Source organism: Centroberyx affinis, unplaced genomic scaffold, assembly GCF_046629955.1.
Source record: "Centroberyx affinis isolate AG114_WGS23_722 - 3 ecotype Tasmania unplaced genomic scaffold, CSIRO-AGI_Caff_v1 ptg003167l_1, whole genome shotgun sequence".
NCBI lineage: Eukaryota > Metazoa > Chordata > Actinopteri > Beryciformes > Berycidae > Centroberyx > Centroberyx affinis.
This window is the reverse complement of record NW_027281220.1, coordinates 6,323-68,168: the sequence shown is the minus strand read 5'-3', so window position 1 is coordinate 68,168 and position 61,846 is coordinate 6,323. Positions and strand designations below refer to the sequence as shown.

At 41.5% G+C, this 61,846-nt stretch overlaps 2 protein-coding genes across 2 annotated transcripts; one reads left to right on the top strand and one right to left on the bottom strand.

The window, feature by feature from the left end:
- Window positions 1-2,251: 2,251 nt before the first annotated feature.
- Window positions 2,252-29,030, top strand: kif5c (kinesin family member 5C; the record flags this gene model as incomplete). The annotated part of the gene is made up of 24 exons (XM_071537967.1): window positions 2,252-2,357; window positions 2,655-2,728; window positions 6,112-6,216; window positions 7,313-7,361; window positions 7,465-7,520; window positions 8,011-8,098; window positions 9,317-9,441; window positions 9,759-9,863; window positions 14,239-14,387; window positions 16,306-16,454; window positions 18,909-19,078; window positions 19,784-19,852; window positions 21,083-21,289; window positions 21,882-22,028; window positions 23,408-23,596; window positions 24,402-24,519; window positions 24,667-24,743; window positions 25,114-25,223; window positions 25,628-25,729; window positions 26,106-26,166; window positions 26,368-26,439; window positions 26,878-26,982; window positions 27,567-27,783; window positions 28,876-29,030. Coding segments are annotated over 24 exons (2,805 nt in total), but the record flags the coding sequence as incomplete, so codon positions are not given.
- A 26,094-nt stretch (window positions 29,031-55,124) lies between these two features.
- LOC139659943 (oocyte zinc finger protein XlCOF6.1-like) lies at window positions 55,125-58,053 on the bottom strand. Its single transcript, XM_071537966.1, has 3 exons — window positions 57,861-58,053; window positions 56,061-56,269; window positions 55,125-55,832 (listed from the first exon to the last, which is right to left on the bottom strand). The coding sequence occupies exons 1-3, from the start codon at window positions 58,051-58,053 to the stop codon at window positions 55,125-55,127; spliced, it is 1,110 nt and encodes a 369-aa protein (XP_071394067.1).
- Window positions 58,054-61,846: the final 3,793 nt, after the last annotated feature.

Sequence of the window (61,846 nt, the reverse complement as noted above, 5' to 3'; positions counted from 1 at the left end):
TTACCCAACCAAAGACTGTCTGGCAGTTTCTCTCTTTTCATTTATTTGACACTGTAACTGTGACCGCTACACAAATAAACCGGATTTTCTTCCTCCCTCCCCAAACATAGCCAATTTTGACATATTTTCCTGAATTTTGACGCCAGGTCCCGTTCACACAGCACAACACAGTGGCAAATGTCTGTAACATTTACAGGAAAAGCTGCATGTGTGAAAGAGGTTACAGGGAGTGAGAGAGAGAGAGAGAGAGAGAGAGAAGAGAGAGAGAGAGAGAGAGAGAGAGAGCGAGAGAGAGAGAGAGAGAGAGAGAAATGCCTGCATCATTCAACAGCAATCATGTTTCTGTTCCCTTCGATTTGCCGAGGGACACCTGACAGCCAATCAGCGTGGGCCGCTCCCAGCAGGATGCAGTTTCCGTGGCGACTAGAACCTTATTGAAGAAACATCTCTCTCTCTCTCTCTCTCTCTCTCTCTCTCACACACACACACACACACACACTGTTGGCATTGTTGACCCCTGCCTCTGCTGTAAGCGCTCGAGAGAGAGAGAGAGAGAGAGAGAGAGGAGTGACTGTTCTGTCAGAGAGCCAGAGATAAAACAAGAATGTCAGTGGCTTTTTTTTTAGGAGGGGGATGAATTAAAATACCTCCTCCCCCGCACACAGATGCCACTACAGCAGGAAGCGTGGAACCTCTTTGTTTTTCGCTGCTCCAATTACACGACCTCTCCTCCCTTCTGATCGCTTAATTGCCCCTTTTTTTTTTTCCAACCAAATTGTCACCGCAGGAGGAGAACAGAAGTGTATAGAAAAACATTTTGAGGCGAGAGATGTGTGTGTCAGGAAGGGTTTTATGATGCTATGATGCGTTGGACCGTTCATGTAGCAGGGAATGTTATTCAGTGCTTGTTGCGCACATGTGTGTTTCATGTGGTGGCGGGCTAGAAGTGCTGCAGTGGGAAATGTGTGTGTGAAAAACGCATGTACCTCAGGCCATCGGCTGGAATCCGGGAATCATGACACCCCAAATAAATGTCATTTTGAACCCATCTCAGCTTCAACAGTGGTGCCACAGTTTAAGTTGAATGATCGGGAGTGTCTTGAAAGCAGGGGAGTTTCCGTTCTAAAACAAGAGTACAGGTCGGAAAGTGAGTTTTGAAAGCCAGAAATGTCAGTAATTGTTGAGTCATTGATATTGTTCAACAACTCTGTCGACCTCTGCAGATATATTATGGTCATTTTGTGCTGTGGGGAAGAAAAAAATCGTAACTGATTGCCAGGCATGCCAGAATACGCTCCCTAGAGTCTGGCTGTGGCTGCCAGGAAGATCAAAGCGGCCTGGAGACTGTGCAGTTTGTTTGGGCTGTTTTGGTTACGCTTGGTGGGATAAATGTCTTTAACCCTTCTGAAAAGCCACCTTCTGTCTCACCGACACCCAGGGGAGGACAGGGTTTGACTCGGAAATGTCAGTCGCGGTTGCCTGGATTAAGCCTTGCTGACTAATCACGCATTTCAACAAGGAGGCTCTGTGCATAGTCTTAGTGGAGGGAAATGCACATTCACCTAAAGTCCAATAACAGACCATTTCTCTGCCACTAATCTGTCCATTGACTTGACTTGACTTGAACCCAAAATTGCATAAATTGATAATAACCGTGTTTCAACAATATTACTTATATTTATACTACTTTCTCTATACTACTCCAAAAAGAGACCTATCCTATCCCACTGTTTTTTGTTTTTTTAATACACCACTAATATTTACATACTACTCTCTGTATATACTACTCCAAAAAGAGACCCATTTCTATACTACTTTCTTTATTCCAAAAAATATATATATTTTTATTTCTTCTACTTTTATAATTTTGCATGTTTAAAGTCAAATTCCTTGTATGCGCTGATAAGTCAGAGGATGAAACAGTTAATAGACCAGAGTTATATAATTATTATTATTCACAATTTCAAATAACTATAATAATTACAACTAATAATTATAAACATACAGACCACCAAATGACAGAGGGAACATACAGACACTAACATACACACATAGGAGAGAAAAAAAAGAAAAAAAGGTGAAAAAGACATGCTGTGGATTTCAGTTGATTCTAATATGAAATGAAATGGCATCAAAAACAGTCCACAAAAATGCCAATGTTGACTATAGCAAGAACATCAGGAATCCTAATAGCAGAGGTACTCAATCATCCAAAATGAAGATTATCCAAAATATAGGACTACTTTGACAGCATGTTTTCTCCCTGCAGGGGAAGCCCTATGTGTTCGACCGAGTCCTGCCTCCCAACACAGTCCAGGAGCAGGTCTATGATACCTGCGCCAAGCAGATCGTCAAAGGTCAGTACTCATTCTAATCCCTCCTCTCTGGAGATATCCTCTTCACATCACTATGAATGGTGCTTTTAGCACTGTTTGAACATGATTACATTCATATTTAAGTATATTGATAAGAAAAGGATTATGGAGACTTTGTGTAATTTTGAGGTCAGAAGGGTTTGATTGGTAAATTATCATTATTTCATTGGGGTGACTGGATCAATATGATTAGAGAAAGGTGAGCCTATGCTGTAATCCACTGTTTGTATGGAAAGTCATGTTGGAGAGTGCTAGTGAATCTGTCTTGGTGTATTATAGATGTTCTGGGAGGATACAATGGGACCATCTTTGCCTATGGCCAGACGTCATCAGGGAAGACCCACACCATGGAGGTCAGTGTGATGATCTCTCTCTTCAGTGGGCTCTGGGTTCAAACATATAGAACAAGAAATACAATTGAATTTCTGCTTTAGAATAATGACAATCTTGAGCCTTAAAGTTATAATCTCTGTGACATTTTCTTATGCATAAATGTCTCCCAATTGACCATAAAATGACTTCAAACAGCATGATCCAAATGTTCTGAAGCCAAACGATTCTACTGTGGGTCCAATAGACCAATATTTACCTCATTATCTCATAGATTTTCTGCATTTGTTCTGCACCACACCAATCCCAACAACAGTAGCAAGCAGATGCTGCCTTCAAATTCTGTCTGAAATATTGTAATTACAGGTAGAGCACGCTTGAACGACCCAACTGATAAATACAAATTAGGAAAGTCGAATTTAACATGATACCCAAGGTGCCAAGATGTGACACGTGACATTCCTTCTTTGTGTAACTTTTAGGTGTCGTGCATATACAACAACTTTTAGCCAATAAACTTATTAAAATATCAATTACAAAACTGATGTGATAGAAAATTAGGTAAATATTGGACTTCATTGGGCCCACGGTGAAGCCTGGTTCCAGACTCCTGAATTGCGTCCCGTCCACTCCTCAGATTTTGTCGAGTGATTCAGAGAGTCTGGTGTTTGAACCGTTCGTGCAACGGTTTTTCATTGCAGTATCGGCATAATAATATTTGTTTAAATCACCCTCTTAACCAACATATTGTCTTTGTGAAAAATTACCGACATTCTTGGTTAATTTAGTAAATACGCCCCACATCAGTGTCACTGAAAATAACGTCAGAGCGGCTGGATACGTCAGTCACTAGTGATTGGTCTGGGGAAATCAACAACCCCCCCCCCCACACACACACACACACACACAGGAAACGGCTAACATGGAGGCAATCTCAGACTGAATAATGGAGTGGGAATGAAATGGCCATTCAGTCTGAGTATCAGGCTAGCCACGGTGCAATTGTTTGGCTTCAAAACACTTGGATTATGCTGTTTGGAGAAATTTCATGGTCTTTTTTTGTTGCCCTTTTTGGGACTCTAAAGAACAAGGACATGGCCACTAGTTCTTTTGGAGAAAGCTAATACAAAGCAGCACCAGCGAACTCGCTGTGTGTTACGCAGACATACAAACTTGAATAGATAATGACCAAATTTTCATTTTTGGATGAACTATTCCTTTAAGGAGCTGCTAACCCACCTAAAAGAATTGAATCAGCTTTCGATGGAGAGTTTTAATGTCCTGTGATGATCTAAAAGCTGTTTCACAGGAGTTTTTTGGGTGTTTTTGCCTTTATTTGATAGTCAGAGACAGATTGGGGGAGAAGTGGGGGGTAACATGTGACCAAGGTCCCAGGCCAGACTCAAACCCAGGACATTGCGGTTTAATGGTACGCGCCTTAGCCCACTGAACCACCAGGACGCCCCAACACGGGAGTATTTACTTCTATTACACATATAAAACAGCTTAATCAAATGATTGTTATAATCAGAGTGAGAGCAATAGTCACATTATTTGTTTGCATGTAAACATAGCCAGTGTATAGTTGTTACATAAAATCAGACCATGATAAACCTAGCTCCTGCTATAAAGTTATATCTATTGGTTGGATTTTGCCATTTGCCATGGTAACATCAGCCAGGCTACGACACCACACGCATGCAAAAATAACAACTTGGCACGCCTCTGGGTTAACACAAACAATGTGTTGACAGTGTGAGGTTGACATTGACATCAATGGCAAATGCTGTCAATTTGAAATAAACAGTAAAGTTATCAACTCGACAACAACCGACCCTTCTCCCTCCCCTATTTATTTACCTCAGAACTAGCTATAAATGTACGTCTGTCTCAGTGGCAACTGTGACATACTGACATAAATAACTGACAGTAACATTATCGACTGACAACGATCAAGTGCACCCATCCTCCCATTTACCTTGGAATGTTGAAAGGCTCAGGATTAATATCTCACCAAAAGGACTTGTGTGCTGTAACTCTAAACTACCAGCTGAACGACCAATTAGATGATTCCTCATATGAAGGACTGTGGGAGTTTCAATGAAAATTGAGCCAAGGTTGTGTGAAAATTCATAGCTAAGGTTTAAGAATTAAACTTTTACTTCATTTTCATTAATTGTGTAGTAAGTAAAATTCAATACAATACAAAAGACTTGACTTTGCCATCCGTAGCCTATGGCGCACTTTGGTCTGATGTTTAAAAAAATTATACTGATTGTCAAAATATCAAACTTTGAAAGGCCATAACTGCTATGATTATGGATGAAGGATATTTTTTTATTCTGATATTGGTTACATTTGGAGGGATGATGCATCTTGTTACTGACTGGCCCAATCAACAAATGCACCTATTCTTCTTAATGGTTGCAGACAAACTAGAGGCGTTAAGTGGCTCCCAGCTTTAGCTTAGAACTTGGTTCAATTCAACAGACCACCAATAGTCCTTAATATGCCGCTTCTCAGACCCAATGAGTAATAAATTGCTGTGGAAGAAACAGCCCAGCCCCAAAGTGCACAGCTGTGATAGTCTATAACACTTTTACTGCCGAGTCAATAACATTTTATTGCATTTATCTAGCTTAGGGGGACTCCAGCGAAAGAAATGGGAATGAGGACTCCCACGCTGAATTAATAATGTCTATACAAGGCGCTAAAAATGAAATACCCTCGAGGTGCTATGCAGTATATTTCATATAGATATGATTATGGATGAATTGTATTTTTTGAAAAAGACAAATGATTCAGAATACTAATGTCGGGAACAAGATCCTTGTCTTCCATGCCATATAGTTGATTTTCAACCTATATTCCTATGATAAATTCTATTCTATTCTATGAATCTACTAAATTCTCTTAGAAATTCTATAGATATAGGTTTGATATACCATTTCTATACCTATACAGAAATGATATAGGTATAGAAATGGTTCTGTAAGACTTGAAATGAACAGCAGGTGCGCTTCCTCTTGTAGCCCTTTTGGCTGGGTGCTCTGCTATAATTAAAACATGAGGAAAGCTATGAGGAACATGGGATGGCACCATGGGATAGCGCCTGATGAAGGCTTTATGCCAAAACATGTTAGCCTGATGAAGCCGAAATTTAAAAAAAAAAGAATTGTGAACTGAGACCAGATCTTGCTGTTTTTTGGATTTTTGGAGCCACTATCCCATGTCTTCCTCAGGCTTTCTTCAGGTTGCGGAAGACTTATTTTTCTTTAATATATCTAACTAATATCTAACCTTTCTGACATTTATAGTATTATCTTAATATGATGGTAGCAGGGTAGTTAGAGGTGTGATCTTTTTTCCACTGATCATCACATGTGGTGTGTTTGTATTTTCTTAGGGGAAGCTCCATGACCCCCACCTGATGGGCATCATCCCTCGTATTTCCAGGGACATCTTTGACCACATCTACTCCATGGATGAGAACCTGGAGTTTCACATCAAGGTGATCACTGGGGTCGATACTGGTTCCACCATGAACCATGATGCATCCAGCGAATGATCTGCCCTCTTTCTCTTCTCTTTTTATCAGGTGTCTTCTAGGTCGAATGGGTCCTACATTAAAAACATTAAAAACGTGATCAATACAAAATCAACACATGAATAAAAACACGAATATATACAGAACTGTGCAAAAGTCTTAGGCACAGCGAAGATGCTTTCAAAAATAATGAAATGAAAAATGTCTAAATATTAAAAAATTTACTATAAAGAGCAGTCTACTGACACACTAATACAGACAAGACAAAATTTATATAAAAAAATCTAGGGTGCCTAAGACTTTTGCACAGTACTGTTTCACTACATCTTTCAGGGACGAAGGCATCGTTCTACACTACATGTAATTTAGACCCTGTGACCAGTGAATATATGCTTTAAATGTTTTTTAAAGTCTCCTTTGGATAAGCATCCATTAATTATTATTATTCCATCAAAATACCACTGGATAAAAGGAGGTTCGCTTACCACATGCATGTTTGAATTTTGCGATAACATAAAGTTATAGCCGTTCTGGTGCTGATTGAGTGACAACTATTAACCAGTTTGAACCTGTTACTGATTAATCTTGGTCTACCTTTCTGTTATACTATGAAACAGATTCAGAGTGCTTCTGTCAGTTCTATCTACACCAACCTCGATTTGATCCTTGAACCTTTCCCACACTGTCATTTTGCTTATTATCTTCCCCCAAGTCACCAAAAAGAAGTCACTTCTGAGTCAACTGGCTTAAAAAACAAGTCCTGTAAATAGAAAAGGCCTGTGGTGGTTATCCACGGTCCTGCCAGTGACAGGAACCACTGGGATGCCAACTCCTATGTGGAGGGCTATGCTTACCATATGGCCAGTGGCACGTCCAGCTGGTGTGTGCGCATTCATGTGTGATCATTCAAATTGAAATTTTCTCATTTCAAAACAAAAGTGTTAGATTGCTCATCTGCTGGATTTGTCCACGGTCAACATTACCAGACTTGTTCACAGTACCGCATGTCACTACATTATTAGATTCAATTTGTGATTCTGCGTTTCCTCTCTTTCTTTAGGTCTCCTATTTTGAAATCTATTTAGATAAGATCAGGGACTTGCTGGATGGTACGTGAATTACTTAACTCGTTTTCCAATAATAAGTGCTCAACACTGAATAGGACAGCTGGGATGCAACAGAATCGCACACTGCTCTGATTTCTTTTTCTAGTGTCAAAGACCAACCTGGCTGTGCACGAGGACAAAAACCGGGTTCCCTTTGTTAAGGTGAGCGTTGCATCCGTTTGTTAACACTCATCAGAGGTGGAAAGAATAGTGAGATATTCAGCCCAGGTAGTACTTTTGTTAGCTCAATGAAATTTTACTCAAGTAGGAATAGGAGTATAGAAAAGTAATCAAAAGTAGCTTGCTTGAAAGGTGCTCAAATACTTATATTCAAATGAAAACATCAATCTTGTTCCCTTGTTTCCTTTGTGTGTCCTTTGCAAATAATTTGGGGTGAACAAGGTTTGGTGATGATCATAGTTTATTATATATAATGGGAGGTATCGGTTAGAATGATTATTTTACTATCAAGGACAGGAATCATTGCCTTTTACGACTCTGATTAATTCAAATAAAATAAAATCATAAAAGTAATACTTAGTAATATGTAAAAATAGTCACTTTCAATCACTATTTGTTACATACAACACCCCCCTTTTAATCCAGGTCTAGTATACAGTGTGCGACATGCCAATCTGTCTCCTTCTCGTAGGGGTGTACCGAGCGTTTTGTGTCCAGCCCTGAGGAAGTGATGGATGTCATCGATGAGGGCAAGGCCAACCGTCACGTTGCTGTCACGAGTGAGTGCGCAACCTTTACTCATGTCCTTATCCGCCACTGTCCATCACAGAATGTCATTTCACCAGGATGAACCAGGTCTCTGCATGCTATATGACATAAACTAACTGAATACTGAAACAGAACTGAAATATCACGGCCAAAAGCAACATTTAAACACAAACCCAATCTATCATATACTACCACTGATCTTACTACTACTGCTATTATCACACTGCTACTACTACTACTACTACTACTACTACTACTACTACTGCTATTACTATTACTGCTACTACTGCTATTACTGCTATTACTACTACGACTACTACTACTACTACTACTGCTGCTATTACTAGTACTGCTACTACTACTACTACTATTACTGCTATTACTACTACTACTACTGCTACTACTACTACTGCTACTACTGCTACTACTACTACTATTACTGCTATTACTACTACTACTACTGCTACTACTATTACTGCTACTACTACTACTACTACTACTACTACTACTACTACCACTACTACAACTACTATTACCACTACTACTACTAATGCTACTACTACTACTACTACCAGTATCACTACTACTACTACTACTAAAATAATAATGTAATTTTTCCTTTAAAGGAAACCATAAAACAATATTACTATTCTATATTCATAGCTCTAATACTATAATCCATATAGTATATAAATAGTATAATAATATATAGTATAATATCAGCATTCCCCCCAAAATGTTTTCGAGGTGAAAATGCTGCTAATATAGGATTTACATCTTTTATTGTGTGTCCTTTGCAGTGATACTGTATTGTATAGATACTGGTGTAAAGTGAAACATAACTGAAACATAACCTTCAGGTGGTACATTTCCAAACTAGCAGGCACTCAGAGAGCACAAACATCCGCCAACACTGAATGATTCTCCAACTTGCTGCTATACCCAAACACATCATTACTATCACGCAGATTCTAAATTAAGCCGCTTTCTTGACCCTGCAAACATAGGATCTGGAATCAAGTCTCTAAAAAACATAATCATCCTTGTCCCAAGGCCTATCAGCCCATCAAATGTCACGGAAATCCATTCAGAAGTTTTTGAGATAGCCTGCAGACAGACAAACACACAAACTACAGTGGTGAAAACATGACCTCCTTGGTGGAGGTAAGAAGCCCATTTTGCCATGTGAGAAACCTGGCTCTTGTCTAATGCCCGTCTTCCTCTTGCAGACATGAATGAACACAGCTCCCGCAGTCACAGCATCTTCCTGATCAACATCAAGCAGGAGAACATGGAGACAGAGCTGAAACTGTCGGGGAAACTCTACCTGGTAGACCTGGCAGGAAGTGAGAAGGTTGGACTATTTCCTTTTTATTCACTTCAGACTTGCTTATCTTTTTACGATGTTGTTTGTTACCAATGACTCAATGATTACTCGGCCAGCTGCCGAGATTTCCGGCTTTCAAAACTCACTTTCTGGTCCATACTCTGTTTTGGTCCTTATCTTGGTGAATCAGTTAATTGATAATTGACAATTAGCCCCAAACACAACCCTACAAAACTGAACCCAACCCTTGTAACTCTGTCATTCTTTTCCACTGTTAGGCCTAACCAGTTTTCCAGGTATCTCTGTGCTGACACCTTGTGGGTATTTATCTTCCTCTTTTCCAGGTCAGTAAAACTGGGGCAGAGGGATCTGTGTTGGATGAAGCCAAGAATATCAATAAGTCTCTTTCTGCCCTCGGGAATGTCATCTCCGCCCTGGCTGAAGGAACTGTAAGTTATCTGACTGTTTGTTTGCTTTCGTGTTTTTGTGTTACCAGGCGTTTCTCCACACTTCGTTTTACTACTTACCTCAGGAGACAGGTCTGTCTGAGACCCATGTCAAGTGAGAAAGTAGAAAAGAATCCCAGAGAGTGTTAGTATTATTTCAACCCGTCTCCTGGAATGGAAGTCAAAGTCATTTTCCCTTGTGTAATATACATGGCCAAAAGTATGCACCCCTTCTAATTTGAGGATTTGGCTATTTCAGCCACACCCATTGCTGACAGGTATATAAAATCAAGCACACAGCCATGCAGTCGCCACAGACAAACATTGACAGTAGAATGGGCTGTCCTGAAGAGCTCAGTGACTTTCAGCGTGGCACCATCAAGTCAAGTCAAGCCCTTTATCACAAGCATGTCTCAGAGGACTTCACAGAGGATGTGTCTAGCTAGATCTAACTAAACACAATCAATGGTGAACAAAATCATATTTTAGCAAGATTTTAGCAAGATAAACAATCTACCTATTCCACATAGCCTAACCTACCCGGCATCCCCAGCCTTAGACCCTAATGCACACAAGGAAAAACTCCCAAGAGAAACCTTAGTAGGAAAACTTAGAAGAAACCTTGGGCGGGCTGAGGCAAATAGGGATCTTCCCCCCGGGACGGCTTAGCGTGCAATAGATGCCGGGCAAAACATTGACAGAGTCATGGGCAACAATAATGACAGGAGAAAACAGAGAGACAAAGACGAAGAGCCAGGGCAGCACCCGCCACTGCCAGGTAGAACACTGTACTGGAGTCAGAGAAGAGGAGAGAGAGGATACACACACACACACAACACAACCAGACACACACACACGTACAGAGGAAGGGGAGAAAACAGCTGCACACAGTACACACAGGGTCAGAGACATGATAGGTGGGAGCAGCAGCAGGGATGGGACCGAGGCCGGCACCGACGACCACTGTACTGCACTGGAGTCTGAGAAAGGGGGGAGAGAGACAGGTGCACACAAAGACAACGAACACACGGAGAGAGAAACATCCATGTGGGAGCAGCATCAGGGATGGGACTAAGGCCAGCACCGACGACCACCAGAGCCGGGGCAGTACCCGTCTGCTGACAGCTAGCAGACTGCACAGGGATCTGAGAAAGGGTGGAGAAAACCAGCCGCACACACACATACACACACACACACACAGAGCTGTGCAGAAGCAGCACAAAGCCCAGACACGCTCGTACAGACATCAAATAGAAAGTGATTAGACACAGTGTAACCAGGAGGCAGCCCTATGCTATGTTCCCAACGGCAAATGTCTACATAAATACCGTCTAGGCTAGGGTAAGAGAAAAGACTGTGTCGAACCCAAGCCAACGGTGCTAAGGTAGGTCGTATGATTGCGACAATAAATAGGTTTTGAGTCTAGATTTGAAGATTTCGATCAGAATTAGCTTCCCTGACTGTAAGAGGTAGCTGGTTCCAGAGATACGGAGCTCGGTAGGAGAACGCTCTACTGCCTGCTGATTTTTTCTTGATTCTAGGGACAGTATGGTAGCCAGCATCCTGCGATCGGGGGGCACGAGGGGGAATATAAGGGATGATGAGGTTGGATAGATATGATGGTGCCAGCCCATGTAACGATTTATAAGCTGACAGAAGCACTTTAAAGTCAGATCTGGCTTGAATTGGGAGCCAGTGAAGGGAGGCCAGGATAGGAGTAATGTGGTCAAATTTTCTAGTTCTGGTGGTATTCTGGAGGCAGCATTTTGCACGAGTTGTAGTTTTTTAATACTGCAGTTAGGTAGGCCAGAGAGTAAGACATTACAATAATAGAGTCTTGATGAAACAAAAGCATGTATTAAAGTTTCAGCATCCGCCGTATTTAGCAGGGAGCGAATTTTCGAGATATTGCGAAGGTGGACAAATACTATCTTAGTGATTTCCTTAATGTGAGCAATGAATGAGAGAGCTGAGTCAAAAGTAACGCCAAGGTTTTTAATTGTGGGACTCTGGGTAATTAAGCAATCCCCAAAGTTTAGAGTAAGGTCTGCAACAAGAGGCAGATGGGCTTTTGGACCAGCAACTAGCATTGTTGGCATTTAGTCACAAGAAGTTTTGTGACATCCAATTTGTGACAGCGATTAGGCATAATTCTAGGTTTGTAAGTTGTGAACGGTCATCAGGTCTAATTGGTATGTAAATTTGAGTATCGTCCGCGTAACAGTGAAATTTAATACCATAGCTGTGGAAAATTTCACCAAGAGGTAGCATGTTAATGGAGAAAAGCAAAGGCCCCAGCGCAGAGCCCTGCGGTACACCAACGTTAACTTTAGAGTATTGAGATATAGTATTTTTATGTGAGACACAATGCATTCTATCAGATAGGTAGGAATTTAGCCAGGAAAGCGAGTCGCTTTCCTGGCGCTTTTTTAACAGAGTCGCGGATGCCATAGAGAATATTATGATCGACTGTATCGAATGCCGCACTCAAATCAAGTAGGATAAGAACAGAAGAAGAGTCGGAATCTGAGGCGAGGATTAGGTCGTTTACCACTTTTGTGAGAGCAGTCTCAATGCTATGGAGAGACCTAAAGCCAGGTAGTCGGTTAGTTGGGTAGAAACTATTCTTTCCAAGACTTTAGAGAGGAAGGGGAGATTGGAGATTGGTCTAAAGTTATTAAGAACATCAGGATCAAGGTTAGATTTTTTGAGCAGAGGTTTAATTACGGCTGATTTGAAGGAGGAGGGCACAATGCCAGAGGAGAGAGAGATGTTAAAGATGTTGAGTAGGGAGGGGCCTAATATTGGGAGAAGTTCCTTAACCAACTTAGCGGGAAGAGGGTCAGATAGGCTGGTTGTGGATTTAGAGGAAAGTACTAATTTAGAGAAGGTGTCTAAGGAGACTCAGGAGTCTCAGATTGCGAGAGTACAGTGGTGGTCTGTATTGCACCTAATGCACGATTAGGAGAGGGATCAACGCCCTCGGTGGGTAAAGAATTGCTAATCTCATCTCTAATACAGTCAATTTTGTGATTAATAAGATCTGAGAAGTAGGAGGCACCGTCATAGGATGTCATTTCTGCCCTGTTAGAGCTGCCCCATCAACTGTACTGTAAGTGCTGTTATTGTGAAGTGGAAACATCTAGCAGCAACAACAGCTCAGGCGTAAAGTGACACAAGCTCACAGAAAGGGACTGCTGAGTGCTGAAGCGCGTAGCACGTACAAATCGTCTGTCCTTGGTTGCAACACTCACTACCAAGTTCCAAACTGCCTCAGGAAGCAACATCAGCACAAGAACTGTTTGTTGGGAGCTTCATGAAATGGGTTTCCATGGCCAAGCAGTTGCACACAAGCCTAATATCACCATGTACAACGCCAAGTGTTGGCTGGAGTAGTGTAAAGCTGGCCGCTATTGGACTCTGGAGCAGTGGAAAACGTGTTCTCTAGAGTGATGAATCACTTTACCATCTGGCAGTGAGGCGGACAAATCTGAGTTTGGAGGATGCCAGGAGAACGCTACCTGCCTGAATGCATAGTACCAACTGTATAGTATAGGCCCCTTAGTTCCAGTGATGGGAAATCTTAATGCTACAACATACAGTGACATTCTAGATGATTGTGTGCTTCCAACTTTGTGATAACAGTCTGGGGAAGGCCCTTTCCTGTTTCAGCATGACAATGCCCCTGTGCACAAAGCGAGGTCCATACAGAAATGGTTTGTTAGATCGGTGTGGAAGAACTGAACTCAACCCCACTGAACACCTTTGGGATGAACTGGAATGCCGGCTGCTAGCCAGGCCTGAGCACCCACTCTTGTGGCTGAATGGAAGCAAATCCCTGCAGCAATGTTCCACATCTAGTCATCTTACAGAAGAGTGGAGGCTGTTATAGCAGCAAAGTGCCCATGATTTTGAAATGAGATGTTCAACGAGCAGGTGTCCACATACTTTTGGCCATGTAGTGTATCCTTTGAATCATTTTATTTATGTATTGAACCTTTATTTAACCAGGTAAGTCCCACTGAGATTAAAAATGAGACTAGCTTTCTGTCACCGTAATCACATTGTTCTAGTCCTCTCTGTTTAGGGCTGTGTGATATTGACGGAAATATGACTTTTGCTAAATCCTCCATAGGATTTGGTCAGTGTAACGTGCAACTTAATCTGTAGGCCAGGGAATCTGCATTACTGTCTGAAACACTTTTCCTCCTTTTCAAAAAAATTACAACCTCCTGTGATATGGAAATTGCCACATCACTTTGTGTTCATGGACAGAATGTGAATATATGAATGTGAAAATCCAGTGTTTTGAGTGTCACAACACAGTGTCAAAATGTGCATGGCTCATTTTGTTGTTGTTCTTCCTTCCCATCCACAGAAAACCCACGTGCCCTACAGAGACAGCAAGATGACCCGCATCCTGCAAGACTCTCTGGGGGGAAACTGCCGCACCACCATCATCATCTGCTGCTCCCCTTCTGTTTACAATGAAGCTGAAACCAAGTCCACCCTCATGTTTGGACAGAGGTGGGCTGTCAGCATTGATTCACAATCACAGTGAAGCCTACAGCATGTCAGTGACTGTTGGAGCAAAGTTGTCTCTCAGTTGTTTCAGTGTGCAACCCCTAATATTAAAGGGGGGGTATCTTTAGAAATGGATAATCAAATGTTTTTCACGGGTGTTACACTCTTGGATGTTCCTTTTTCACAGTGAAAAATTAACTGACTTTTAGTGAGTCGACCAATCATCTTACATTTGTACTGCCAGCCAGTCAGAACAGTGGCTCTTTATTTTTGATTTGACGAAAATATGCTTTAAATTTAGTAAGATTTTAGTTATGGCATGTTGATTACATTCAGTCAATTTCTGACTAAAATTGCCTATGATTTTAGTCTACTAAAGTAATTATATTATAGTCGGTAAAAATACGTCCACTTCAACAGTTCAACCGTATAATAGAAAAAATAGCACCTTTCTTTTAGTGTAGGTTACATTTACACCATTTAAATATGTTTTTGAACTCAAAGACTACACTCAAAGAAACATTCAATTTAATACAGTCAAATACAGGTAATTAAAAAAACATCATGTGACCTTACTATACTGTCTTTACCTGGATTAATAAACCTTTAAACATTGAAAGAATTTTTTCCCACCCTGAAGGGAAAAAAACAGTTCAGAAAGCCCAGATACTGAGGAGGGAATTCTTAATGGATCTCTATTATATAATAGAATATGACAATATTATAATGATATAATAGAATGCACATTTTAGTTATTCATTTCGTGACAAGATTAACACTGGACCTTTCCACCCCTCTAAGAAAGATTATTCCTATGGGAGCCACTGGCCAGTGGCTCCCATAGGAATATGATGGTGGTTGTTTGAACATGTCAGTCTATGTATGTGTATGCAATGGAAGGGCAACCCATTCAGCTCTGCGCTTTGTGTCAGTAACTGAATGCTCCTGTGTGATTTATTGTGCGTTGGTGTGATGTCAGGCATCCTCTGGTGGGCTGCAAAGCAAACAGACATTAGAAGACCAATCACTGGGAGACCCAGCTGTGACCTGCTGCCATAGTTTAACCAACATACTGCAGGCAGGGAGCATCAGTCAATCTAGTATTATACCATGGTCTGGGTGAATACTCGATTCTGATTGGCTGCAGGGTGTCCATTAATTCCTGATAATGGACACCTACTAAGTAGTTCCAGTGAAACTGTCTATTCACCGTTCTAAACTAATGCGCTGGCTACATAGTATCATCCTGTATCTAAAATTAGTAACCATAGCAACAGGGACGCAGTCAAAGCCTCCGTTTACAATTTGTATGTTCGTGAAAATCTTGATATTGATTTGGAGACAATGACTGGCCTCGCTGTCGTCCACGAATTCCTGATAATGGACACCTCGTTGGGCGTTATCCCTTACTTGAAGGACAGAGTCAGACACTGGGTTGTGAAAAAGATTAATCAAAGATGAACATTTAACCTATTGTTCCACCTAAAGGGTTTAGTTGTGGTGCAGTGAGACTGCATTTGTTTGCTGTCTTGTGAAAACAAAACATGGTGCTACTTTTCTCTGTTTCCAGACTTCTAAGACAAACTGTAGTTCATAATGACAAAGAAATTGAGACGTTGACTTACCAAACACGCAATTACAAGGCTTGTATCTTTGCCATGATTTCATATCTGCTCCTTGATGAAAAAAGTGGAAAATCAGATTTCTAGAATTGTCTTCCAGACTCATATTGTATTGCACCGTGTTGCACCGATTTTTGCTGTCTTTTTTTAATTCTGCTGTTCATGAAACATTGTAATTCCTCCAGCCCTTCATCTCTTCATCATCTCTTATTTTTTAGATTGTACCATCTACCTTCTCACCTATCCATCAATCCACTAAAACCTTGCTGAACCACGTCCTGTTTTTTTTTTTTCTTCAGGGCTAAGACTATCAAGAACACAGTGTCGGTGAACCTGGAGCTGACAGCCGAGGAGTGGAAGAAGAAGTACGAGAAAGAGAAGGACAAGACCAGGGGTCTGAAAGTCATGATCCAGAAACTCGAGAACGAGCTAAAACGCTGGAGGAAAGGTAACAAAGGAGAGAGAGAGAGGGAGGCTTCAATGAGAGAGTAAACAGATAGTTGGCAGAAGAGAGAGAGACAGGAAAGATGGAAAGAGAGAGGGGGGTGACATGCGACAAGGGTACTAGACTGGATTCAAACCCAGGACAGCACGGCTACATGGTATGCACTAAGTTTAGCCGACCAAAATCAACAGACCTTTGGGCCAAGAGCAATGTCCACCAAATTTCAAATTTGTTCATAACTTTTTGAGATATCTTGCTAACAAACAGTCAGAGAGGAGTGAAAACCTCCTTCCAACTTTGCTGGCAGAGGTAATTAATGATCAGTTTTTTTTAAATGTGATCTCTAGTTGATCAGCTGCCTTCATCTCTTCTATGGAAAATTCAGTAATGTTAGGCTAACTGGCTTGCTAGGTAATGTTAGCAGCTGAACTGTTAGCAAACAGCTTAAAGCATACATACATACATACATACAGTACATACATACATACATACATAGAAGCACTGCTTATACAATAATGTGTTTTATTGTAACATGCCAGAGTATCTTGTTGTCTTACAATTCTATTGACATTGACTTGTTTGAATGTGATTGGTGATTGAGAGTCAGCTGACAGCCGATCAGCTGATGACGTGCGGCACTTCAGTGTTCTGCCTGAACTAACACGATGCTCCATTTATGGTCTGATGTGACTTGAATCCCCAGTGAGCATCACTCTAATGTTTTGCATCCTAATGAGCACGTTTGAGCCGGTCTGACAGTATGCAAATCACTTCATTTGTGCACAGTGCATTCCACTACTAGTTCCTCTTCAACAATAGCCATTTGAAGTAGTAACAAAAACAGATGTTTGCTCTCCTGGACCACAAGGCCTAGATCTCATGGGATGCTGGAGGTGAACTACGTACATTGATACTGTACATGTTTTCCTATCATTATGTCTTCACTGTTCCTCTCTGATGTGATTGTTATAATGGAGGTTATGAAGAAAAACTCTAGAGGATCCATAAAGTTTGGATGGCGGTTTCATGCACGCACACGCACACACACACACACACACAGCATGTAGAATAATTCGGTCTAATGAGCTACAGAGGGACAATAAAAAAAAAAGAAAAAATCCTTGTCAGAATAAGTATGTCATTGGATAATAGGATTTTTCGGCAGTGGGCAATTTTCCATCTTGATTTAATCTTCAAGAATGACCTGGATGGATTTTGTCCAAATTTATTTGGTCTGACGGAACTTGTACGGTGATAACAGTGGAACAAATGAAGGGAGTTTGCATGACACAAATATGTTTCATAGTAGCGGACTGTAGAAGAGGCAGAGAGATGAAGCGGAGCCAGAACAGAGTGGAGGCTGACGAAGCAGGATGACTATTGCTATGGTTACCGGCTCCGTGTGACGGCAAGTTTCACCGACAGATAGCCTGTTTTTGCTTTGTAGTCTCTCTCTCTCTCTCTCTCTTTCAGGCTGCCCTAAGATAACAGATTCAGACACAGTGCTGCAGATTAACCGTGGCTAGAAAACACTCAGACCGCCCTTGAAAATGCCAGCCTGCTCTCAGTCTGGCCATCTGTGGAAAAAAAAAAGTCACACATGCAAACACAAGCAGCAAACATTCTCTTTGTGACAGGGAATGTGGTCTTAATTTTGAGAAACACAAAATGCTACACATAGCAGCTGTGAAAAGCAGGTTGTGTGGTCTTAAGTGCAGTACACTTAATAGCGAGATATTTTTGGAGCCATACCCTTTAACCCCTGCATCTTATTCGGCCCTGTCCTCCTCATGCTTTTAAGTCACCAGCTTCCACTTACATGCCAGTGTACACAGAAGCAGAGAAAAAACGTATTCCAATGCAATTTCTTTCAGTTGAAATGCCACAGGCAGGGTGTGCATACAAATTCTGAGGTGCTGGGATGTAAGCTTTAGAAATACCAGGCACTGAGGGGTCAGACTCGGGTCACCATTTGAATTGCTTGAGACTTGACTTGATGCATGAAGAGAAGACTTGGGACTTGACTTGACTTGGGTTCTGGTGACTTGGACCTTGACTTTGACTTGTACTCTGATGACTTGAAAAGGTTTCTAAAGTCTTGACTTGAGATCTTGTGTTTGTGCAAATGACTTTGAGAGATTGAAAGTGATGAGATTTGTTCCACCAGACGACTGAATTTAAATTGTTTTAAACTGTTATCTGAATTTGTATGGAATGATTGAATTTATTGAAGCTGAAACTGATTATAGAAATCAAACTCATGATGCTCTTACCAAGTTTTTATCCTATTAAAACCAAACATCCTATATATATAGTTTTCTTTCAGATATTAAATTTGACTTGACTTGGTAATCTACATTTTGACTTGGGACTTGACTTGTGCCTCAAAGACTGATTTTTTTTTTTCTTAGACATGCTGCTATGCCTAACCCTCCCTCCTATCTCTCTCTCCTCCAGGTGAGGCAGTTCCAGTGGAGGAGCAGCTCAGCAGCAAAGACAAGAAGAGCGGCAGTGAGGCCACGCCCGTGATTGACACCTCGGCCCCGCCTCCCGTCCCCCTGGCAGATGAGGAAAAGACCCAGTATGAGAAACTCATCACTGATCTGTACCAGCAGCTGGACGACAAGGTGAACTAAGAGCTGAATATACCTGCATGGACCCAACAAAGCTTTGAATAAATACAGTATCAAAATTAAACCCAAATGAATAAAAAATAAATATATGAGTGTCCAATGACAAGTTGAGTCAGGGTAAAGGGTATATGGGAATCCTACACAGAAATAGGATGCATTTGTATATACTATATATGCATTTGGAAAAATAAAGTACCTGTTATTTCTTGTTCAGTATTTCAAAATTTCAGATGATTACGTGTTACTATTTTGTAATCAAGGGATGACTCATAGCTTCAATAATATTCCGTCAGTTGTACCTAATGGCTCTAACAAACAATGAATGTATAAATAGAAGATGAAATGGGGTTAAGTATTTGGCTTATCATAGGAAAACGTAATGCATATATACTGTAATGTGTAACAGGCGGTGATAATTAATTTACTTAATGAGGGTGATTAGGCTAATTTGCCCAGATCCCTCCTCAATTAGTTGTAAATAATCATATTGGCCTGCATCCAAAACCTCCTCCAAGTCATAACAGCTGTAGTATAATCTTAATGTTGGTATATTATAAGATCGAAGGATGGTAGCTTTTAAATGTCCTCTGGAGCATCTGTGTTTAATAACTGAGGTGCATTCTGTTTCAGTCAGTACATCCTGTAAACCATCACAATATGCTGAATCATATCTCTATATTGCCTCTCCTCCATTTTCAGGATGATGAGATCAACCAGCACAGTCAGACGGCTGAGAAGTTCAAAGAGCAGATGATCGATCAAGATGAGGTAAACCTCAGCTGTGCAGTATGTAATATCTCTGACCGTCTTTCCTTCTTTCCCCTACAAACCTCTGCTTTACAGCCACAATCTGCAACTTTTCTCCTTCAATCCGGAAGTAGAGAGTTGAGACGTGAAGACACGGGCGTGACTATTTCCAGCTTCCGGAAGCAACAACCCCATTTATTTTTCGCATAGACATGGTCACGTGACCCGCCATTTGAAGTGTTCCAAAAGTTGAATGACTTGAACCGCTACACGATGACCCATTAGCTCAAACGAATAGCAGCTACGTCGAAAAAACTAGAATAGATGGAAAAAAGGCTAAGGTACAAGGCTGTGTACATATGGGTGTTAGGGGGTAAAGAAACTCCTCATCCCAGAGATAATTGCACCATCGAAGTCCCCCTCGCTCCATCATCTTGTCAGGTGGAAAAGACAAAGAATACCTAGAGCCATACAAGATAGACCTAACGTTACAGTCTCTATCTCTCACTAACAAGGTTGAAACATTTGTAACCGATGATCATGTCATATATTGTTATTTAAAGTCAAATAGCTTTAAGAAAAGGATTCGCATGTTGAATTGCACAGTACATACCAAGGTAAAGGCACGATGCTGCTGTCAAGTCTTTGTTATTCACATGTTGACCTGTACCTTACTTCTGTTAGTGCTTATCGCCATCTAATGGCGGAGAATGATGCTGAATTTGCCCACAGGCTTCTTAATGCACAGTATGAGAGTTCATTTTCATAATGCACAGTATACCATTCTAGAACTGCCTCGCCCACCTACTCACAGTGCCATATTTATATATATTCTTAATGGGCTTTGAAGAGGCAATTTCCTGACAAGCACAGGGAAGTGATTTTAATGAGAAATCCATTTCCATGGTAACACCACCGTTCTATCACAAGTACCTTTGAGGAGAAAGCTTTTTGAAATGGGCTGACAGTGAACAGAGACAATAGCTGTTATTTGTGTCATTTAGTCCTTCGGGCTCAGAGTCGAGTGCAGCGCTGTCATGTCAGGATAAAGCCTCAGCCACCGAGATTATCTTTGTGTCACCGATATTTTACACTGAACCACAATTCCAACAAGTCTGAATATTATTTGAAATAGCTGCAAAGTGTTCTTCTATACGTACACACCCTCAATTGTCAAATCCATCCATCCATCCATCCACTGACCCATCTATCCATCCGTCCATCTCTTCCTCCCTCCCTCTGCCCTTCCAGTTGTTGGCGTCTACCCGTCGGGACTACGAGCGGCTCCGGGAGGAGCTGTCTCGCCTGCAGAGGGAGAACGACTCGGCCAAGGAGGAGGTGAAGGAGGTGCTGCAGGCCCTGGAGGAGCTGGCCGTCAACTACGACCACAAGAGCCAGGAGGTGGAGAACAAGAACCGCAGCAATGAGCAGCTCAGCGAGGAGCTCGGCCAGAAGACTGTGAGTTCACTCCGGGAGATGTCTATCGTGATGTTCAGTAAACACGATGAGTACAGTATCGGCACTTCTATGGGTTTGTCGACTAATCTGTAAGACCAGAATTACATGAATGGCAGTGTTAATGTATAATATTTAAGAGGAGGAGAGCTTAACCCAGCAGGTCACAATTTTTATGTTACATATTGCATCTGAAGTTAACTGGAAATGTGTCATAACATGAAACTTGATGTGCAATAGAGAAAAGTTGCTTTGTTTCCCAGTGTAAAAGACAAAGCCCTGTTACAATTTTGGAAATATAATCTGAAATCATTTTTCCACTGCAATAGTGACATTTTCAGTACAAACTGACATCAAAGCTGTTGTCCCTCTCAGTGACAATAATTAAAATTTTGGGGATGAAAAAATAGTGTTATTACCCAGGGAGTGTAATGGTATGAACTGCATACTGTATGGTTAAAGTTTCATATAGTAGCTCAAACAAGACAGGAGATATGGTTATTCAGAACTTTCAGTTAATTGTTTTGTGTGTTTGTGTGTGTGTGTGTGTGTGTGTGTGTGTGTGTGTGTGTGTGTGTGTGTGTGTGTGTTGCAGAGCACTCTGGAGGGTGTGCAGAGGGAGCTGGCCACCCTGCAGGAGGTCAGCAGTCACCACAAGAAGAGAGCAGCAGAGATCCTCAGTCTGCTGCTCAGAGACCTCAGCGACATCGGCAGCGTCCTGGGCACCACTGACCTCAAAGCTGTAAGGAGCCACGCTGGAGCAGATTGGACTTTTGGTTACACAAACGTTTCTTGGAGGCAGATAAACCTAGGGCTGTTCGAGTCCAGAAATTGACTCAGATTCCAAAATTGTGAATCGATGGAGTTGATTCCTACAATTCCAGACAAAATACTGCCCCACTACTGATATGTGTGGTGTAGAATTAGGCATTTTCTCAACAGTCAGCGACAGTGTCTCATACCTGGTCTAAACTCTCCCTCTCCCGCTCTCTCACTCTGTTACCGGGCAAACTTGAGCCACTTGTACACTTATCAGAATCCCCAGAGAGGAATGGCTCTAGGATTCACTTACATGCGCATTTTCCGTACTGTGTGGTTCTCAATTCCCAAATGCCTGGAATCAAATTGATCGACTCCCTAGTGAAACCACAATGTCAAAGAACATAGTTTTTCAGAGCGCAGGTTAGCCAGCTGCCAAAGCTGAATAGCAAAGAGGCAACTGGTATAAATATCAATATTAAATGGCAATGACTTATTTTTTTTTATTCATTCAAGACCATGCCATTCATGATCTTTCAAGGTCAGCAGCTAGCTAACTAGCTTACCTAGGTATAGGCTAGTATGGCTAGTTTGAACTTGGAAGGTTAGCTATCTAACCTAGATACCTTAATATGGCTAGAACACACTTTTTCAGATAGCAGCAAGAGCACTAGGCTTCATAATATTAGCTACTCTCTTACCCCTTGCCCTTTTTCACTGGGTTTCAGTCTAACATTACTTAGCTAGAAAAACTATAGTTCTTTTGCTCCGTCCATTGAGATTTAACTGGGTTTAACTCAGCCAATGAGATTACTTCTGACTCCAAAAAATGTGCCCAACATAATGTACAAGGCAGTACCCTGCTGGTAGTACATCTAGCAAATTACCATTTCAATTTCAGTAGTAACAGATTTCAGTTGTAACTTATGTTATCAGCTCCTAAATGTCAGACTGAAGCTGAATTATCTAAAAACTGTATCCCACCACCATTCCATGATTGGTTTCCTAACAATTATTCATTGTCCTCGCGGTTGATATGGGCACACATTGAGCTAGCCTAGATGCAAAATGTCAGATATGTTCACTTTCTCTTGATAAGAAATGGTAGAAAAGCTGACTTTCTTTGGGTGGAAGTATTCCCACTACTTTGATTTTACTGGGCAGAAGGATGACAAGAACATTGTCAACTGTAAATTATGCGTAGGTACAAACATGTTTTCCACATTTCTTCCTGAAGGTCTTGCTTAAACAGCATGACAACAGATAGGATGCAATTGGAGGTGAAACAGAAAAGAAATATAACAAGTAGTATAACAAAAGTGCTCTTTGTGAGTAATAATTCCACTATGTCTATGAATTCAGATGACAGAGACGAACGGTGTGATGGAGGAGGAGTTCACCATGGCTCGACTCTACATCAGTAAGATGAAGTCGGAGGTCAAGTCTCTGGTGAACCGCAGCAAGCAGCTGGAGAGCAACCTGGCTGACACCAGCCGCAAGATGCAGGCCAATGAGAAGGAACTGGCTTCCTGTCAGTTACTGATCTCCCAGGTAATAGAGGCGGGGCTAGATTTTTATATATTTTTTAAATGTCCCATTTTTTCATGATTTTATTTTCAAATATACTACGGCTCAGGATGAGAATATGTAGTTTAATTAAAAGGGTATTTATCGAAAGAATTTGAAGACTAAGTCCTCACAATACTGGACCCTGATTGGCCACAGCATATGGGAAAGACTGCGGATGCGAGCTTCCGACTTGAAAATATCGTTCACGTCAGCTTTTGTACGTAAATACTACTTGGGAACTCAAGGTTTGGCGATGGACTCTGGTTTCTCAGACTTGCTGAATTCTGACGTAGATTTTCATCACGAGTCATTTTGTGATCACAACTCTCAACTTTAATCATGGCATCTTGACGTCAAGTTCAACAAGTTCGAACACATATGACTTATGGAAACTCCCTAGATCCAAAGACAAGCCAATGACAAGAAGCCAACGTCTTGTCATTTCCTCATCTCCCAGGTGTGTAGGGGTGGGGTTAGATGGAGGTTAAAGGTTATAGGAGTTAAGACTTATGGAAAACCCCTAGTTGCAAGGCTCTCTTCATTGAGAAGAAGAAGAAGAAGAAGCCAACCTCCCATCAGTTACAAGTTACAGGTAGCCAGACAGGAAGGAGGCAGATTGACCAGAAAGTTATGTAGTCGATCTAAACCATTGCATATAGATTTGCAGTGTATATTACTTGTTTCACACATTACAATGCCTTTCCTTGGTGTTAGTGTCAGGGTTACCATGGCTTACCTTGGTGTTAACCATATCTTAATTGTTCTCTTTGTGTATTTGTCCCTCCAGCTCCAGGCGAAGATCATGTCGCTCACAGACCACTTGCAGAGTGCAGAACAGAAGAAGAGGCAGCTAGAGGAGGGCCAGGACGCTCTGATGGAGGAGTTGGCCAAACTGCAGGCTCAAGGTGAAGTATACGTACATGTAGACTTGACGGTCAACAATGTGGTATGCACCGTCAATAATAAACACCGGTGTGCATTCCTAGTTAAAGGCAGAAGAGTAGCTTGAGGCCTTCATAACAAAAGGCGATCTTTTGTTGGTGTGTCCTCAGGGAAAGTGCAGGAGGTGTCAGTGATGGACAAAGAAAAGGAACATATGAGCAGACTAAAGGATGCTGTGGAGATGAAGGTAAATTCATAAGTTTCTACAGTTTCATCTGTCGCTTTCCAAAGCTTGACTGTTCAAACATGATGGGTTCAACTTGGCCCAAGCCATATTTCACAGCCTGCGCCAATTAATTGCTTGGGTCAGGCTTGAGTTCAAACATATTGTTTAAAAATGTTACAACACAACAATGTATTATTAGAGAATTCAAAGCAATTTTGGTCTTTTGTCAAGTTGGGGTTCACAAAAAGCCATACCTCTTGGGCTTGTTTCGGGTTTAGACCGAAATTTGAGTGTTTTAGTCAGTTTTTCAAGGAAACGTTAAGCTGTATCCCTTTTCTGTCCATTCCTGTCTCCATCGCGTCTTCTCTTCCCATGCTCTGTGTTTGTGTAGAGGACCCTGGAGGAGCAGATGGAGAACCACAGAGAGGTCCACCAGAAACAACTGTCCCGCCTCAGAGACGAGATTGAACAAAAGCAGAGGATGCTGGACGAACTCAAAGAGTATGCATATGAAATAACAAGACGAGATGAAATTGACTTGAATTATATCATATTGTTGCAGAGCATGCACCATGTAATAACACATAGAATCCCTCTTATATTATTTATGGAATATCTACAATAGAGTGAGCATCTCTTTACTTTACTGGAGCTAAATCTTAAATTGTAAGCTTAACTTACCCATATATTAAACTGTAATTGAACTTTATCTTTATTCTGTGTGCTCTATTCTGTGTCTATTCACTAGCTTGTAACTTGAGCTCTCGAACATCACCAATGAACGCCATGCTCTCTATGCTAACAAAATCTATCAGTTAGGAAGTATTGTTAGCAGATAGAAAACATTGCATTGGTAAATACTGTCTGTAAAGTGCGCAGTAGTGATGCTGCTGTCTGTCCTCTAGTTTGAACCAGGCTCTACAGCTGGAGCAGAGGAAGCTGCATGCCGACTATGACAAACTGAAGTCCGAGGAGCAGGAAAAGGACCAGAAACTCCAGAAACTGGTGTAAGTTTGGCCCGCTGTGGTTACTGTAGGCTTTTCACCCAGCGTAGGTTTTTCAGTGTTTCGTTCTTTTTCACCAACTCCCTGCTTCACATTCATACAGTTCCACACACTCACACTGCAAACTGACCAGTGCAGCCACAATCAAAGAGGATCCAAGGCTATTTGTTGAGATAAACAAAATCACGTGTGGCCTCATATGATCATATGATTTCTTTTTTTTGCTTTGTTCAATGCATCTCTACATTTCTTTATCAGTGAACAGAGTTAAAACTCTTCTTCGTGGATTAAGCACAATCTTCCTTTACAGGCCCTTGTCATTATATGCACCAGTCAAGTTGTTATAGTAAACTGAAACAACTGTCTTTTTCTAATTTAGGCTCCTGAATGAAAAGAGAGAGCAAGCCAAGGACGACCTGAAAGGTTTGGAGGAGACTGTGGTAAGTGGATTAATAATCACTCTGGATAAGCCTAAAATTTGAAATGCTCATGCAAGTAGGCTATTATATTCTAAAGTGAGAACCATATAGACAACACAAACCAGTCCTAAAAGATTTTCAGCATAGATGATCCATAACTGTAGAGGAAGGGAGCCATACTCTAAAGTTGATGGATAATGAGAACATTGTTCCACCCACCAGGCCAAAGAGCTGCAGACGCTGTACAACCTTCGCAAGCTCTTCATCGATGACATGGGCATGCGGGTCAAGAATGTAAGTATGCAAATACTCTATATCCCATTAACTAAAAGCTGAAATATTTTTTAACCTTTACTGCTTAAAACAGCTCAGCTCTCAGAGATGTCAGGAACATGCCATAGTGTTCGTTCCATTGGAAATAATGAGAAAAAGAAGCCAGCAATGTAAAATACGGAAGAGGATGAGACATGTGAAAAATATATTTGAGTTCTGAGTTTAAAGTCCGAATTCTGAGATTAAAGTCCGAATTTTGAGAAAAAAGTCAGAATTCTGAGAATAAAGTCAGTTTAAATTCTGAGGAAGAAGTATACACATTTATTTACCAGTTTTCCTCATTTAATAAACTTTTCCCAGATACTGCTCTTATGTTTAAGCATAGTAGGACATTATTACCATGCAGGTATTATGTTGGTACATGATGCCTCTCTCACTTCCTCCTTTCTGACCAATCAGAGTGCAGACAACGACAGCGATGAGGCAGGCGGCAGTCAGGCTCAGAGACAGAGGATCACCTTCTTAGAGAATAACCTGGAGCAGCTCACTAAGGTCCATAAACAGGTAAGCTATGTGCACGCACACACACACACACACACACACACACACACACACACACACGCATATTATTGGTTGGAATTTTTATTCCAGGAAGTAAAAGTAATGAGATTTTGAAGAGAAATATGGCATTGTCGAATATATGTACATTATTATTATCCTGAATTTCCCCAAGGGGATTAATAAAGTGCTATCTTATCTTATCTTATATTATCTTATTATGGTATGAATAGCTAACAAGGTGGAAAAAAAAAGTTTTTTCATTTCATTTTCATTATAAGAAGTGATTATACACATTTAGCATCTCCTCAGTTAGTTGTATCTAAAGTCTTTCAGGATAAATTCATCCAGAAATTATTTCACTTAGAGAATGTATAAAAGAACAACTATTCAATAGGATCCTCTGATTAGGCTCATATGGAGTAGAAGTGTGGCTTTGTGCCTTAAAACGGATAAGTGAAATTTTAATTACACAACTAACTTATAACCAGTGTACAGATGCTAAAATGTGGGCAGGTTTTCTTGTCACATGCACACAAACATATTCACTCGGGCATCATCTGAACAAGTATATGCTGTGTATCTTCCAGCTGGTGCGGGACAATGCAGAACTGCGCTGTGAGCTGCCCAAGCTGGAGAAGCGTCTGCGGGCCACAGCGGAGCGGGTCAAGGCCCTGGAAGGCGCCCTGCGGGACGCCAAGGAGGCAAGCCTGAGGGACCGCAAACGCTACCAACAGGAGGTGGACCGCATCAAAGAGGCCGTACGCTCCAAGAACGTCTCCAGGAGAGGGCACTCTGCACAAATAGGTGATGCATAGTGTTCCCACCGAAATTATTCTGATCGGTTTATTTTGACTGTTTCCTCATTTAGTTCAGGTTGTTTGGCCAGGTGAGAACACAGGTGTCACCAAATCACGACACCAAGATGCCTGAAAATGCAGGCGTCAGTCCTCTGCTGAGAGAACTGCAGTGTGGTTTGTTACGTAAACTGAACCAAATACAGGAAATGATCCCAAAACGCAAGGTTTCATGGATAGAAGGAGACGGATGTTGGCATCCGATAGCCAGCAGTTCCTCATGGTTGGAAGGCCTAGCATAGCAAAATGAAGTCTGGACTGATGCTCATATTCAGCTATTTCTTCATATATTCTTAAAGGAATAGTTCACCCAAAATTGAAAATTCAGTCATCATCTACTCACCCCCATGCCAGGTGAAACTCTGGTGAAGTTTGTTAGTCCATACAACACTCCAAAGTCTTTGAGAACTGATCTTTAAAGTTCCAAAAATAACAAAAAATAACCATAAAATGACTCCATGCAGCTCATGCAGCATAATCCAAGCCTTCTGACGCCATACGATCGCTCTGTGAGTGAAAAAAAATAAATAAATTTGATCCGTTATTTCATGCAAGTCTTTCTCCATTGTATTTAGCTTCCATCTTGTGAGGTTTGGTAATGCGGAAGCTAAATACAATGGAGAAAGACTCGATTCAGAAATGTATTATATTAACAGGATTATGACTCTGACCTGCAAATTGTTGTTAATGTTTTTTTTTCCATGAATGGGAATTTATTATATTAAAAGACATGATTTGTAGAAAATGATTTCCTCAACTGCTGTATAGAGGAGAGAAGTGCCTGTCACCTGACTGACTGACGTGAATTTGCCCCTTGAGGACCATGGTGCTATAGTAATAATAATAATTATTAATCATTTAAACGCCCCATGAACAATGAATAAAGTTCTGTTAAATGTGAGTGAAATGAAAAAAATTGAAAGAAAGAAAAGACCTTCAGCACTGTGATTTATGTGTGCGATTCAGAAAAATCCTAAATGCGTTTTTAATAAGAAGTGCCTCAGTTGACTGTTTGCTGTCTCCCTGTACTTTGTGTCGGTAGCCAAGCCTATCCGGGCCGGGCATCAGCACCAACAGCACCCGTCTGCCTCTTCTTCAGTGGGACATAGCATCCGTGGAGGTGGGGGGGCGTCCAGCCCTCGTCATCACCACCCGCGTCAGCAGCAGCAGCAGCACCATCAGAACCACAGCAAGTAGGCAACAGGTGGGTGAAGATGGGGTGGATTGGAGTCTAAGTCCAGTTAGAGAGTTGTGTTCTTTAGTACATTAAAGCTGCACTAGGGAACTTCACACGTTGGTGGCTCCAAATGGCAGTGAGAGGTAACTGTTTGAAAAATCTGAACTTCAGTACCCAGAAATCCGGTCTGTGATGCTTTATACCAAAGGATACCAAGGAGACGAGAGAGGCAAAAGAAGTAACAATGTTGAATACCCAAAGGAAAAATAGGTAGCACAGACACAGATCTTCAGGACAAAGTTGAATAATCTCAATTTCACCAATTTATTCTGGCCATGTCAACAAACGTGCTAACGTTTCGGCCTAGTGGCCTTCATCAGAGCATGGAGGAAAATGGAAGTCATGTCATTTATATACAGGAGTTGGCAGGCCTGCGTTCAGCCCCGACAAAACGTAGCAAAAGGTTTATTTAAACGGAAGCGGTGGTGCGTTGAATACCCTGTTGTGTTGTGTCTTCTTTTCGAAGAATTTTCGGAGCCTGATGAAATCGGTTGAAATAAGTGTTTAATACTACAAAATACGCTCGATGTGACAGTCACTGCCCTTGCCGTCCAGAATAGCAGAGAACATCCCAATGGAGTGAAGGGGTTTGTGGAAACTGTGGTTCCTAATTATAGTGATCCAACATTTCAGGATGACAAGGCAAACATTTCAGGTGAAAGATAATCCACTATTAGGCCAGTATTAGGCCTATCATTATTGCTGATCACTGTTGTTGTGATATGATATTGTAATATTTACCATTTAGAGGAGTAGAGTGGAGTAGAATAGTTTATGAAAGTGTCACTCCACAATGGTACATACAATAGCAAAAGATACAAACATGTCTTCTAATTAGTTCAATTGTTGCAGACACCAAGCTGCAGTGGATGCATTTGTGAAGGACTTTTGTTGGATCCATGGCATTGTGCGCTTTTTAATACGGCGGGGTTTATATACACGTTGCTGCTGATTGGGTAACACCTCTGACACACCCACCAAATGAGGGACAACGTACCTCAAAGCCCGTTGCACACCGTTTCGAGGAAACATGACGTTCAACCCGGAAACCGTAGCAAAACGGTGCACACACACATACATCTTTTCTTAACAATATGACAATGACTAAAAACAGGTGAAATGGTAAATCCCATACAATTTAACAGTTCTAACTGAGGTTACAGGTTTTGTTATATACATTCTGTTTTTCCATATTTTGAAATTTGTTCAGAGGAAGCATTTGAAACTGAAATCATCATTCAGTCCAGCAGGTGTCATTGTGTTGAGTGTTGAAATCCAGTACATCTCTCTCTGAGAGAGTAGTTTTGGTAGATTGCCCCCTCTGGCTGGAGAAGTTACATGCTCTGTGTGTGTGTCTATCTGTGTGTGTGCTACCTTTTTACCTTTGGGTATTCAACGTTGGAACTTATATGACTTTGGTTTAGCACCACAAACAAAATACTGGGAAGGCGCATCCTTTCAAAGATCTAATTGCAAAAGAAGTAACACTGGGCAGTCCAGCTTTCTCTGGATGGAGACTTTGGATTTCACTCTTAAAGGATAATACAGTGTTTGAAGTCAGTGTTAGCGCCAATAGTCTCCTTTCCATTATTCCTGCTGGTGTCTGCACACAGTCAACACAGTTGGAGATATCAGGGCTTGTTTTCCTCCCTTCAGAAGAAGCCAGAAGTGCTCCTGTACTGATGATTTGCATATATAAACCTGGAATAACCATGGTTTGGTGTGCACAAAAGCTCTTGCACCCATTTTGTAATAGCCTAGTGCTGGCTGCGCAAGATTTAATCAAGGTACCCGCATTGGATGAGGTGTGTGTGGTTGCGTGGCGCTTCAAAATCCCACATCCCTCAAATTATAGGCTGCAGACAGAATGCACATACCTGTCCTGCTGCCTTCAGATGACCATAGAGATTTAATCGAAACGAAATGAAAGACCCTCATGCATCCTACACGCAGGTGAGGGTGGCACATATTGGAGAAGAAGAATAACTAACCCAGTACAGACTCTGCCTTACTCGCATTATTGCCTTGATTACATTAAAATCATGTCTACTGGTTTGCCTTTGCCAATTCTACTTACTCATGTGGAAATTGTCAGTTGTGCATGTTTACATAACCATCATTTTCCCTATTTGTATTTATATCCCTTTATCCTATTATTTGGTGCCACAATTTCCTCACAGGGATCATTAAAGTTGAATATTATCTTTTATCTTAGAGGTTCAGACTGACTGTTCATCACTGACCCCTTCACCTCAGGCTCTGTTTCCCACACTTCTCTATTTCAAAGCCTTTTCAATGTTCCTTATTTCCACCTTGAAACAATGCATGTCTTGAATGCTTGATTCAGAGGCTAATCACATTTTAGGCTGCACGGCTGCAGCTCTAGAGACCATTCCACTTTGTCTCACAATTTTAAAATGAATGAATCAGATTGGCCTAATTGGTGTTGGTCCACTCTCATTTAGTTGGCCTTTGTGTACATTCATGCCCCCAGTCAGAGAATCCCCATCAGTTAATTAAGTTTGAAAGGCATTCAAGGTGTAATCAGCCCTGAGAAGACCCTGTTAATCTCCTGAGCGTGTATGGCTGTTTGTGCCAACAGCTAAGACATCCATTCAGTCATTCAGTTCATTCTGTGCAGAAAAAATGTCTGGAGCTCCTTCGGACAAGAGGTGCCAAACTGCGCTGAGAAGCAACTATTAGAGACTGAAAACACATTTCTAAACCTGCAGAGTTCTGTATTTACTCTTATTGATAGAACAGAGCAACTAGTGGATGAAAGAAAAAAAATAATTACTACCAACACTAGCTATTTTGCATAAACCAAGTAAAGACATGCTAATACTGATTGAGTGCTTTCTTATCTTGTAGGAAAAAAAAAATTCTTAGTTTCTGGAAAATTAGAACTATCTTCCTAAACAAAGAAACTACTTTGATAGGGTCCAATCTGATATTTCAAAGTTGTTAAATTTCAAATTGCATTTCATTTTACACCTGTAATTTTTAGGTTGGATTACATATTAATCTCAGTGAGTGGTCAGAACAAGACCATCATGCCCCTAGACCTCCCACATATTTCTGGTGAGGTGCCCTTTTATTTTTATTGCCTTTCAGCTTGAGTTGACAGTTCGCAGTGGAAAGACAAAAAAGATGGGAAAGTAGGATGGGATATAACAACAAAGGTTCCAGGCCAATTTCAAACTGAACATGTTACATTTACATGGTCAACGCCTTAACCGACTGAGCCACCAGGACAGTCCAGAAGGGGCCCTTATAGAGTATTTTGCCCCTGCCCCTTTCAGAGTCTTTGCACAGCACTGATTCAATCCTATACAAAGAGAACAAGACCTCTGAGCACAACACGTGTTTCTCAAAGAAAGCATTCAATGGGACTATTACCTCCATTCCTGTTATATTTATACAGTTTAGATGTCTCCCATCCTTCAATTAGTAATACTATAGAGCGTGATCAGCTTGGGGTGTCATGGTGTCTCACTGGTTATCAGTGTGGTTTCACAGCCAGAAGGTTGTGGGTTTGATTCCCGGTCCTTTCTGTGAGGAGTTTGCATGTTTTCCCATTGTTCCCCTGAGTTTTCTCCCACAGTCAGGTGGATTGGAGACTCTAAGTTGCCAATAGGTATGAATGTGTGTCTGCGTTAACCCTGTGGTGGACTGGTGACCTGTGTGTCCTATAGTCAACCACAAGGTGGCAGCATATAGCTATATGTCTAGTGGTGTATGCTCTATACCAAACTGTAAATTCATTCACTGTTTTAATTTTCCAATGGGAATTTTCATAAATTCAGACCATTAGGACAGGGGGAATTTAAATAATGATTCACTCTGCTTTCCATCTCATGTTATTCTTTTCGCAGGTAGCAGACAGAAGCTGGACTTTCCCCTCTTCACAGTGAAACGTACTGGACATAGGACATTCCTTTCTTTGGATTTCTCTAAGTACTGGGAACTCTCCTCCCCTCACCAGTCTGCCTTTACTGGAACCACGGACTCCTCATTTACAATACATTCCATCTTTATGGCCAACAAGTGCTTTTCTCCTTTGTGTCTGTCTGTCCACCTGTCTGACACAATCTATGTATATTTCTGCCTCTCTCTATCCCTCTGTCTCTCTCTTTCTCTCTCCCTATTTCGTAGATGTGTGTACAAAATTTTCCAGAAACCAGATTAGCAGTTTTGCTGGATAACTAATGAGAAAGATTCATTCTCAAGTGTGGACAAAGAATAAGGTTAATAAGGGTCTCTGACTGAGCTCTATCGTAATCCACAGGACAGGGTTCCCCTAACTGGTGAATAGTTACTGACGGCAAACTGGAATGGAAACATGCAGAGAAGCAACTGCTATGAGACTGGAGTTTGTGTTGGAACTCACTCTGTATTCTGATGAATGTTTAGCTCATTTTTTTTATAGTAGTGTTTTTAGAGTAGCACTTTACTTTGCACTGAATGTTATTTTCATGCACAATATGAGCTGATATTGATTGTTTTTTAAAAATACTGGTGTTCCCATTGTATATTTTATTTATTGAAAGTTTTTTTTATATATATATAGATTTAAGTTATTGAACTTTTTTACTTTGTATTGACGGTATGCCATCACTCTGCCTATGTGATTACAGGGAGTAAAGCTCAGTGTGTATTTATATGTGTCAACTCTGAAGAAGTACATTTCTAGGGTGCAAAACAGTGTTGATGTACTATTTCATTGTAAGCTTTTGTAACTTGAATATTCTCAATGCATCAAAGACATTTACAGTCAGTCTGGGAGCACAGAGCCCTACCTAAGACAACATTTTGGTGCGTTTTTGGTGAACCACAACATTGATTTGTCAGTATACTGTATGTATTATTAACCATTGATATGGTTGTTCTGTGTTGTGCAGTATGTTCAATGACAAGGATGTGAGGTGTGAGGAAGCAACTGGAAAATCAATCACAAAAGAAATCCAAAAATGAGTAAACACAATCTGATGGTTATGGAGGCCTGAATGGAATCCACCAACTCCTAAAACATTTGCTTTCACGTGCACAAAACAATGGTTTTTATGCACATAAAGGGTGGTAGAATAATTTAGAAGCCAAAAAAGGCTGTCCTAAGATTTTCAGCCAAAATCACCACAGAAAATGAAAGAAATGTCCACAGATTCCATTTTGGACTGATAGAAAATCCAAGTCCTATTTAGTCATCACTTTAGATCTGTGGAATGACTAAGACCATCACAATGTAGATGCATTTGGTTTTGCTGCTTTGAACTAGAATGTCAATTTATGGCTTTGTGTTACGGCCATGCTGTTTGCCAAATGGATGAATGCATGGGTTTGTCTCCAGTAAAGGGAAGTGTATGAGGTTCCCCACTGCCATGGTGCTGATCAGCCAGTCAGTGCATCATGTACAGTGTGGATGCCTGAATTTGGAGTGTGTGAACTATAAGGATCAGTCAGGGATTTTTTTGGCGTTATATATAATATTGATGAGGATATTGAAGGATATTAATAAAGGAAATTTGTGTTGCCGAAGACATTCACAATTGTGTTAAGAACAAACGGCTCATAAAGGTGACCAGATTTTTGGGGGCAAATCCGGGGACGTGTGGTTCACGTAATACAGATGCCAGTGTGCAAGTCAGCAATTGTGTGAAATACCAGATGTCAATCCAGACAGGATTAAAATGACCCCAGGATGTCAGAGTTCACTCATACAATACAGTAGGGAGGTGATTTTAGCCAGAAAATCAATGACAATGAATTTTAGGCTACTAGAGGAGGTCTGGTAACAGAGCTTTTACTGGAGTGAATCCGTGATTTCAATCCCATGTGGATCAATGTTAATAACCTAATGTTTTTCAGCAAACTCCCATGTCAATTCTAGTACCGTCCGGATCGATCCTATATGATTCAGAAATTACAAAATTACGTTGCACAGTAGGCACAGTATTCTGGAATATGACAGAAATGACACGCCTTAGTAATTTATGGGAGAAATAAAGTAATATATACTGTATATGCTGTCCAGATTGCATTAAAATTATAATGTACTAGATTACATTACCAACGTTGTCCCGCAGTACTAATCCCATCCAGCCAGCCGGGCAGGATAACATTCCTGTCGTCCTGAGGTAAAACAATCAGCAGACACCCTGGTAACACTAATGTCCAGAGAGGGGTAAATCCGGGGACATTTCTGGGGACAGTTTCAGCTGGGGACAAAGCACCAAATACAGGGGGCATCTGGTCACTCTATCATAAAGTAATCTTGAATTCGTGTTGAAGATTGTAGAGGGGTTACAGACCCAGTGGTTAGTACCATCTCTCATCTTCCACAATCATGTCTATACCGTGGCCTGGAAGTGTAAAACACAACCACATTTCACAAAACAACTTTACAAATCAGAAAACAGATTAACATTTCACAAGATGAGTTAAACACATTATCCTAATGCTACCATGCTAATATAACACACACTAATGCTAACACATGCTAATGCACACACACTTATACTAACACGCTAATGCTACTGCTTACTTTGTCAGACTTAGATTACACTAACATAGCTAAGTTATCTATTATAATGCCAACACTGAAACATTAATGGTAACACTTGTTAATGCTAACGTAATAATGTCAACATGCTTATGCTAATGTGCTACTGTCGATACTAATATGCTAACACTAATGCTATGGTCTTTTCATATGTAGCACTGCATGTTAGCATTAGCATTAGCATGTTGGTTAAGTTGGTTAATTGGTATTGTGCTTTGTTCATTCATGTGAGTTCTTTTGTTTTCTTAAATACAGTTGCATTTTGTGATTTGTTTTTGTGAAATACTAAATTATTTCATTAAAAAAAACTGTTTTCTGATTTGTTAATTTGTTTTCTATTTGTGAATTTGTTTAATAAAATGTTTATATGTTTTTGGATGTTTTCATTTGTATTGTGACAAATGAGTTTTGTACTTCCAGGCCACCGTATACCCCACAAGCACAGTTGGCTGGGTTCTATCTGTGACACAGTTTTGTACCATAGTGCTTTCTCTCAGCTCAAGTGTTTTGTGTAACTCAAACTCCTATTTCTATGGAATTTCAATGAGGAAATACATCAAAACTTTATATCAGATCATTTCATGCAACAGCACTTGTGCAGTTGTGTGTGCTTGTGTGTATCAGAGTGTAATTCACATCGAACTTTGACTGTGTGTTAATGTTCTGCTCATGTCGCTGAAAATAAAAGAAAGGTGATGCTCACCTCCAATACATGAGGTAAATGTCATGTCCTGACCTCTCTCTTTCTCTCTCTCACCCCCTTTCTCGATCCTGTTGTGCAGTTTTTCCCAGAGTTCCTTTGAACATCAACCTGTTTCTAAATTGCGACTTCCGGTTTGAAGGCTAAAAAGGGAACGTGGGAAATCAGAAAGTAATGGGAGTAGAGCAAATGCATTGTTGATTTTGTTAATTTTATAGGATTTGTTGATGATAAGAAATGCATTTAAAAACACCAGCCATATCCTTTAAAGCTGCATTCACACATAACGTTTTTTTCCCCAACTGCCAGTTGGGGAAAAAGTTAAACTTTTCAGAAAAGCACCAGGTGACGTGCACCACTTTTTTTTTCTCAGCCAACCAATCACGATGAAGGAGAGGCTGAGTTTCAGGCTTCGTAGGAGCCTGACTGTTTCCATAACAATAATGTAACACTTGCCCAATATTTCTTCCCCAGCAAGGAAGGCATAAAAATACCAGCTTTTCTCAGTTGGACGTTGTTTATTTTTACACTTGATGAGGGTAATTCTCCTCAATCTGTAATTGGCAAATCAGCTTTTACAAACAGTCTTATATTTAATTTACTACCTTAAAAACAGTGGCATAGACCTCCTACACACACACACACACACCGGAAAACAAAACAAAACAAAACAAAACAAAACAAAACAAAACACAGCATTACTAATAGCCTCCCTCCTATTTAAATATCATGTGTACAATAGAGAATCTCAAAGCACTTAACATACCACGTTAATTGTCTTCAGTCGTGAAACCCTCAGGACCCAACATTATCCAGTGAGGACCTCAGCACCCTACCAGCAACACATACAAAAATACATTCAGTGGTTCTAACAGTCCCCAACATTTCAACCCAACCAAACGGACATGACATTAGCATACCAGTGCAACTGCAACACTGCCTTCCGTCCCACTGCTGGTGTCTCCCCACCTGTAGCCAATGCGCCCACTACCACGACAAAACATGAAGTACACCACATTATTATTGTGCCTCCCATCCCAGATTAAAACAGTATTCAGGTACAGTTAAAATATCTACTTACATCTTGTCGCAGGCTCACGCCAAACAACGAGACTAGGGACAGCCCCTACCGAAAGGCGCTCTCTGACTTGAACACTTCCTGTCTACGTAGCCTATCCTTGCTGACGCAGTACTGTAATGTGCGCCCTCCAGTGTTTTATTTTATGTCTTGAGGTCCATTAAAAGCTGTGTGTGTGGTGTCATGAACCAAAAACACTCTCAATCCATTTTTACACGTTTTTTCCAGCATCTCTCTGAGCCTTACCAAGAACAGGCTGTTTCTGTTGTTGTGTCTTTAAGGCTCATTAATATTAATGACCCCTCTGTTCGGATTGGCTCACCGTTTCAACTGCTTTGAAAAAAAACACTTTGTTAGTCTATTATTTCTAACAAAAATGATAATGAGTGAACCTTTGTGATGCCACAAAGTTACGGAAGACCAAACGGCTCGTTTAGAGGCTTGTTTTTCTAATCTGGATTGTGTGGATTTAGCTACGGTGTGTTTTGATACTTTCGCGATGTTTAGATAGCACATATCCAACTCCTTTATAATCAAAGAGGCAAGGGAAATCCCGTTTGACACAATATGGGACCTTTAAATGGTATAAACTAATGTAAACTAACGTTCGCTAACTTGAAAACAGCTAGCCGTCATCAGCAGAAATAGATTAACTCAACTATAACTAACTGTGCACAGATGTCGAAACATTTGACCTACTTCAAAAGATAGCAGCAACTTGTAAAAGAGCTCCACCTAGTGGTGGCATGAGTGACAACAATTCAGCTGCTTTGGTTCTTGCTGCAAAACCTCTCACCTCAGTGACTTGCCGTAAGTTGGTTTATAGGGAAGCTAGCCCAACGGTGTCTACTGTATATATCAAGAGCTTTTCCTCAGCTCCTTGTGTCTTATGTAAGGCATCAATCCCTCACCTTTTCAGGCATCCGCTTGGGGTAGGGGAACCCCTAACATCTTGGTTTGTCCATTCTCTTCTTGTGTATTTTTCTCAATTGTCTGGATTATTCTTGTTGTATGGAACTGTTGCCTGTTCACTTAAAAAATCTTCAGTAAATCAAAGCGCTTTGAAACCTGAACATTGCTCCATGCTGTTTTCTTCTGCACTTCATCACTTCGTGGAAAGCAGATGCCATCCTAGGCAGTGGGTTTCACCCAGCAACCAATTTTTGATAGTTGACAGGGGGTTAGTAGTTGGCAGGTGGTTACTAGAGTGATTGCCATGTGGTTAATAGGGTTAGGTATACTTACAGTCTCACTAAAGCAAAAGTAGACAGGCCAAGAGGGATCACATGCTTCCTGAAAATCGATTGTTGCAGGGAAGATGCTCATCTGCTGTGGCCACTGAATGCTGTTGTATTCTTTTATTGACGGACTCAGTCTCTTGTTGGAGTTGGCTACCTGCTTGGACAGTCTAATGGCAATACCCTGCCCATCTGAAGCAAAGTTAGAAAACAGGCATGCAAAGAAATGCCTTCATTAGTTTGTATATGGTCATTTTCAAAGTTGGATATATACTGAACAAAAATATAAACGCAACACTTTTGTTTTTGCTCCCATTTTTCATGAGTTGAAATAAAAGATCTAAGACTTTTTCTATGCACACAAAAGGCTTATTTCTCTCAAATTTTGTTCACAAATTTATTTAAATCCGTGTTAGTGAGCACTTCTCCTTTGCCAAGATAATCCATCCACCTGACAGGTGTGGCATATCAAGATGCTGATTAAACAGCATGATTATTGCACAGGTGTGCCTTGGGCTGGTCACAATAAAAGGCCACTCTAAAATGTGCAGTTTTATCTTGAAAAAAATACATTTATTAGGCACTGAACTATGGCTCTACACTACACTACGGAAACGGTTCCGTTAAGTGTAAGGGAGAGACAGACAGGATCAGGTCAGATGAGACACAGAGACAGAAAACCTGGGCTTTCTTTCTTTCTGTCTTTTTTTCTTTCTTTCTGCAGTGAACAGACACGTTTGTGATTAACTTAAATGTGACTATTTATTAGGTGAGTAATGCTGTGCATGTAAACAGGTTTGAACACACACATACTTACCCTGGTAAGACTGTCCTGATCACGTGACTTCACATTCTGTTTCGCTCCACGGATCAGTCTGGACTTCCAGCCGCCCACATCGATTTCCTGAAATTACAATGTAACCGGGCCAATCAGGGACTGCTTTGTAGTTGATGACGTAACCGGGCCAATCAGAGACTGGGTCATAGTTGATGAACAGTAATGGCGTCTCCCGAAGCAACGAGCGGTAACGTTAGTAAACACAGCCATAAGTGCAGTTATTGCAGATATAGACTCAATAACAACAATTGGCTGTGTTTATTCTGTAGAGCATTCATGACCTAAAGTAACCTCTGCAGGTTGGAGGTGAGGAGGGGGCCGGGGCAGGGACTCTGCTCTGGTGGCTCTGGTGTTTCAGCAGGTACGGCTGCATCCTGCTGCATCCTGCCGCATCCTGCTGCATCCTGCCGCATCCTGCTGCATCCTGCCGCATCCTGCTGCATCCTGCCGCATCCTGCTGCATCCTGCCGCATCCTGCCGCATCCTGCCGCATCCTGCCGCATCCTGCCGCATCCTGCCGCATCCTGCTGCATCCTGCTGCATCCTGCTGCCTGGACACAGACCTTCCCAAGGATAAATGCAGCATAGCCATCAGCCCTGCTGCTCCAGATGCTGCCCCAGGTTTCCTTTCCTTTCCCCACCAAACATCCTCAGATGAACCGCATGGTGCTGGCCTCTCGTCTCCTGGAAGCTGCTGCTGTAATGTAATGTCTCCTGTAATCTGTAATCAAAACACAGAAGAAGATGGACTAGATTTGGGGGAGGGGTAACACGAAAGGGGAAAAACACACATTTTACTGTGGGCTGTTCAGTGTAGGCTTGTTTACACATTTATGTCCATAAACAAGAACAAACAGACAATATTCTATTGTGCCACCATCAGTCTGGATAAGATTCAAGAATAGTTTCCTTCATGCAGTACTGGTGCAAAATTTAATCTCCAGTGTATTGACAGCACAGACAATAACAAGCAGAATTTCCCCAATACTCCTCTACATGTAGGAATGACAAATATCACTGAGTGACGTTGTTTACAGATGGTTTCTCCATGTCCTTCCCTCATTATCGTCTGCAGTACAGATACTGTAGCTCTACTCTCTATCAAACTTCATTTGCTTTGGTTATCATTACAATCAATCACGTTATGACAGTAACAAAATACACAGATTTGCACAAATTGCACAAAGACCTTATATGACAAATCTTAAAAGTTCTAATGGCCTTTTTGTTATGAGAGAGAGAGAGAAACTAAATCAATGTAAAGACACATTTCCTTCAAGAACACACAAAATTCAGGCTTTCTGTTTCTTAATTTACATGTGTGGATATGGCCTGCTCACGAGAGAGAGAGATCGAATCTCACCTGGCACAAAGTTCTTATGATTTATAGTTTTTTTTTCCCCATCATACAATTGTTATGCATCATTTTTGACTCAACTGTCTTCTCCATACGTTCTCTTGATTTATGATCAGAATTTTATTAACAGTCCTTTCTCGACTCTCCACTTCCTTCTGTAAGAATTGCATGAGTTGTTTAACATTCAGTGTGTCACCTTCATCTCTTTGGCGACTAAATGATAAGGCGATGTCTTCGGGAATCATTTGCATTAGAATAGGACATAGTAAAGTGCCATACGTGTCAGACACTACTCCCTTCAGGCAAATTCAGTTAGGGAGTCGGCCTACAGCGCAGCGGGCGCTGTCCATTGTACTGAAGTTCACCTGCTGACACTCAACAATGATGAGTAACAACAGAATCCAGCCTGGGACCTTTGTTGCATGCACCATGGCGCATCTTGTCTTCCATAACTTAACGCATATAATGCAAATAATCAACTGAAACAAATCTCTTTTACTTTTTGACATATTTTTCTCTAAAAGACCATACATCACAGATTTGTAATCGAGTTCAAACATAAGACGTAGGCCTTTCATTATTGTCCAAAACTCCTGAGATCTGTAGCAGTCTATTAAGAGAAGTTGTTGTTTCGTCAGTAAATCATCAGACAGTCTTTGGTTGGAACATAACAGCTCCATGACACAGCGGCCCTGACAGGCAGCCTACCTGCAGAGATCAGCCACCTTGTGTAGCGCATGCTGTCAGAGATGGCTTTACTATTTATTATTAGACGTTTAACCCTCACTGCCAGATACATTTTTATATTTCATTAAATCTTCATATTTAACATAATTTATTTTGTTAAAAATGATACTTTGCTCTTAAGGCCACACCAATCAACCTGTAAATGCATCTATGCCGCTACAACATCACCAAAAATCAGTTTGTAGTATGGCCCAAATCCGGCTTTCCCTCTTCTCTTCTGCCATAGTGAGATCTCCAACCCAAGAAGTTTTTCTGGCAATGCCAGCTGCCACATTTTTAACAAAGACAATATTCAACCGGCTACCAAGCTCAACGGCACCTAATCCGCCCTTTTCTTTACTTTTATACAGTAGCTCCCTTTTAGTAACTTCCCTAGTAGTGCCCTAGATCAAATTAACACAAAGCTTGTTTCATTCAATTATTGTCTTTTGCGTTGGAGGACAAATGTTGTCAAAAAATAGAAGTTTGGACAGAATGAAAGTTTTCACAATATTAACCCTCGATTTATAATTAGTATCTCAGTATTTCTTCACCTCTTCTTTTACTGCAGATACATTTCTTTCCCAGTTTCTTTCATTACATTCCTGGTTACTTTGGTTATTACATTTTACTAGCATTTAATTACCTGCCCCCCCCCCCCCAAATACAAATAGTGTTACTGACAGTGTTTCAATGTCTCTCTACCCTAACCATAACCTTCTGACTAAAGCCACACATCTAGACCACACAGTCCAAGTCAATGAACATGCTGTTGCCTCAGTGTAGACATAGTATTGCTTGTAGTCATTATTATTCTGCTGCACGTACTGATTTATGCCATGGGATTGAACTACACTGGATCAAAGGGGAGTCGCCTCAAAACATTTGGCCATGACATACATATTAAAGCTCTCTGATCAAATGGAGTCCTATGTAAACAGTGTATGAAGATTGGTTTGCGTTATGCAACTTCAATGCAAGTTTTGCTGGTGGAAAAAAATCTGTTAAATTGTATTATCATTGGGAATATTCTGGGTTTGTTTGGTGTCACAGCAACACCAAGGTTTACTTGAGTTTGCAAGTAGTTATTACTATCTAGACTCTGTCTCTATATGCTTGATCTCCCTGTACAGTGCCCAGAAACGCACCTGGTTGGGTTGGAAATTGAGAAATTGGGCGGTGTGCGCGCTCCCGCGAGGTGCACGGCTCTCCAGACAGACCAACGGACATGTTCAGAACCAACGGCAACGGACAGTATGGCATCTGACTTAAACAAGCTTTCGTGAGTCCTAACTTTTAACAAGTACATATCACATACAACATGAATTAACCAGCAGAAGACTGTGTGTGTGTGTGTGTGTGTGTGTGTGTGTGTGTGTGTGTGTGTGTGTGTGGAGAACTCTATCTGAATGGCTTTTTTACATTTTTTCCTCAGATTCGTCTCCCTAAAAAGCGTTTAGAAGTTAGCATAGCTAGCTAGCTGGTAATAAACAGACAGGGACTCAACTTAGCTAAAGCGATTGTTTGATATCGTCCAGATTGTGTTATTGTATAGGCTAATAATGAGTAATAATAATAATGATAATATGTATAATCGGGCTCCAGACTGTGACCATTTTTCTTGCCACTGCCACCAAAAAATATAACCGTTTGGAATGTGCTCGCTGGAAACACACGCTACGGTAGTTGCGATTTGACCCGTTACTATAGTAACCCAGACTCGTTCAGACCCAAGGCGCCTCACGTACGTGCTCACCTTCATGTCAGTCGAAACACCGGTTAAGTTAAGTTCATATATAACACACAGAAGTTAGCTAGCGCAGCTCGTAGCCTTCAAAAAACACAAGTTGCTGCATACCGTTTGTTTAGAGTTCCAAAAACGGCAAATGAAACGGCCGTACAATTTCTCCAAACAGCTCAATCCAAGTCTTCTGAAGGCAAATTATTGCACGGTGGGTCCAAAAGTGTAATATTGGCGTCATTATCTCCAGATTTGCCGCACTTGTTTTGCACCTCGAGCGTCACTACAATAGCAAGCAGATGCTGCCTTCAAGTGCCATCAGAAATATTGTAATAACAGGTACGTTTTTGTTCTGTGATGCTGACCACCAATTACTTGCATTTTTTCACTTGCTCTTGTATTTTGCTCTCTAAAGTAAGGCATTATACCAAATCATGAGCCGTAGCTGTTTTGAAAAGTCATTCTGAGACTGGAGTAACTCTACACAGCCATGTCTATCTTGAGTAATAAAACAAAGTTAAATAAATCTGCGTGTAGTCTTTTACGCTTGAAAATGTATACAGTAGGAATTGATAAGAGAATCGATAAAGAATCAGATCGATAAGAAAATGGCACCAGAATCAGTAAAATCCTAATGATACCAGCTCTACTGAGGAACCTTGTGGTGCTCAGGGGGATTTCTTTCAAGGGAGGCTTCTAAGGAAAATATAGTATACTGTTTGCACATTGACTTGTTATGCATCTTTGGTTTGAAAGAAAAAATATAACTTTATTATGAAATAAAGTGTTGCACCTTATTTCTGCTTTCAAAGCCTTTTTATGTACTTTGAAATAACAAATCTACACATATAGACCACTGCAGTTCGTAGCAAAATAATATCTTAAATGTGCGATGCCACGGAAAAATGTTGCGCCACCAAATTTTGTGATTGCGCCACCAGTTGAAAAAGTTAGTCTGGAGCCCTTTATAACTGACAAAGGGGAGAAACACCCCAATATGTGCTTATAATTATGATCTGTACTTTCCTAAGTTGTTTTATCTTACTAAACCAGTCTCAGTGGCCGGGACATGACCCCAGCCGAAAGGGCAACTTCTGCTATCACACTCAGACTTCTGCTATTGCTGAGACAGAACAGAAACAGACTTATGCTATTTAAAGGGAACCTCACCCTTTGTCTGGTATCAGTCTGCACGAGATCTTGTATGCTCTGTAACTGATCCTTCCCTGTGCAGAGAAGCTGAATAAAGAATAACCAAGAGAGTTGTTCAAATTTGCCTTTATTACCAGAATTTCCATCACAATTGCACTTCTACGTTTCAGAGGCTAACGACAAGAAGACGAATATACAAACTGTAGCTGAGGCTCAGTTTAGTTCTGAGAGGAAGAAGAACAAGAAGAAGGAGAAGAAGCTCTCTCTTATGGACTCAGATCAGTTCCTGTCACTGTGTGAAAATGTCTAAAGTCCAGAAGCTGGGTGCGTTGGTGAAGCAGCGACTAACTGCGGCTGCTGAAGAGATATTTGGGCTGTTTGAAAGAACGATAGCAGAGTACGAGGAGGAAGCTTCTGGTTTAAAAGAGGAGAACGACCGACAACGAAAGCTGCTGGACGCTGTTTTAAATCCTGAAGTGCGCCTACACAGAGCAGGTTTGTGACATGTGAATGTTATTTTCACATTACTCATACACATTGTATGATATTTCTGTTGTGAGCAACTGCAAAGTTAGCATCATTGATCTCATTAACATTATGAAGTAATGGTAACAAGCGTAGGTTAAAATACAATCACAGGTTTAATAATGAGGCGAGAGGCTGACTGATGTTTAAGTTGAAGTGCTAAGAGGCGGCTGGCCGTCCGTCTCAAAAGGTATTCTGCTTTGCCCGTGGAGAGCAAGTCAAATTCAAACTGTAGTTTAACCCTTTTGGTATACAGGTCTGGATTGGGAGAGGTGGAATAGTCTCTATCTGTGCTGAGAATTGCATCAATCAGCTCTTGCTGTTTTTGTTTAGTTTTGCTGGCCAAATGTGTGCTATACGAGATCATCTCTCCCCGTATTACAGTTTTTAAAGTTTCCCATAACAAAGAGGGTGAAGTTGACTCAATCCTGTTAATCTCAAGGAAGACACTAATTCTTTTTGAGATAAAATCACAAAACTCCTCATTAGCTAGTAGCCCTATATTGAACCTCCAATGTCTCTTAGTATTAGGCGAGAGCACTACATCCAAGATGTGTGGGGCGTGATCGGAAATAACAATAGCAGAATATTCAGTAGATTTCACAGCTGGTAGAAGAGCCCTGTCTACAAAAAAATAATCAATACGAGAATAAGCTTGGTGTACCTTAGAAAAATAGTGACCGGGTGGAGAAAGCCCCAGGGATCTATGCAACCTAACTGACTCGTGAGGGATGACAGTGTCTCCGACATGGCAGAGAGTGTGAGTGCTTTAGGGTGCCAGCGGTCAAGCTTGGGGTCTATCACTAAATTCAGGTCTCCCCCTAAAATAAGACGATGGGTATCCAGATTTGGGATATTGGAAAAAAGGGAGGTCATAAAATTTGGGTTGTCCCAGTTAGGGGCATAAACACTAACCAATACAACTGAAGTCTGATATAAAGTGCCACTTACTATGACATAGCGCCCGCCGGGGTCAGATATAATCTGTGTAGGGGAGAACTGGATACGTTTGCTATCAAAATAGCAGCGCCCCTGGATTTGCTATTAAGAGCTGAATGAAATATTTGCCCAATCCAAGGTTTACGCATTCTGTTATGATCACTCATATGCATATGGGTCTCTTGAAGGAAAGCAATGTCTGTGTTAAGACCTTTAAGGTGTGAAAACACTCTGGACCGCTTTACTGGGCCCCCTAGTCCACGGACGTTCCAACTCACCAGCCTAATAGAAGACCCGTCTGTTCCTCTCTGGGATATATTTGGATTAACCATCGATCACATCTAAAGTAGAGAAAATATTAATGACGAGTAGAAATGAAGTGAGCATCCCGGTAGCATCCAGAGGATATTATCATCGGATAAAAAAACATGAAAAGCCTCCCAGTGCACAGCAATAATCAACACTTTCCCCCAAAAACACAAACATAAATTTTGACAATAACTTAACTCGAAACCAATCAGTAAATTGTTTCCTAAGCTCGCCATAACAGAACAAGACGTGTTGCAGGATTGGATCACACACAACCGGTTTACTATGCAGTGGATTTCGCCTCCTGACGGTCCAGAACATACGCCATATGTAACAGTTAACTAGAAACACATTGCAACAGGAATTGAAAAGCAGACAGAGTTAGAATAGGCCGACCGAACTCTGATAATGTTTTAAGACCAAATGAAAAGAAAGGCTACATATCTTAAATATTAATGCCCCCGAGTCCGATCAAGGACCTCAATAATAGGCCGAGATGAAAAGAAAGACATGTAATCCAAACAACGCACGACTCAATTTACTGTTCACATTCAACTAAGGGCAAAATAAGGGAATATGTGCCCAAAGTCTTTAGTCCGTTTAAACATTATAGTCATGTCTCTTACCTGTAGCAAGTCCAGAAATGAGAAATAAAATAAAGACCCCTAAAAGGATATAGTAAAGTGAATCGGTGGCCATATCACTTGCTTAGTCCAGTCTTTCAACAGCTCAGCACAGGTTTAAAAATAATTATAATAATACATTTTATTTATATAGCGCTTTCTCAATAACTCAAAGCAGTGTACAGCATAAAAACAGCATTAATAATCAGCATTAAAAACAGTTATGTATACTTAAAACTAACAATAGCATCATAAATGAAATGCTTCTCTAAAAAGGTGAGTCTTGAGAAGTGATTTAAAAGAATCAACATTGTCCGATGCTCTGACTGAGGCAGGGAGCTTGTTCCAGATGTGAGGGACGGCAGAAGAAAAGGCTCTGTCTCCCAGGGAGCGGAGCCTTGTGTCGGGGAGAGCTAGAGGATGGAAGAGAACGAGAAGGACAGTAGGGAGAGATGAGTTGTGATATGTAGTCCGGAGTGGAGTGGTGCAGGGCCTTGAAGGTGAGGAGCATCACTTTGTAGGTTATCCTGTAACATACAGGAAGCCAGTGGAGCTCTCTGAGGATTGGAGTGATGTGGTGCCGGGTGGAGGTGGATGTCAGGAGCTGCAGAATTGTGTACTTGTTGCAATTTGTTGAGCAGATGGGAAGGAATCCAAACTTTGAGTGATGAAGGCATGGATTAGACATTCTGCATCAGCAAATTTGAGTTACGGGCGGATCTGGCTATGTTTCGGAGGTGAATAAAGGCCAACTGTCTGGTTTTCTGTATGCGGGGTTCAAATGAAAGTGCAGGATGACTCTGAGGTTCTTTACTTGCAGGAAAGGTGTGATTGTCATATTATCAATAGAGAGGCAGAGGTTGCGGGCTGTATGTGTGTGTCTGTATGTGGACTTGGAGCCGATGAGGATTATTTTGGTTTTGTCAGAGTTTAGTTTCAAAAAGCTGCTCTGCATCCAGGATTTGATATGCTGCAGACGGTTGAGTGTTGCCATTGTAGCTGAAATGTCAGGTGTGGTATGGATGTATATTTGAGTATTGTCAGCATACAGGTGGTAGTTTAAGCCGTGGTTGTGCATAATTTGTCTTCCTTAATGTGTGTATGTCTGTATTTCAGTCTTACCTCCAGACGTCCAGCAGCTGTTGGTCAGTAAAGAAGAGGTTCCCCCTGAGCAGCAGGAGTGGAGCCCCAGTCTGGACCAGGAGGACCCAGAGCCCCCACGCATTAAAGAGGAACAGGAGGAACTCTGGACCAGTCAGGAGGGAGAGCGGCTTCAAGGGCCGGAGAAGGCCGATATCACCGAGTTCCCGTTCACTCCTGTCCCTGTGAAGAGTGAAGATGATGAAGAGAAACCTCAGTCCTCACAGCTTCATCAAAGCCAAACTGAGGAGAACAGAGAGGCAGAGCCTCTAGCCAGCAGCTCAACTGAACAGATGAAAACAGAAGCTGATGGAGAGGACTGTGGAGTATCAGAACCAGCCAGGAACTTAGATCCAGCTAGACATTTACAAGCAACTAGTGGTGGCAAGACTTCACACTCTTCTGAACCTGAGACTGAAGACAGTGATGATTATGAGAAGGAGAGTAGGGAACCTCAGTCAGGTTTAGACTCACTGAAAAACAATGAAGTCCTTATAAGTCATAAGAGATCTTATACTGGGGAGAAACCATTTAGTTGCTCAGATTGTGGTAAAAGATTTGACCGCAAGGGACGTCTGCAGACACACATAAGAGTCCACACTGGGGAGAAACCATTTAGTTGCTCACACTGTGCTAAATGTTTTGGTCATGAAGGAGACTTGAAGAGACATGTGAGAGTCCACGCAGGAGAGAAACCATTTAGTTGCTCAATTTGTGGTAAAATATTCAGCCAGAGTGGAACATTAAGGTCACACATGAGAATTCATACAGGAGAAAAACCTTTCAGCTGTTCAGTTTGTACAAAAACATTCACCCACAGAGGAGAACTGGTTTTGCATATGAGAGTCCATACTGGGGAGAAACCCTACAGTTGTAGTGTTTGTGGGAGAAGTTTTCGCAAGCGTTCACATGTCAACAAGCATAAGTGTTCTGGTGAGAGCAGCAGCAGGTGAAGCTGCAGAGCTGCTGGTTCAGCTGAATTGTTCAGCAGTAACAGTACAATAAACTGACATTCCCATGTCACTCAGTTTCAGGTCACTTAATATCAGGCTGTGCAATAATTCAATGTTATTTATTGTTTTTCAGCAGAATCATATTGTGATATGATTGTGTAAGTTATTGTGATACACAGTTCTATTCTAAATTAATGATAAAACACAAATAATTAAAGTCTCTCAAAATGAGATCTGAAACAAATAAATGATTATTTGATTATTTGACAATTACATATGTTTTTAATCTTACTTTATATTACCACACATTTCAATGAGATGAACATCAATATTGTTATATATTGCTACTGAAAAACACCATCAGGTGTCGATGCCTGATGAAGCTCCTTGACTGAAACGTTGCCTCCTTATGAATACATTTTTTGAAGTGACGTTCAGTGTGTGGTTGATTTTTCTCTATTGTGATCTGTCGGCCTTCTCCTACACAGTCGTCACTAAGACCTTCTGTCAGGTGTGCAGAAGCTGTCTCTATTCTCTTTTATATGTTGATGTTGAAATAATTTTGATATTAATTTAGTCAATATCGTCCACCCCTAATTTCTAGGGGCTTTTCTCTTGACTTCATGACATTAAAAAGAGTAACAAGTTGTAAGATAGAAACCAGACTCCTGTACTGCTCACCAGCTCCAGTTCCCCCTCGCTCCATAGTCTTCATCACACAGTTGTTGTGGAGGCATGTGAGAGCAAACGTGAGAAATAATATTTTGTGACAATCACTCATAAAGGCTGTGTTGTGTCTGTTGGGGGGGGGGGGACTCTGACAAGGGTGAAGGGAATTATAAACTTTTACTTGATTATAGATTAAAGCCTCTTGCAAGAAACTCAATTTGAAACTCAATTTGTACCTTTGTAGCTAACAATTAATTCAGTCATGTAGAATTGATTTTATATTGAAATGGAATTCTTGTCATGTTTAATTCAATGTGCTCATGAAGATGATAACCACTACACTACGAAAACTGAGACAGTGAGTATAGCAGAGCTCCACAACCCTATTCAGACAGACGTCAGATCAGATGAGACACAAAGACTGAAAACCACAAGTTCAGTTGGCAGTGGAATACATGGAGACAGTTTGAACACACACACACACACATACACACACACACACACACACACACTCATGCATGCAGGTGGTTATCACGTTCTCCTCACATGCGAAAGGCCCCTTGTTTGAAACCAGGCAGCAACAACCTTATTTCATCCTGTAGGAGTTTTGAATGATTCAGACAGAAGATGAAGATAAGTCAGTGAAAATAGAAACATGTGACACCAAACAAACCCAGAATGTTCCCAATGATAATACAACTTAACAGAGTTTTTTTCCATTAGCAAAACTTGCATTTAAGTTGCATAATGCAAACAAATACACTGTTTATATAGGATCCACACTTATATTTGATCAGACAGCTCTAATATTTATGTCATCATGGCCAAATGTTGAGGAGACTCACCTTTGATGATGCAGCAGTAGCTGCTGAAACAGCAGAGCAGAGTCTCTGCCCCGGCCCCCTCATCACCTCCGGCCTCAGCTGCTGCCTCCACCCAGGCCTCAAATCCTACAGGTTGGTGGGTAAAATAAATCTCTAATTCCATGAACCATGAGTTCTTTCTTTGCATGTGTGTTGAAACTCTCTCTCAAGGTGCGGCATGCCATTGGATAGAACTTGAAATTGAATTTGAAACCTATATTTCATATTTTATTGGACTGACAAATAAGATTTTAGGAAATGTGAGATTGCATGTCACACCCACTATTTTATTTTGCACATGGTAATTATCCCTCTACTTAACATGTTTTTTCAACATTTAAAAATATAATAATGCCCTAGTGAATATTCTTCCTTAAGTTACTGGTTTATGTGCTGCTCTTAGGGATGGAGAGTTGACTCCAAAAGAGTCTGTCATAGCTTCTGTTATCTACAGCTATAGCCACTATACGCTGTAAAGTTTCAACGAGCAGGTAGGGGAGCTCCGGTACAAAAGTAACACTTTTTACTTTTTCCCATTTTACTCCGGTATGGTGAGAGTAATAAATGGCGTATTATATAACAAACAACATACATATGTCCCCTTTCAGATGCAACTTTCCATATGTTTCTGAGTTAAATAATCTGGACATAAACAGACGGAGAACCTAACTTGGGCTGTGTAACTGTCGTACCTCCTGTGTGGGACAAAAGTAGCACAGCTGTCAGAAAGCATGAAAGATGCGTCTTATGATTATGGTTTTGTGATCTGATACTGTTTACTTTTAACAACCAATCTTGCAGACCCAGTTTTATATTTGTGCCAATTCACCAAGCCATCATATTAGGCTACATAGCCTAAATAGTCTTTGCATCAAGTTACCAATGTTGCGTTAACACAATATTTTGATGCATGATACGAATGAATGGCAACAAGCATCCTATTTTCTCATTTCTCTCAAAGTATTTAGAGGCTGAACTTGCTGCTTAGCTATGAAAATATATCATTGTTACTTTTGTCCCTCCGTTGTCTGCTCTCCATTCAGCCTGGACAGCATGCTAAATGTGGTAGCCTGTCTCTTGAAAACAATTCTGACATTGAGACAGTAAAAGTGTTAAGAAATCCACATAAAGTTGGATATTGATATTTGAAAGAATAAAACATAATTCGAAAAAAACTCCCAGTTTTGTATTTTAACTTAACGCATGACAAATCAGTTTTCCTTCAATAACTTTGGAAAGGCAGCACTGATTCCCATTATTTTTGCTATATGGATAACTGTCAGAGAAACACACACACTGACTTCCTCATGTCACTTCTGCTCCTGTGTGCTTCCAGAAAAGGTTTGTGTTACTTTTGCGGCGCATTACTTTCGTACCGGAGCTCCACCTCACAGTTTGTTGGTCTTGATGTGTTCTTCTTGGCTTGGCTTGTTCTGAACAAAGTATAACTCAAATACATTCATAAAGTAAAACAGGCCTTTAAAAGTCAAATGAAATCAAAGGAGCAAGACTCAAATAAAACATTCCTCTTTCTTTAACTACTCCTTTCTTCACACTTGTTTTGTTTATATTCTAGTACTTTTTGTATTGCGGGTGAGAACAGTGTCTTTACGCCGTCTTCCAGCTACTGCTTGCACACCTGATTCAATTAACTGCCTGAGGCGCCACAAGCTATCTGCTCCTATATTCTTTTACCAACCTTTCACCCATAGGTGGCATCATTGGTCTTGAAAACAAAAACAAAACTGTCTCTAACAGAGTCGATTCTCGATTCTGAGAACCGATTCTACAAATAAACAGAATTGGAGTCGACTCCCGTTGCAATCTCGATTCCAAACTCTGGAATCAAAGAAACTGTTTAATTAAAAAAAAACTGTAATGAATTCATTGTGATTGAGGCCTAACTATACTAATCTGTGTTCGATTGCCTTGATCTGATCCATTTCACAAGAGAATTATGGGCAACAGCAGAGAGCTCATGATAAAGTTGCAACAATTACATGTGTTCTTTACAAGTCTGGGCTGTGAGGTTGTGTAGCAAAAAGGCCAAAACGTTCTACCTTAGTCATGTCAGAGCTTTTTCTACATGGCAAGGGGAGACCCAGACTGTACCTAATCACTACATTGTCACATCTATTTCTGTATTTTTATATCATTATTATGTTATTTGTTGTGTCTATTTGCAATGTATATTTACCAATAGATTCTACTTCACTTTAAAGACAAACAGTCTTTCATAACTACGGCAGTCCATAGAGGACATACATAAAATCTTTTTTGTCTTTTGGTATGTCAAATATTTATGCTCTGTCCATTAAATCCTTTTGGCAATGTGCTTTTATGCACACATAAATTGTATATTGCAGGGGGGAAATTGCAAACAATGTATATACAATCCTCATTTTAAACGCAGGCATTTAAAGCCCAAATGTTTGGATAAAGTCATGGAGGGACGAGACCATAGCATGTCCAGAGTGAGACATTGAAATTTAAAATCTCAACGCCAGCCCATGCCCTTTCTGGAATTAATAGAAACAATACAACAAAATTCTTGATAAAATGCACGTATCGGATCATAAATTAGACGTACTCATGTGTGATTAATCAAGCTACTGTATAGGGATCACTGTATATAGCGCTGCGTAATGGATGTGTGAAACGATACAGTGGCTGTTAGTAAGCAGAGAACGAGTCTGACATTGTCCATGTTAATTGCATGCACACCCATTAACCTGGTTTGGACATAACAGCCAACCATCATCATAGGCCAGAAAAATCAGACTCGTTCTCTGCTTCATAACAGCACCACAGCAGCCACTGTATCATTACGCACAGCTATATCTTGTGAGCCGTTATTGATTGATCACACGCGAGTAGGTCTAATTTATGATCCGACATGTGTGATATTATTATTTCCACATTACTGTACAATTTGGTGTTTAACCTGTTTACTCACACTAATACAGTATATATTGACCCATTGGCGTCTTTGCTTGGCTGGAGAAGCCTATAGTCCAGACCATAGCTGAGAGTGATCTCATCTCTCCGTGGTCACCTTCTGAAAAATGGTTTATTTTCTGTATTCCTTTTTGGTTTCAATTGATATTCATCATGGACTGATGTCCTAAACATCCCTATGCTAACGTAATGTGCACCAATTGGCTGAATTACCATAAAGGAATCGCCTGATCTGTGTGGGTGGGTTTAAAATTAAAGAAATTATGTATTAATTACTGTGGCTTTAGATAAAAACAAACAGTGCACATTATAGCTTACAGTCCTGAAGAACACTCATATTAACACTAGTACTGCAGTTGGTGACAAACTAACATCTGTTACTGCCCCCCCAATCAAACGCTAGAACCAGTTGCCACGTTATGTGTGGATGTGGAGGCAGTGTGCCTCATATGAACCCAGAGCATCCACAGCACATTAATAAATGGAAAGCTTAATGATGTGAGTCTCTAGCGGTGCAAATGATTCAAATGCCACAAAAGCGAAATTCCTTCCAGAGGCCGTGGATGATGACTTGCTCCTCGCCATGTAAGAAACAAAAATGTTCATGTCCTATTCACTACCAACCTGTACAATCACAGAGCACTTTATTAGGAACACCTGTACACCTGCTTCTTCATGCAATTATCCATTCAGACAATCATGTGGCAGCAGTGCAATGCATCAGATCATGCAGATACAGGTCAGCAGCTTCAGTTAACGTTCACATCAAGCATCAGAACGGGGAAAAAATGTGATCTCAGTGACTTTGACCGTGGCGTGGCTGTTGGTGCCAGACGGGCTGCTTTAAGTATTTCTGAAACTGCTGATCTCCTGGGATTTTCCCGCACAACAGTCTGTAGACTTTACACAGAATGTTGCGAAAAACAAAAAACATCCAGTAAGCGGTGGTTCTGCGGACGGAAACGCCTTGTTGACAGAAAGGCTTCAGTAACTCAGATAACCTCTTTACAACTGTGGAGAGCAGAAAAGCATCTCAGAAAGCAACACGTCCAACCTGGAGGAGGATGTCACTTTGGTAGCCGGTTGACACTGAGCTGAAAGCTGATACCTACCCAGTATTAGTAAGGTGTTCCTAATAAAGTGTTCGGTGAGTGTATATTGCATGTAACTAGTATCTTACACCTTGTTACTCTTTTTAATGTCATGAAGACAAATCAAAAAGCCCATAGAAATCGACAAAATATCAAAATCATTTCAACATCAAACATATAAAAGAGAATAAAGAAAGCTTCTGCACACCTGACAGACGGTCTTAGTGACAGCTGTGAAGACCGACAGATCACAACAATACAGAAAAATCAGCCACACACTCATTGAAATGTGTGGTAGTACAAAGTAAGATAAAAAAAAAAATGTAATTTTCAAATAATATTCATTATATTTTAGTTTCAGATCTGATTTTAAGAGACTAATTATTTACATTTTGTCATGAATTTAGAATAGAACTGTGTATCACAATAACTCGCACAATCATATCACAATATGATTCTGCTGAAAAACAATAAATAACATTGAATTATTGCACAGCCTGATATTAAGTGACCTGAAACTGAGAGTGACATGGGAATGTCAGTTTATTGTACTGTTACTGCTGAACAATTCAGCTGAACCAGCAGCTCTGCAGCTTCACCTGCTGCTGCTCTCACCAGAACACTTATGCTTGTTGACATGTGAACGCTTGTGAAAACTTCTCCCACAAACACTACAACTGTAGGGTTTCTCCCCAGTATGGACTCTCATATGCAAAACCAGTTCTCCTCTGTGGGTGAATGTTTTTGTACAAACTGAACAGCTGAAAGGTTTTTCTCCTGTATGAATTCTCATGTGTCTCTTCAAGTCTCCTTTATCACCAAAACATTTAGCACAGTCTGAGCAACTAAATGGTTTCACTCCTGTATGAATTCTCATGTGTGACCTTAATGTTCCACTCTGGCTGAATATTTTACCACAAACTGAGCAACTAAATGGTTTCTCTCCTGTGTGGACTCTCATGTGTCTCTTCAAGTCTCCTTTATGACCAAAACTTTTAGCACAGTGTGAGCAACTAAATGGTTTCTCCCCAGTGTGGACTCTCATGTGGTCTTGCAGATTTCCCTTGCGGACAAATCTTTTACCACAGTCTGAGCAACTAAATGGTTTCTCCCCAGTGTGGACTCTCATGTGTCTCTGAAGACGTCCCTTGTGGTCAAATCTTTTACCACAATCTGAGCAACTAAATGGTTTCTCCCCAGTATAAGATCTCTTATGACTTATAAGGACTTCATTGTTTTTCAGTGAGTCTAAACCTGACTGAGGTTCCCTACTCTCCTTCTCATAATCATCACTGTCTTCAGTCTCAGGTTCAGAAGAGCGTGAAGTCTTGCCACCACTAGTTGCTTGTAAATGACTAGCTGGATCTAAGTTCCTGGCTGGTTCTGATACTCCACAGTCCTCTCCATCAGCTTCTGTTTTCATCTGTTCAGTTGAGCTGCTGGCTAGAGGCTCTGCCTCTCTGTTCTCCTCAGTTTGGCTTTGATGAAGCTGTGAGGACTGAGGTTTCTCTTCATCATCTTCACTCTTCACAGGGACAGGAGTGAACGGGAACTCGGTGATATCGGCCTTCTCCGGCCCTTGAAGCCGCTCTCCCTCCTGACTGGTCCAGAGTTCCTCCTGTTCCTCTTTAATGTGTGGGGGCTCTGGGTCCTCCTGGTCCAGACTGGGGCTCCACTCCTGCTGCTCAGGGGGAACCTCTTCTTTACTGACCAACAGCTGCTGGACGTCTGGAGGTAAGACTGAAATACAGACATACACACATTAAGGAAGACAAATTATGCACAACCACGGCCTACCACCACCTGTATGCTGACAATACTCAAATATACATCCATACCACACCTGACATTTCAGCTACAATGGCAACACTCAACTGTCTGCAGCATATCAAATCCTGGATGCAGAGCAGCTTTTTGAAACTAAACTCCGACAAAACCGAAATAATCCTCATCGGCTCCAAGTCCACATACAGACACACACATACAGCCAACAACCTCTGCCTCTCTATTGATAATATGACAATCACACCTTTCCTGCAAGTAAAGAACCTCAGAGTCATCCTGCATCCTGCACTTTCATTTGAACCCTGCATAAAGAAAACCAGACAGTTGGCCTTTATTCACCTCCGAAACGTAGCCAGATATGAAGCATCGTGTTAGTTCAGGCAGGGCACGGACGTCACGCGTTGCTAGTCATCTACCAGCTGATCGCCACGCACACCAATCATAATCCATTCTCATAACAAGGCGGTCTATTTAAATGGCCTCCTCCTACACTGATTCCTGCTTCACAACTGCTGCACACTCTGCTGCTTGGTAAAGCTTTACCTCCACCTCCCCAGCCTCCACCTATGCAATCGAGCCACGGTGGCTCTTAAGTGTCAACACTGCTGAGTGTTGCTGCTCTGGCTCTGCTCTGTCTACTTGCATGGGGGGATTTGCATGGCGCCCCTGCTATACCTTCAGCATGCTTGCTGGGTAAGCAGGGAGCTGCTAGAGCAGGGCCATATCCGCCAATCATAACTGTATTACCATTAGTTGCAATTAATGGTTTTATCTTGTGACTAAGGTGTTCCTGACTGAACTGCCCGTAACTCAAATTTGCTGATGCAGAATGTCTAATCCATGCCTTCATCACTCAAAGTTTGAATTCCTTCTCATCTGCTCAACAAATTGCAACAAGTACAAAATTCTGCAGCTCCTGACATCCACCTCCACCCGGCACCACATCACTCCAATCCTCAGAGAGCTCCACTGGCTTCCTGTATGTTACAGGATAACCTACAAAGTGATGCTCCTCACCTTCAAGGCCCTGCACCACTCCACTCCGGACTACATATCACAACTCATCTCTCCCTACTGTCCTTCTCGTTCTCTTCCATCCTCTAGCTCTCCCCGACACAAGGCTCCGCTCCCTGGGAGACAGAGCCTTTTCTTCTGCTGTCCCTCACATCTGGAACAAGCTCCCTGCCTCAGTCAGAGCATCGGACAATGTTGATTCTTTTAAATCACTTCTCAAGACTCACCTTTTTAGAGAAGCATTTCATTTATGATGCTATTGTTAGTTTTAAGTATACATAACTGTTTTTAATGCTGTTTATTAATACTGTTTTTATGCTGTACACTGCTTTGAGTTATTGAGAAAGCGCTATATAAATAAAATGTATTATTATAATTATTATTAAACCCGTGATTGTATTTTGACCTAAGCTTGTTACCATTACTTCATAATGTTAATGAGATCAATGATGCTAACTTTGCAGTTGCTCACAACAGAAATATCATACAATGTGTATGAGTAATGTGAAAATAACATTTAAATGTCACAAACCTGCTCTGTGTAAGCGCACTTCAGGATTTAAAACAGCGTCCAGCAGCTTTCGTTGTCGGTCGTTCTCCTCTTTTAAACCAGAAGCTTCCTCCTCGTACTCTGCTATCGTTCTTTCAAACAGCCCAAATATCTCTTCAACAGCCGCAGTTAGTTGCTGCTTCACCAACGCTCTCAGCTTCTGGACTTTAGACATTTTCACACAGTGACAGGAACTGATCTGAGTCCATAAGAGAGAGCTTCTTCTCCTTCTTGTTTCTTCTTCCTCCTCTGTTAAAACATAAACACCACATAAAATAGTCTGTTGACAACCACATAAAATAGTCTGTTGACAATCTGATTGTCATGGGGGACATGAATATCCATCTTGACAAACCCCAAGCGGCTGACTTCCTTTCACTTCTGTCCTCATTTGACCTCAAACAGGTCTCCACCCCTCCCACACACAAAGTGGGCAATATACTCGATCTGATTGTGACTCAAAACTGCTCCACGGCAAATCTGACTGTCACCCCCTTACATCTGTCAGACCACTTCTTTATTCAATTCATGGTTTCCTTACCAGAACATCCTCACGTTCCGCTGCAAATGGTCTCCTTCAGACGAAAACTCCGGTCCCTCACACCGGCTCAGCTCTCCAATGAGGTCTCGGCTACCATGTCCCCTCATAATGAGTTCTCCTCACTCCATGTCAATGAGGCAACAGACACACTCGCTAGCCGCCTCTCTAAACAATCTCTGCCCACTCTCATCCAAACCTGCTCGTAAAACCCCCACTAGTCCATGGCTCACCGGTGTCATCAGAGAGCAACGGGCGGGGCTCAGAGCAGCTGAGAGAAAATGCCGCAAATCCAGAGATCCCGCTGACCTCAGTGACTATCAAACTCTCCTGTCTGTATTCTCCTCCCATCTCAAAAGTGCCAAGACCACTTATCATCAGGAGAAAATCAGCAGCGCCAAAGACACTCGGAAATTATTTTCAGCTTTTAATTCACTCCTCAACCCTCCACCATCTCCACCCTCAACTTTGCTCACTGCTGACCTCTTCGCATCCTTCTTTACTGATAAGGTTTCTACCATCAGTAATCAGTTCTCTGAGCCTGACCAACTCAGTATGCTGCTGCTAGCTAGCAGGACCTCACTCCTGTCATTTTTTCCATCTCGCTGCTTGACTCTCGTCCCACTACCTGTCCGTTGGACCCCATACCCTCTGACCTCCTGCAGGCTATTTCGCCCACACTTAAGGAAGCTCGGGTGACCCCGCTGCTGAAGAAACCTTCACTCAACCCAACCCATCTCAGGTTGAAAATTACAGGCCGGTTTCACTCCTCCCCTTCCTTTGCAAGACACTTGAGCGCACAGTCTTTAATCAAGTCTCTGAATTCCTTTCTGAGAACAACCTGTATGATCCTAATCAGTCTGGCTTCAAACGCGGACGCTCTACCGAGACTGCGCTCTTGTCTGTAGTGGAAACACTGCAATCAGCTAGAGCTGTCGGTCAGTCCTCTGTTCTAATGTTGCTAGACCTATTGGCTGCCTTTGACACAGTTAACCAACAAATCCTCCTCTCCACACTAGCTGAGCTTGGGGAGATCCTTTAGAGTGTCTTGGAGAGGGGAAGTGTCTAAATCCCACTGCTTGTCCACAGGGGTACCTCAAGGGTCAGTGCTTGGACCCCTTCTCTTTTCAATATACACCACCTCACTTGGTGCAGTCAACCGCTCGCATGGATTCTCATACCATTCATATGCTGACGATACCCAGCTCCTCCTATCGTTCCCGCCAGACGACCCCACAGTCTCGGCACGGATATCGGCATGCCTCGCCGATATCTCGGCATGGATGAAGGAACGCCACCTTCAGCTTAACTTGTCAAAGACTGAGCTCCTTGTCATTCCAGCCAGTCCTGCTGTACAACAACAGATCAGTATCCAGCTCGAATCAGCTCAGCTCATTCCCACAAATTCTGCCAGAAACTTGGGTGTCATGATTGATGACCAACTAACCTTCAAGGAGCTTGTGGCTTCTGTTGCTCGGTCTGGCCGATTTGCCCTGTACAACATCAGGAAGATCAGACCCTACCTGTCTGAACATGCTGCACAACTCCTGGTACAGGCGCTTGTAATATCACGCCTTGACTACTGCAACTCCTTACTGGCAGGGCTCCCGGCATGTACGCTCAAACCTCTTGACAGGCTGAGTCCCAGTTCTCTTGTGGTTGAATAACTGTATACGTGCACGGAAAGGAGTGTGTAGGGAGGGGGTACTGTCTTATCAGTCCTGTGTCCTTGACTGTCTTAATCTGGAGACAGGACCGGAGCAGTATGATCTGGTAAACAAGTTGCATGAAGGATTCAGTAGTTTTCCACTCTGAACAGATACACACTAAAGAAAGAATGATATACTTAATGCATACTTATCTTAGACTTTATCCCTGCAGCCCTTTCATCTCCCAAGGGAATTTCCCACTGTTGTTATGGGTTGTGTATATGTTCCACCAAGCGCTAACATCAAGGTAGCAGCAGAACTGATAGCCCCGTTGGGACTGACACCACGTGCCGGTGCACTTGTGCGTCTCTGCCGGCGCAGACTTCGCACACTGTTACTGGGAATATTTCTCTCTAACGTGCGTTCACTGGGAAACAAACTGGACGAACTTCAGCTACTGTTGGGGAAGAACAGAGACTTTTCTTCATCTTCCGTTCTGTGCTTCACGGAGATGTGGCTGTGTGGATCGATACCGGACTCTGCGCTGCAGCTGGCAGGATTCCAACTCTTCAGAGCGGATCACCACACAGAACTTTCCAGCAAGACGAAAGGTGGAGGTATCTGTTTTTATACAAACAGTGGATGGTGTAAGGATGTGACAGTGATTCTACAGCACTGTTCTCCTGATCTGGAATCACTTTTCATAAACTATAAACCCTTCTACTCCCCTCGCCGACCAGATACTGTGTGTGGAGCAGACAAATCCGGATTCCTTAGTTATTGTCATCGGTGACTTTAACAAAGGAAATCTCAACCATGAACTCCCCAAATACAGACAGTGTATTAAATGCCCGACCAGAGAGGAGAACATTCTGGATCACTGTTACACCACAGCAGTGGTGCAGTGCCTATCACGCCGTCCCCCGCGATGCACTGGGACACTCTGACCACATCATGATCCACCTGATTCCTGCATACAGGCAGAAATTAAAGCTCTGCAAACCTGTGGTGAGGACATCAAAAAAAGTGGACCAGTGAAGCTATGGAAGATCTTCAGGCGTACTTGGACTGCACTGACTGGGAGGTTTTCAGGACTGCTACCAACAGTCTGGACGAGTACACAGAGCCTCACAGAAGCTAATGTATGATGTCATACATTAGCTTCTGTGAGGACAGCTGTGTACCATCACACACTACGGTGAGGTACAACAACGACAAACCCTGGTTCACAGCCAAACTCAGACAGCTAAGGTCGGAGACTCAGAGTCAGGTTTATAGAGTCAAAGTACAGGTTTAGCAAGGTGGTGAGAGAAGCTAAACGACTATACTCTGAGAAACTCCAACACCAGTTCCCAGCCAACGACTCTGCTTCTGTCTGGAAAGGGCTCAGACAGATCACCAACTACAAACCTAGAGCCCTCCACTCTGCTAACGACTTGCGCCTGGCCAACAACTTGAATGAGTTCTACTGCCACTTTGAAAGACAATGGGACAGTCCTGACACCTCTCCACAGCTGCCCATCTCAGAGCCCCCATCCCCCCCACCACAGTGACGACTTTCTCCATCCTGGAGAGGGACGTTAACAGGCTTTTCAAGAGACAGAACCCCTGCAAAGCAGCCGGGCCAGACTGTGTCTCTCCATCCACCCTGAAGCACTGTGCCAATCAGCTGTCGCCGGTGTTCACAGACATTTTCAACACCTCACTGGAGACATGCCACGTACCAGCCTGCTTCAAGACCTCCACCATCATCCCCGTCCCCAAAAAGCCAAGGACCACAG

Bases quoted from the DNA above. Each gene is read 5' to 3' on its own strand.
- LOC139659943 (XM_071537966.1), bottom strand. From the start codon at position 58,053: ATGTCTAAAGTCCAGAAGCTGAGAGCGTTGGTGAAGCAGCAACTAACT. The intron at 56,270-57,860 runs GTTTGTGACATT...TCTGTATTTCAG, and splicing joins AGTGCGCTTACACAGAGCAG to TCTTACCTCCAGACGTCCAG. The intron at 55,833-56,060 runs GTGAAGAGTGAA...TCTGAACCTGAG, and splicing joins TCCCGTTCACTCCTGTCCCT to ACTGAAGACAGTGATGATTA.